Raw genomic sequence first — 72,089 nt, forward strand, 5'->3', positions numbered from 1 at the left:
CAGAGCAGAAAAGTGTAGGATATGTAAACGGGAACAGGGAAAAAAAAGCCGTGGGTTACGTAGGAAATGATTTCGAAGATGGAACGGAGAAGAAAATAAAAAAAAACAAAGAAAATGCGATACAGTCCCCTGCTGACATGCAGGGTCCATGGATTCATGAGGTTGTCTCCATACCCATATACGTCCACCCTCTCGATAAGATATCAAACGAGACTCGTCTGACCAAGCATCATGTTTCCGGTCATCAACAGTCCAATTCGGTGTTGACGAGCCCAGGCGACTGGTAAGGCTTTGTGTCGTGCAGTCATCAAGGTTACATGAGTGGGCCTTCGGCTAAAACTCCCCATATCGATGATGTTTCTTTGGATGGCTCGCAAGTTGACATGTTCATGGCCCATCACTGAGATCTGCAGCAATTTGCGGAAGGATTCCACTTTTGTTACGCTGAACGATTCTCTTCAGTTGCCCTTGGTCCCTTTCTTGCAGGATATTTTACCGGCCAAAGCTATGTTTCACCGGATTCCTGATATTAACGGTACACCCGTTAACTTGTCGTACGGGAAGTCCCCACTTCATCGCTACCTCGGAGGTGCTGTGCCCCATAGCTCTTGCGCCGACTGTAACACCACGTCCAAAATCACTTAAATCTTGATAAGCTGCCGTTGTAGCAGCAGTAACAAACTAACAACTGCGCCTGCCAGTTGTTGTCTTATATACGCGTTGCCAACCGCAGCGCCGTATTCTGGCTGTTTACATATCTTTGTGTTTGAATACGTATGCCTATACCAGTTTCTTTGGCGTTTCAGTGTATAACTGGGTGAATGTGCATGTTCTCAGGCTGTACAAGAGCCCGTAGCGCTGTTTTCTACTGCCACAGGGGTTGAAAATTGTGTTGAGTATATGGAACAAATTAAAACTGTGCAACGCCGGCCGTTGTGGCTGAGTGGTTCTAGGCGCTTCAGTCTGAAAACGTGCGACCGCAACGGTCGCAGGTTCGAATCCTGCCTCGTGCATGGATGTGTGTGTTGTCCTTAGGTTAGTTAGGTTTAAGTAGCTCTAAGTTCTAGGGGACTCTCAGATGTTTAGTCCCACAGTGCTCAGAGCCATTTGAACCATATGTAAACTGTGCATCAAGTCGAGAGCCCAATAAGAACACTCCTTCACGCACAAGCAACCTATTATCCAATCTTTAATGAATAATATCCGGTTTTGCTCTGTCCATGAGTTCACATTCTGGTGATGCTAAATAAAAGTAGTAGTGAAGGTGCGTTTGCGTCTGTATGGTTAACCTCTACAAGGAGCAGTGCTGTGGTCTCGCCGCGGAAGCTGGGGATTGGCAAGCACTAGTTTCTCTAAATGAAAGCGCAAACGGAAGAACATACGCTCTTTCAATGTGTGAAATTTTCAGAACTTTCAGACGAAGTTTCCTGCTCACGTAATTGAGTCGCCGTTACAGTTGTTTACACTACCATAAGTATATGTTCTGCGCAATAGATACTTACTGTGGTTATCGAACAGTTCTCTACTCTGTCGCATGAAATAGGCCTCGTACGTGATGCAAATCGCTTGGTATTTTGTGGAGTGTGAGGGTTTTGACAGACACGTAATAGCAATAAGGAAAAGTGGACTTAAAGAAAGGTATTGCAGAATAATGGGTCAACGCCGCTCTCCGGTTACCCTTAGAAGGTTCCAAATTTTTGTTTCAGCGCTTGAAACCTTTGTTCCAGATTACGGGAGAGATTCTCGTTGAAGTATCATGAACAACAACGAAATGTTATTTTTAGTGTAAGCTTTTATGGTACATTTCACTCAATGCTAAAAATTTTCTGCTTTTTCTAATGGCGGCAATTTTCATGCAGCTTGTTATCTAGTCAACAAGACATAAAAATATTGAATGACTATCTTCTTTTCCATCTAAAGCTTACAGCAATTAATTACATTGAATTTTACCACAGAAGAGTTTCGCATTTATTTACAAAGGACCTTCTGTGGTTATTCTGTAAATATGTTCACACAAGTTTGTACGTTTTGTTTGTTGTACACTGAAAAGGTATTTCTGTATCAGGTTGGCGTGAGATTTACTTACCGTGTTTCTACTGCCTGTTCACATATTCTGAAAACCACACATGTTACTGCAGTTCTGTTTCTAAAGTAAGGGCATGGCAAATAATACCAATCCAGTGTAGGATAAAGTGCAAAAAAGCCAAAAAACTTCGTAGTGTATATGCACAACGAAGTTACATTCGACCTCAGCCTGCGCTAACAAAGAAAGAAAAAGGAGCGGCTCGCAGAATATGTAAATAAGAGATAGAAACACTGTAAGTAAGTTTCGAATCAGTTTCATAAGGAAAAACTATTTACTGTACAAAAACCAAAATGTGAAATCATATGTCTCCATATTTCCAGAATGACGACAGAAGATGCTTTGTAAATACAGGCGAAACGCGTCTGGAGTAAAATTTTCTTTATTTAAATGCAGTAAGCTTAAGACGAAAAAACCTATAGTAATAGAAGACATGTAGTGTTTCCACAATACGAAATTGTTTCTGTGTGTTACTGTGTTAGTGTTAAATAAATTCTCTATAGTGCCCTAGCAGAATTTGTCAATAACACTGGTATCAAATGTGTGATGTTCTGAAACTATAATCTATGTTAGTACAAATCAGTTATCAATTTCATAGCCCATGCTCAGATGGAAAATGAATGTCGCAGACAAGGATAAAATGATGCTTGATTTATAGAGATGTTACCGATATAGATACAGAATGAACAAGGGAAACGTATTTAAACAGCAAAGACCACAAAAGGAAATCCTATTAAAATGCAAGACAAATTGAATGTACAAGGCATTTAATACGGGCACTTAAGTTAACAGATTGCGGGAACGAAACCGTGTTTAGCTATGTAAAAGTATACTGCACTGTTTCATATGTTTAGTGGTACCAAGTATTACCAGTGATGTAACATTCCTGCTTTACTTAACCGCGTGTATGACGTCATAATATGAATCATACGTGAGGCTTCTATTAAGAACGTGTTTTCCAGAAATATTCCCGTAAGTTGGACATTGTGACTTTCTGTATACTACACACATCAAAAAAGTTTTGCAACACCTCGGTTCCGCGAGTTCCGTGACCTGTACAGATAGTAGGAATAGAGATCAAAATAAACATCATTTCCACCCTTTTTATTGCTCGTGAAAACCACACATTGCATGTTGTACCACCATACATCGAAACCTTCAGAGGTGATGGACCAGATTGCCACAACGCTACCTTTAATACCCAGTAGCACGTCCTCTTGCATTGATGCATGCCTGTATTCGTCGTGGCATACTATCCACAAGTTCATCAAGGCACTGTTGGTCCCACTCCTAAAGGGCGGTTCGGCGTGGATCCCTCAGAGTGGTTGGGGGGTGACTTCGTCCATAAACAGCCCTTTTCAATCTTGCACAGGCATTCCGATAGGCTTCATGTCTGGAGAACATGCTGGCCACTTAAGTCAAGCGATGTCGTTATCCTGAAGGTAGTCATTCACAAGATATGCACGATGGGGCCGCGAATTGTCGTCCATAAATACGAATGCCACGCCAATATGCTGCAGATTTGGTTGCACTATCGGTCGGAGGAGGGCATTCACGTATCGTACAGCCACTATGGCGCCTTCGACGACCACCAGCGGCCCATGTCGGCCCAACATAATGCCCATAACAGCAGGGAATCTCCACCCTGCTGGACAGTGTGCCTAAGACGTTCAGACTAACCGGGTTGCCTCCAAACACGTCTCCGACGATTGTCTGGTTGAAGGCATATGCGACACTCTTCGTTGAAGAGAATGTGATGCCAATCCTGAGCGGTCCATTCGGTATGTTGTTGCGCCTATGTGTACACTGCATGGTGTCGTGGTTGTAATGATGGATCTCGCCATGTACGTCGGGAGTGAAGTTGCGCATCAAGCAGCCTACTGCACACACTTCGAGACCCAAAACGACGTCCTGTGGCTGCACAAAAAGCGTTATTCCACATGGTGGCATTGCTGTCAGGATTCCTCAGAGGCATAATCCATAGGTAGCAGTCATCCACTGCAATAGTAGCCCTTGGGCGGCCTGAGCGAGGCATGTCATCGACAGTTCGTGTCCTTCCGTATCTCCTCTATGTCCGAACAACATCGCTTTTATTCACTCCGAGACGCCTGGACACTTGCCTTGTTGAGAGCCCTTCCTGGCACAAAGTAACGATGAGGACGCGATCGAACCACGGTATTGACCGTCTAGGCATGGCTGAACTACATACAACACGGGCCGTGTACGTCTTTCCTGGTGGATTGACTGGAACTGATCGGCTGTGCTGCAGGTAGAATGACTACTTTTCCCTTTTTAAACTTTTACATACATACTTTATTTACACAACAGTTGAAGCTAGTTAGCTCTCTACTGAGAACAGCCTGCGTTTTATCACCTCATTTTAGTTTCTAGTCCGGCTTTAGTTGAATTCACTGTGACGATCCTTCTTGGTGTGACTACTGACCAACTGCTGATTTTAGCTGCCTGGGTTTTCTGTCAATTTAACTATCTGGCTAACGCTACTGCCTTTCACACTTTCTACGACGATGACATAGTCACAGACCGCGGAGATGACAACACTCCTTTTTTAATTTCATTTTTTACGTCATTTTGCTGTGAATTAAAGAAGCAGTTTGTTCCCTTCAAACCCATAATCACAGTAAGACAGGTATTAAAGGAGCTGTGTATACGTCTTGAGGGAGTGTAAATTCCAGCACGAAAATTACCCAGACTGTATGAATTCAGTATTTGATGGTGGGAGCACTTAACGACTTGCCACAAACTTTACTCATAATCTCAAACATTATCGTAACTTTTTCTCGCTGAAGCCACTCTCTGCCGTCACCACAAAATAATAAACGTGGAAATTTTCTACTTACTACGTTTGCTGTTCATGTAATAAAATTCAGCATCAGGCTTTCTATCTTTTACTGGTACCCTGTCCCGCGGTTTCGAAGGGTCGGCATGGTTAGGACACATTGGCAATTTTAATTTTAAGGGGTGGTCGGATGACCTTCCTGCCTCCACCACTTACCCCCCGGGACGGATTTAGTACACAGCAGCTGTCTGCGTCTAGTGTAATCCATGGAATAGTGCGAACGTGTTCAGATATCTGCGAGTCATGCAACTGGGGCGGAACGTGGGGACCAGCCCGGAATCCACCTTATGGGATGTGGAAAACCACCTAGAAACAACATCCAGGCTGGCCGGCACACTGGCCGACGTCGGTAATCCTCCGGGCGGATTCGATCCGGGGCTAGCGTCCCTACCCGAGTCTAGGAAGCAGCGCATTAGCGCTCTAGGCTAACCGGGCGGGTAAAATTCAGCCTCAGTCATGAAGTTACAATTTATTACTTCTTTACTGTTAATTCTCTTCGCAACACATTTTGCTAACAGTATCCACATACATGACGGGCAGTCAAATGAAAACCGAAACCCGCCACAGCGGGGTAATGGACCATTTCCATTCAAAAGTGATTACCACACGCTTTAAGGCATTTACCCCACTTGGAGACGAGACGATCAGTTCTTGTTCCGTGGAACGCAGCCGGACTTTGAGGAATGCATAACAACATCCACTCTCGCAGTCCCTCGTCCGATGGAAACCAATGTCAATGCATATCTTTCATCAGGTAGCCAGGGATATGAAAGTCACACGGTGAAAGATCGAGGCTCTACGGAGGATGCTGCAGGGTTTCCCAACCTAATCGCTGAGAAATGGTTCAAATGGCTTTGAGCATTACGGGACTTAGCATCTGAGGTCATCGGTCCTCTAGACTTAGAACCACTTAAACCTAACTAACCTAAGCACATCACACACATCCATGCCTGAGGCGAGATTCGAATCTGCGACCGTAGCAGCAGCGCAGTTCCGGACTGAAGCGCCTAGAACCGCTCGTCCACAACGGCTGGCCGTAATCGCTGAAGCCTAGCCTCCGTCCGATCGGCGCTATCGTGCAATAGGATGACTTCGTTCGACAGCATTCCTGGGCCTTTTGACTTAATGGCGCGTCGCAGTTCCTGAAAATAATAGTCTTCGAAACGCCAAGGACTGCTGTCGGACGGAATCATCCTATTGTAAGATAGCACCAGCCCCACCACTAATAATCGGACGAAGGTTACGCTTCAGCGATTTGCCTAGGAAACACTGTAACATCCTCCGTACGGCACGTAACATTCGCCGCGTGATTTTCACGTCTTCGGTGACCTGAAGAAAGATATGCGTGGTCATCGGTTTAAGTAGAACGATGGAGTGCCAGAATGAATGTGGTTGTGGATCCGTCAGCACCCGACCGCCTTCTGCAAAACACGAATTTATGTTTTAACGCGTGTGGTGATTACTTTTGAATGGAAACATTTTGTAGTGCCGTTGTGGCGGGTGATCGATTTTAATTTGACTGCCGCCTTTACTAATCAATGCGCAAACTTCATCACTGCACAAATTATAGTCTAGGATTACGGCGTCACAAGCAATGAGACGCATGAAAAACTACATTTTCTTAAAACAGAGCTCAAATTACACAGAGTAAACTCATCCAGCGTGAAAATGAAAGCACTTAGAGACTTCCGAAAGAAATTAGTAAGACGTTCGGAGCTTTTTGATACATGGGAGAGCAATTATGTAGGAATCGAGGATGAGGGGATACTAAAGCCGAGCTGCTCGCGAAGCTGTAAGGGACCAAAGGATTTTTACTGGCCTCTGAGTCATCCTCCGCTTAGAGACGTCACGCAGATGGTCTATGGAGTGGAATGTGAACAGCACACCGCGTAGATTTTCGAGATTGTGACCCGCTAATACTCGGTCAAGTAGCTCGTCAATTGATATCATGAGGCTGAAGGCACCTCATATCAGTCCTCCAATTAAGGAAAAGTCCTTGGCAGTACAAGGAATCAAACCTGGGTCCTCTGCAAGGCAGCCATCTACTCTCACCACTCAGCTACGGAGGCTGAGATTGTTGGTACAATATAATCTCTTAAGAAACAGATGTGTAGAAAATCATATCGAACTGTGGTGGCTACCGTCAATTAAAGGTGGGCTGAACAAAATCTTACGTCAATAGTCACGCTTGATTCAAAAATTCACCATTATTCGTAGACGATAGTAGAAGCCGTCCACTGCTTATAAAAGCGTAAGCCTCACCGGTCCACGACAGTCAGTTTTACCCCTGACGAAGATGATGGAGGTAGTCATCGAAAGCTTGGGATTTTATCCAAATTTGACGCGGCAAGTAAACCGAGAACTTTTTATGCAAGGACTCCGTCGCGAAAGACTTCGTAGTCATATTCGTAGTCATGATAGTGGTAACGCTCGCTTGTGCTGTGGCTTTCGACTCAGGAAGTGGTTTTGAATGGTGATGGTGGTATGAGTTTCCATCGGCGGCGTTTGTCTGACAAGAGGCCCAGATGTGGTGACCCAAAACTTATCAACGGTCTTTGTACCAATTGGTTCAATTAAATGACAATTTTTTCAGCAGTGTCACATAAGGAGTGATCTATTGGTCAGATGGGAATTTTAAGCGGTACTGCTCCCTGGTCTGTTTCTGAGTGGCCTATGTAGCCACAAATGGTTTCAGCGTTTGCTTTCCCTCTCATCAGCGTCATTAACAACTCCAAAATACGACATAGTACAAACAGTTACACTTAAGATACGTTTCCATTTGCAAAAGTAATGTGGCCGACGGGTACAAATATTGTATGACTTTCCCCTTCAGGTGGCAAACCCCAAAACACCTATCAAAGTGTACAACGTCAAAGAAAAAGCTGTGATAAAATATTGGAGATGTTAATAGATAACATTTTTGCTTCCCTGCCGTTTCCATTTGCTTCCCCATCCACGAAAATCATATCTGCAAATTTCATCACAGGGTGTAACTCAATTTGGTTAGGGCTTATAGACGTTAGTATGCTGCAGCCAACTACAGTACAAACATTGCACACCAGGATTGCTCGTGTTCGTAAACAGTATACTATTTGCATGGATTAATTGAGTTATTATTGAAACCACTACATCGCAGTGTTCGTCGGGACTGCCTGCCCTACAATCTTAGCAATAACAGTAGCAGCAGCCAACATGTATTCTCCAGTCAGCGGTACGGGAACGATTTTCTGATTTAAATTATGATTCCGTCGTTTTCGGAACAGGGTGCCTTGCCTCAGATCGATACATTTTCCCATCTCCATCATCACTGAGATAATAAATTGGTGCAGAAATACACAGTTGACTACCAAATGAAGAAATCTAAGCCGGCCGGAGTGGCCGAGTGGTTCTAGGCGCTTCAGTCTGGAACCGCGCGACCGCTGCGGTCGCAGGTTCGATTCCTGCCTTGGGCATGGATGTGTGTGGTGTCCTTAGGTTAGTTAGGTTTAAGTAGTTCTAAGTTCTATGGGACTGATGACCTCAGATGTTAAGTCCCATAGTGCTCCGTGCCATTAGATTTGAGATTCACTTGAAAAATCCTCGTCAGATAGTAACAATAAACTCAGACTTATAATGAATTACTCGCTGAAAATAATCAGCAGAAATATTATCAGATAAGATTTAAAAGTAGTTCATAGATTAATTACTGCAGGCAGAGATACATTTAAGCAATAATTCAAAAATTCTCCAGCGCCCCGCATGCGAATGAAACTGGAAAAATTGGTATCTGACACCATGCACCTCCCATTGCGTTGCAGTGTGCAGTTTGCATAGTGTTTTTAGATAGAAGGAACAGTGTTATGTTACTGATCGTGCACTATGCGCGGACACTTAATGGAAATTCTCATCCAGCTTCAGTGGCGCTCGCTGCAAGAGAGGATTTGTGGGTTCGGTGTTGTTTACTGTTAAAATTACGGGAGCGTACTAACTTAGTAGGGTCAGCCAATATATTGCATCGTCCTAGATATACCTTGCGAAAAGGTGACACGGAGGTTCTTCAGCCGTTTTTCTCCCTGTGCATGATTCTGGACTACAACAGGGATGGTAGCAGTGGTGCACAAAGTACTCTCCGCCACACAATACAAGGTGGGTTGCTGAGTATAGATGTAGATATACAAATAGTTTAGTTTTACCTCTGATGATTGGGCTTAAGGCAACATCTACAGTGAATTTGTACCATAAACTATAAAGGAAATCGCCTGAGAAAACTCATAGATCACGCAGAGATGTTTTAGATAGACGAAAATGTAAAACTAGACAACAAAAGTATAAAATGCAGTGAATATTAAATTTTTGTTGGTCCATTAAGGTAAAAATGAAAAATACAATTTTGTATTAGGTGTCGAAATGAGGAATGAAATTGGTGGCGTCACAAAAGAACGATATGTCGGCCGTAAGAATGCGCCACTGTTTATCGCTTGGAACTGGGAATTCGTGCTATGACATTTGTGATCAACCCATTAGCACAGGGTAACTAACAAAGGAGTTAAAAGACAAGTGTCGAATACTTTATGAGGTGGTAGTTCTCATCGAAACAAGAAAAATAAATTCATTCAACAGAGGTCTCGAAATGCATACTTTTTGAGATAAATCCAATAAACGTGGGGCCGGATATGCATACTTTCTGAGATAAGTCCAGCAAACCTGGGTCCGGAAATGCATACTTTCTGATATAAGTGCAATAAACGAGGTCCAGAAATGCGTACTTACTGCGATAAACATGTGTTTACAGAAGGTGGTCAAGGTGGCTTCCACTCATAACACTGCATCTCTCTTCTCTCCGGCGTAAGGAATAATGCACCCTGACATGGTGGTTGTTACACCCAGAGGCATGCATTGAGGACCCGACCCTGTAGTGTCCTCATATCGTTGATTGGCATGCCGTAGACGAAGTCCATCAAGTGTCTCTTTACTAGAAGTCCATGGTAGCGAGGTCTGTGGAACGAGCAGGCCCTGAAACGTCTGCGTCAGATATTTCTGCACATTCTGACGAAAGTGTGGTGTTGCGCCATCATGCCTGACGTTTGAATGATGCAAAGGCACAGCTTCCAGCAAGGTAGGCAATACATTAATGAGGAAGTCCGGATAGTGCACCCCATTTAACCTCAGTGGTAGCACATATGGCCTTATTAATCTATCGCCAAGTACTCTTGCCCATACATTAATTGAGAATCAGTGTTGATGCCCTCGTTCCTGAATTGCGTGGGGATTTACATCTGCCCATTCATGATGGTTAAGCATATTCAAAAAACAATTTCTTGTAAACCCTGCCTCGCCGGCCGCAGTGGTGGAGAGGTTCTAGGTGCTTAAGTTCGGAATCGCGCTGCTGCTACGGTGGCAGGTTCGAATCCTGCCTCGGACATGGATGTGTGTGATGTCCCTAGGTTGGTTAGGTTTAAGTAGTTCTAAGTCTAGGGGACTGATGACGTCCGATGTTCAGTACCATAGCGCTTAGAGCCATTTGAACCATTTGAACCAACCCTGACTCATACGTAAATGAAACCTAGGATGTGAACAGTAGATTTGCGGCCCACGTCTGCATCTGCCATTTACAGAACCGCCGCCTGGCATGATGACCCTGTGGCCTTATGGCCTGAAAGTGCTTAGATAATATGGGTACAGAAATTGTTCATGATATACCCCTTCCCCCCTCCCCAAAGATAAGAAAATGAGTCACGCCTTCTGCTGCTACTAATCGTCCCAGGGTTTCTTCCACCGAATGAAGCACACACTCCTCCATGTCAGGCGCGCTAATTGTGCGGGGCCTTCCACTGTCAGTCTTCTGGGATGCAATGGTAACTGTGCCCCTCAGACGCTGGAAAAGTCTGCCCAATAGCTTATCAGCGGGCACTCTGTGCTGTGGATAATTTTCAGCTTAGGAGGGACGGGCTCGCATGGTACGTCCATTTGCTAAACCACAGCAGAAGATCATACCCGCTGTTTCCATTATTGAGTAGAGGCTTCCATTGCTAATACGTAATGGAAGACAGAAAATGTATATTAACTATACCATTTGTGTGTACAAACAGAGCAGTAAACACATAAGTGAATCAGAGCTTTTAAGAATGTAAAATACCATGACATGAACCCAGGGTTGACGTTACTGTACAATAAAGCGCACAAACATGACGAAAACTAACGTAGCCTACAACACGACTCGAACCACACAACTGGCTGCAGACCATCTAATTGTAGGAAGAGTACTGCGAAGCAGACGACATAACGCCCTGCCGATCCTTGTGTTGGAGCGCCAGTGCAACGACTGTACCAATATCCGCAGGCAACAGTCGCGCAGCCGTTCCTGTAAACACCTGTTTATCTCTGAAAGTATGTGTCTCTGTGCCCATGGTTATTGGAATTATTTTTCTTGTTTCGTTGGGTACTACCTCAAAGTTTTCTGGCCTGTATACAGGGTGTGGCAGTAGCATAAACTCTCACAGATTTAAAGAAATGGCTCTGAGCACTATGGGACTTAAAATCTGCGGTCATCAGTCCCCTAGAACTTAGAACTACTTAAACCTAACTAACCTAAGGACGTCACACACATACATGCCCGATGCAGGATTCGAACCTGCGACCGTAACGGTCACGCGGTTCCAGACTGAAGCGCCTAGAACCGCACGGCCACACCGGCCGGCTATCTCAGATAAAGCATTCGATACAACATGTGTCCAGTTTTTAATGGTTACAGAAAAAAAGTTTTCATTCTATGTGTTGGAACCCCGTTTACTATTTGTTTATGCCTAGATAGTCATTCCCGTTCTGGAGTTCAAGTTGTGAGATTATGCGTAACGTAATTCTAGCTTTCCACTATTATGGTTATTGCGATTTATTGGCTAATTGTACTGCAGCGATTGTGCAGTCCTAAAGCATCATCTGGGCACCGACCGGCGTAGCGCCGCGATATCGCATCGAGAAAGCGCTGAAACATTCGCCAATGGAAGGTGCTTGCAGCGCCACACCTCTGGTGAGCCATGGAGAGCCTATATAGGGAGAGAGTGGCCACAGGTGAAGTTGCCCGTGATTGGTTGATTAGCTTTGGCAGAAAAATGGCGCCAAACGTGTCTCGCTCTTCCTATGTACGCCGTGCTTTTGAGTTGAATTGAAGTTCAGAGGACTTTTGGAAACGATTAAAAGGTATTTGACTTGTTGAGAGACTTGTTATGCGTTGTGCGTGCATGTTCGATGTAGTTGTATATCGTTTTTAGTACGTAATTAGCGTTTGCGATCTTAAATACGAGTTGAAATAATGAAGCGTTTTGTGGTGAAGTCGGTAGGCCTGCATGTTTGAAGTAAACACGTTAGTAATTGTACAGTATTGTTTTTGACATCTGTAATTCGTTCTGCAGACGTTCGTAAACGATGCCAGGTTGTGCTGCATTTGGTTGTTCCAATAGAGGCGAAGGTGGATTTCGCATGTTAGCATTTCCACGCAATGAAGGAAGACGAAAGCAGTGGGCAGTCACAGTCAACAGGGCTGACATAAATCAAACTTGAGCCTTGTGGAAACCATCCAAGTACTCCTATCTATGCAAAGTAAGTCGTTTTTGCTTTTCACTACATATAAAACAACTTGCAATATACATAGTTAAATTTGAAAACAGACCTGTAAATTGGCTGTGTGGAAATTATTGTAACACATTATTCTTATAAACAATGGCATTTAACGAATGATTTCGCCATATTGTCTTGTGCTTTTGATTCGGTGAGTGTGTACTCCACTACTCCACTACTGGCCATTCAAAAGCCCCGCCCGCAGTTTGGCAGAAAAATGACCGCCGTATCGTCCGGTTGGCCACTCTCTCCCTATACAGGCTCTCTAGTGAGCCAAAGAGCTCAGCGCCCCGTGTCATAGCTGACTCAACCAACCGAATATCCCTGTCGGCCCAAGTTTGTTAACAGACTTTGAGAGCATCAGTACTGAGTATTGGGAAGTCTATACTTAGCCTGTGCTCTACGAGTAGTAATAGTGAAAAGTAATTGCATGTACGAACATGAGAAGTACATAAAGCCACCTCATAAGAAGTTATGTTTCTTTCCCCTCTAGAAATAAAGTATTCTATACGTTTAACGATATTATGTGAAGATCATTTTGATTTCCTGCCACTGGCCATTGCAACTTCTCTCCTCCGTTGCTGGAGTCAGTTCTGAATCCCACACTAGCCGACGCAACATCTGGCGACGAGGAAAACAGAACCAACGCAGCCTTAGCTCTTCGCCACTCCGTCGGAGCACATTACTAATATTTAGCTCTTTTCATTCAGAAGGGCATTGCTACTAATTGTATTCTTTCCTGCAGACTAGCCGCAACGCTCCTTTTTTTGTATTTGCATTATTTTTAAGTTGTGGCGACACTCCTGTCATTAAAATGGCCTCTATTCCGCCTTCTACACCACTGGACCAACCCCTCCAGCTGCTGCTAGCTTTGGTCTAATGCAGTTCATTCAGTTTCAGAACTACCAAATGTCGCAGATGATGACGGAATTTCACCCGCTCATTAATGCGCAAGCCGTTGTTGCATTAACTCTGCCACGACGGGGAGCCCACATCTACAGCACCGCCTCCATGCATACCACCGTTCCGAGCTTTCAATGAAAAACAAGAGGAATGGAATGAATATTACACCCACTTAAACACTCATTGTGCTGCACATCAGGTGCGAGGTACTGTGAAACTTTCTTATTTCTTGTCGATGGCCAGATCAGTGGATTACCGCCTTACTCGAAAGTTATTCCCGACTAATAGGTACTGGTACGAGGTACTGTGAAACTTTCTTATTTCTTGTCGATGGCCAGATCAGTGGATTACCGCCTTACTCGAAAGTTATTCCCGACTAGTAGGAAGGAGTTGCTAGGGTTTTAAGACTTCGTCTCACGCCTCACAACATACTGAGAGGGTCAGATACAGATTTCTGCAGCTCGTTACAAAATCTTTTGATTGCAGAAAAAGCCAGAACAGACAAACCGTCAATCGGTCCCTGAACTTCAGGGTCTGACACGACATTGTCTTTCCAATGTAGCTGTGGACAGTACTGTAGTGACGCAATGATTCATGATGCAATTACGTACAATGTGCCAGACAGTGGGTTTGGCGAACTAATCCTCAAACATTCTGATCCTACTCTAAAACAAGTGTCGCAAATTATTGAACATCACGACTCGTGTGATGGTGCCATGAAAAACTTTGAGGTAGCTCACATTTGCAGTGTAACAGGAAGTGACAACCAAGTATGGCCCTGCGACCAACCAACACATGGAAACAGGCCGCTGCGCAAGGAAAGAGTGAACAAATAGCAGCACACATGTCTGCTGTGAAATCATGTTCGTGTTGCTTCTCTACACATAAAACCCAAAATTGCCCTCCGTGAAATGTGACTTGCTTTGTTTGTGGAAAGTAAGGTCATATAAAATCTGTGTGCTTTCCACAGAAAAAGAACTCTACCCATATTTGCTCTCGCAAGCGCGGAGCACCTTATCTCTCACTGTTTCTTTTTTTTTTTTTTTAAATCGGCTGCTGATACTAGTAATGACCAAATTCAGGATGTTGTTTCACTCCACCCAAGTGCTGTGCAACACAGTCAAACAAACTGTTTGTGAACTTAATGACAGCCGGACGTTGTGTGCGACTGCAGATATACACTGGCGCTTTCGACACATTCGTGGAACTTATGAGCAGTTGTGCTCGCCACAGCTGACAACATCTTGCACGCAGGTCACTGCATATAAAATAACAGTGTTGGTACATGTAGGTTGCCTAACACGTTCCGGGCTCGCACCAGAAGAGTGGCATGTATATTTTTGCATTAGCGACACTATGAAAATATTATTGAGTTAGATTCATTTGATTTGTTTGCTCTTCGTCTTCAGCAAGCCAATGTCCTTTCCGTTTTTGCATTCAATCAAAAAGACAGTGTAAGCCATTTGATTGCGGAGTTTACTGGTTTATTTCTGAACAAGTCGGCAGGGGAAATAATTTTGTGGTGCACATCACAATGAGGGACGCTGCGTAACCTAAGTTTTTCGTGCGCAACCCGTCCCTCATGCACTTCAAATCAATGTTGCAAATGGACTTGAAGATCGGCAAGACAATGGTGTTATTGTTACTATCCAGACTAGTCAAACAGCTTCTTGCTTCGTCACCATACCAAAGCCTTTTCGAAGACCTCGTCTTTGTGTTGAATTTAAATAAATTGTAAATATATATATTATTAATTAATGGAAAGGCTTGGTGAATGCTGCTGTTTTACTAAAGTTCTCTTATCTGACGAGTATTTGTAAAATTCCACTAGATAAGGAGTCTCAGAAAGTGTTTGTGGCCAACTGACATCTGGGATAGTTCAAATTTTTGCGCTTACCCGTCAACAGCGCTTCCACACCTGTCGTATCCCAACGCTACTTAAAACAGCCTGCTGCAAAAGATCTATTCTGTTCACATTACTTGGACAACATTGTGGTGTGAGGACATACACCGGAGGAACGTAACAGAACCTTCTAAAGCTTTTTCAGTTACTTTCAGCTGCAGGTTTGAAGTCTCGCCTCGACAAATTTGCTTTTTTTCAGACTGAAGTTCCGTACTTAGGCCATGTTCTTAACAACCAAAGTGTTCAACCCTTCACTTACGTTCTTTGACCCTCTGGAACCTTCCTGCCCCGCGGTACGTGCCCTAATGCCAGTCAGTCCTCGGTAAGTTGACATACAAATCCGCTTTATATCCAATTCAGCACAGGCAGCGGCTCCGTTGCATCGTTTGCGTCGGAAATATTTGCCTTTCTTTGGGCTAATTTGTGTCAGGATGCATGCCAGAAACAAAAAAAAAAATGCCTTTTTGAGTGAGAGATACCTTGTTCATTTCGATTTCGCTAAGCCTGTGGTTTTGGCAGTAGACGTTTCTTCGTACGGAATTGAAGTTGTGCTTTCTCACAGATTTGGTTCACAGAACAGGTCGAGTGTTTTCAATTCAAGTTGTTGACCAAGACTTAATATCAATTTTCCCAAATCGAGAACGAAGCGCTCGCTAATATCTGTGGTATGAAAATGTTTCACCATTATCTGTTTGGTAGGAAGTTTTATCTAATGCCGGACCATACGTTAGTTCAGTCTTTGTTTCATCCGCCTAAACAAGTTCCGCCATGCATGTTTCGGGAGCTACGAAGCTGGGCTTTGTTATTGGCATAGTACCTGTACGAAACAGCCTTTCTCGCTTTCCTGTTTGTCCTGAATCTGAATTCGATCTATTGCCGCGTCTTGTTGTCAGGTCGAGGTGCAGAACACTGAACTGATTTTGCCACTGTACTACTGAAAAATTGCTCAGGCCACAGAAGCAGACCCTGGCTTAAACCTTGTTTTGCACTACGTCTGTGCTGGTCGGTCTCGTTCAGTGAAAACCTTTCAGAAATCTTTTGTGCGTCGATATTTTGCGTGTCGGCATAGCCTCTCGGTCCAGCAAGGAATGATTATATTGCAGATTGACCCTGGACAACTGCCTTTGATTATTGGTACAGTGTTGGAAAAGATATGTAGCGATCGGTATACCAAGGACTTTGGGGAATTGTAGGCACAAAACAGTAAGCGCGATGGCGCTATATTAGGCTGGGAATGATCGCCCACACTGAAGAGATGACGTCACAGTGTCACGATTGTGCTGAAAATTGTCGGCGCCACCTCAACCATTTTCATCTCGACCAGAGACTTAATCGCCCTGGCAAAGAATGTATATTGACTTTTCTGGGCCCTTTTGGAGCACTCGTTGCCTTATTGCTGTGGATTCACTTTGCAAATACAGGTTTGCAATGTCCATTAACTCGACTATGTTGCTGTATCATCTGTTTTTTGCTTGGAAAGACAACGGACCACAGTTTACGGTTCAGGAAATCGAACAATTTTGTACAACCAATGGTATCACTGACCTTGCCTTTGCTCCGTTTCATCCTCAGCCGAATGGAGAAGCTAAACAATTTGTGCGTACGTCCAAGCAACAGAAGAACAAATTACGCGTCTCCCACACACGGGAGCAGCCGCTGCTGCTCTTTTTTGCAACGTACCGCTCCCAGCCCCGCGACGCCATGTCGCCGTCGGAGTTTCTACATGGCCAGCATCACCATACACTGCTCCAGTTGCTGCACCCATCGAACCCCACGGCGCCTCCCACGCCTCGCGAGTATCGCTTTGCGCCTAATGATTATACTCATTTCAGAGATTTTGGTCGTATCGGGCTGGGAGAGAGGAACGAGTCTTCGAAATCTGAGAGCTTGGATGTATTTTATTCAAGGTCCTATTCGGTTGCTGTGCCACCACTACAACAGGAGTCATGCTTGTCCATTGCGAGATTTTTCCAGCAGTTTTTCGGTCCCCAGATTCACATCCTAACGGGATCTTGCGATACGGCCGGGCCGTTCCCGGGGGTCTCTTCGGCACCACCTTTGGAACCGATGGAGCTGGACCCATCGATTACGCCGTCGAAGCAACTCAGCTTCCCGGCATTTGTCCATCGTGGACCCGGCGGCGTCGTCCTCGTCATCTTTGCCACCGTCGTCATCGCCGCCCTCGCCGTTTTTCGTCGGTCCGGCTCAAGAAGTCGGTGGGTACATTTTTGAGGGTTTCCGACCGACATTACCCTCATAGATAGGTCGGATGCCGGCGCGCTGCCGGGCACTCGGCGTCGGTCCCAGACGCATCTCCCGAGTCCTCATGCCACGCAGCTTCCAGCCTCCCCCATTGTCGAAAGGCAGCTCCCTAGACAACAACGATACGGCATTTGCAGGTGGAGTTGGAGAGGGGAGGAGGGGGGGGGGGGAAGAAATGAGCAGTCGTAAGGCATCGACTGCACACCGAGCGCAACGCCACCAAATGGCATCAACAAGGCTCTGGCCCGCGCACAAATGGAAAGAACGGGCAGCGGCACATTTCCTGCAAGACAGAGTTCAGCACAGCTTTGATCAGCCGCCCATCCCTGTCGGCCGCAGTTCAGTCGAAGACTTTGACAGCATCAGTACTGAGTTTTAGGATGACGTTCTACAAGTACACTACTGGCCATTACAATTACAACACCAAAATGAAATACAGATGAAAAACGGGTATTCGTTGGACAAATATATTATAGTAGAACTGATATGTGATTACATTTTCAAGGAATCAGTACCCAGAACAACCACCTTCGGCCGTAATAACGGCCTTGATACGGCTGTTCATTGAGTCAAACAGAGCTTGGATGGCGTGTATAGGTGCAGCTGCCCATGCAGCTTCAACACGATACCACAGTTCATCAAGAGTGGCGACTGGCGTATTGTGACGAGCCAGTTGCTCGGCCACCATACACCAGACGTTTAAAGTTGGTGGGAGATCTCGAGAAAATGCTGGCCGGGGCAGCAGTCGAACATTTTCTGTATCCAGAAAGGACCTGCAACATGCGGTCGTGCATTATCCTGCTGAAATGTAGGATTTCGCAGGGATCGAATGAAGGGTAGAGCCACGGGTCGTAACATATCAGAAATGTAACGTCCACTGTTCAAAGTGCCGTCAGTGCGAACAAGAGGTGACCGAGACGTGTAACCAATGGCACCCCATACCATCACGCCGGGTGATACGCCATTATGGTGATGACGAATACACGCTTCAAATGTGCGTTCACCGCGATGTCGCTGAACACGGATGCGGCCTTGATGAGGCTGTAAACAGAACCTGGATTCATCCGAAAAAATGATGTTTTTCCGTTAGTGCACCCAGGTTCGTCGTAGGGTACACCATCGCAGGCGCTCCTGTCTGTGATGCAGCGTCAAGGTAACGGCAGCCATGGTCTCGGACCTGATAGTCCATGCTGCTGCAAACGTCGTCGAACTGTTCGTGCAGATGGTTGTTGTCCTGCAGGCGTCCCCATGTGTTGACTGCCGGCCGGAGTGGCCGAGCGGTTAAAGGCGCTACAGTCTGGAACCGCACGACCGCTACGGTCGCAGGTTCGAATCCTGCCTCGGGCGTGGATGTGTGTGTTGTCCTTAGTTTAGTTAGGTTTAAGTAGCTCTAAGTTCTAGGGGACTCTCTGATGTTTAGTCCCACAGTGCTCAGAGCCATTTGAACCATATGTAAACTGTACATCAAGTCGAGAGCCCAATAAGAACACTCCTTCACGCCCAAGCAACCTATTATCCAATATTTAATGAATAATATCCGGTTTTGCTCTGTCCATGAGTTCACATTCTGGTGATGCTAAATAAAAGTAGTAGTGAAGGTGCGTTTGCGTCTGTATGGTTAACCTCTACAAGGAGCAGTGCTGTGGTCTCGCCGCGGAAGCTGGGGATTGGCAGCACTAGTTTCTCTAAATGAAAGCGCAAACGGAAGAACATACGCTCTTTCAATGTGTGAAATTTTCAGAACTTTCAGACGAAGAGTCCTGCTCACGTAATTGAGTCGCCGTTACAGTTGTTTACACTACCATAAGTATATGTTCTGCGCAATAGATACTTACTGTGGTTATCGAACAGTTCTCTACTCTGTCGCATGAAATAGGCCTCGTACGTGATGTAAATCGCTTGGTATTTTGTGGAGTGTGAGGGTTTTGACAGACACGTAATAGCAATAAGGAAAAGTGGACTTAAAGAAAGGTATTGCAGAATAATGGGTCAACGCCGCTCTCCGGTTACCCTTAGAAGGTTCCAAATTTTTATTTCAGCGCTTGAAACCTTTCTTCCAGATTACAGGAGAGATTCTCGTTGAAGTATCATGAACAACAACGAAATGTTATTTTTAGTGTAAGCTTTTATGGTACATTTCACTCAATGCTAAAGACTTTCTGCTTTTTCGAATAGCGGCAATTTTCATGCAGCTTGTTATCTAGTCAACAAGACATAAAAATATTGAATGACTATCTTCTTTTCCATCTAAAGCTTACAGCAATTAATTACATTGAATTTTACCACAGAAGAGTTTCGCATTTATTTACAAAGGACCTTCTGTGGTTATTCTGTAAATATGTTCGCACATCCAGAATGAGATTTTCACTCTGCAGCGGAGTGTGCGCTGATATGAAACTTCCTGGCAGATTAAAATTGTGTGCCCGCGAAAAGGCAAAGGTCCCGAGTTCGAGTCTCGGTCGGGCACACAGTTTTAATCTGCCAGGAAGTTTCATGTTCACACATGTTTGTACGTTTTGTTTGTTGTAGACTGAAAAGGTATTTCTGTATCAGGTTGGCGTGAGATTTACTTACCGTGTTTCTACTGCCTGTTCACATATTCTGAAAACCACACATGTAACTGCAGTTCTGTTTCTAAAGTAAGGGCATGGCAAATAATACCAATCCAGTGTAGGATAAAGTGCTAAATAGCCAAAAAACTTCGTAGTGTATATGCACAACGAAGTTACATTCGACCTCAGCCTGCGCTAACAAAGAAAGAAAAAGCAGCGGCTCGCAGAATATGTAAATAAGAGATAGAAACACTGTAAGTAAGTTTCAAATCAGTTTCATAAGGAAAAACTATTTACTGTACAAAAACCAAAATGTGAAAACATATGTCTCCATATTTCCAGAATGGCGACAGAAGATGCTTTGTAAATACAGGCGAAACGCGTCTTGAGTAAAATTTTCTTTATTTAAATGCAGTAAGCTTAAGACGAAAAAACCTATAGTAATAGAAGACATGTAGTGTTTCCACAATACGAAATTGTTTCTGTGTGTTACTGTGTTAGTGTTAAATAAATTCTCCATAGTGCCCTAGCAGAATTTGTCAATAACACTGGTATCAAAAAAAGTCAGTACTTCTGTTATGTTCTGAAACTATAATCTATGTTAGTACAAATCAGTTATCAATTTCATAGCCCATGCTCAGATGGAAAATGAATGTCGCAGACAAGGATAAAATGATGCTTGATTTATAGAGATGTTACCGATATAGCTACAGAATGAACAAGGGAAACGTATTTAAACAGCAAAGACCACAAAAGGAAATCCTATTAAAATGCAAGACAAATTGAATGTACAATTCATTTAATACGGGCACTTAAGTTAACAGATTGCGGGAACAAAACCGTGTTTAGCTATGTAAAAGTATACTGCACTGTTTCATATGTTTAGTGGTACCAAGTATTACCAGTGATGTAACATTCCTGCTTTACTTAACCGCGTGTATGACGTCATAATATAAATCATACGTGAGGCTTCTATTAAGAACGTGTTTTCCAGAAATATTCCCGTAAGTTGGACATTGTGACTTTCTATGTTAGTACAAATCAGTTATCAATTTCATAGCCCATGCTCAGATGCACAAGGCATTTAATACGGGAACTTAAGTTAACAGATTGCGGGAACAAAACCGTGTTTAGCTATGTAAAAGTATACTGCACTGTTTCATATGTTTAGTGGTACCAAGTATTACCAGTGATGTAACATTCCTGCTTTACTTAACCGCGTGTATGACGTCATAATATAAATCATACGTGAGGCTTCTATTAAGAACGTGTTTTCCAGAAATATTCCCGTAAGTTGGACATTGTGACTTTCTATATACTACACACATCAAAAAAGTTTTGCAACACCTCGGTTCCGCGAGTTCCGTGACCTGTACAGGAAGTAGGAATAGAGATCAAAGTAAACATCATTTCCACCCTTTTTATTGCTCGTGAAAACCACACATTGCACGTTGTACCACCATACATCGAGACCTTCAGAGGTGATGGACCAGATTGCCACAACGGTACTTCTAATACCCAGTAGCACGTCCTCTTGCATTGATGCATGCCTGTATTCGTCGTGGCATACTATCCACAAGTTCATCAAGGCACTGTTGGTCCCACTCCTAAAGGGCGGTTCGGCGTGGATCCCTCAGAGTGGTTGGGGGGTTACTTCGTCCATAAACAGCCCTTTTCAATCTTGCACAGGCATTTCGATAAACTTCATGTCTGGACAACATGCTGGCCACTTAAGTCGAGCGATGTCGTTATCCTGAAGGTAGTCATTCACAAGATATGCACGATGGGGCCGCGAATTGTCGTCCATAAATACGAATGCCACGCCAGTATGCTGCAGATGTGGTTGCACTATCGGTCGGAGGATGGCATTTACGTATCGTACAGCCATTATGGCGCCTTCGACGACCACCAGCGACCCATGTCGGCCCAACATAGTGCCCATAACAGCAGGGAATCACCACCCTGCTGGACAGTGTGCCTAAGACGTTCAGACTAACCGGGTTGCCTCCAAACACGTCTCCGACGATTGTCTGGTTGAAGGCATATGCGACACTCTTCGGTGAAGAGAATGTGATGCCAATCCAGAGCGGTCCATTCGGTATGTTGTTGTGCCTACGTGTACACTGCATGGTGTCGTGGTTACAATGATGGACCTCGCCATGTACGTCGGGAGTCAATTTGCGCATCAAGCAGCCTACTGTACACCCTTATAGACGCAAAACGACGTCCTGTGGCTGCACAAAAAGCATTATTCCACATGGTGGCATTGCTGTCAGGATTCCTCAGAGGCATAATCCATAGGTAGCAGTCATCCACTGCAGTAGTAGCCCTTGGGCCGCCTGAGCGAGGCATGTCATCGACAGTTCGTGTCCTTCCGTATCTCCTCTATGTAAGAACAACATCGCTTTTATTCACTCCGAGACGCCTGGACACTTGCCTTGTAGAGATCCCTTCCTGGCACAAAGTAACAATGCGGACGCGATCGAACCACGGTATTGACCGTCTAGGCATGGCTGAACTACATACAACACGAGCCGTGTACCTCTTTCCTGGTGGATTGACTGGAACTGATCGGCTGTGCTGCAGGTAGAATGACTACTTTTCCCTTTTTAAACTTTTACATACATACTTTATTTACACAACAGTTGAATCTAGTTAGCTCTCTACTGAGAACAGCCTGCGTTTTATTACCTCATTTTAGTTTCTAGTCCGACCTTAGTTGAATTCACTGTGACGATCCTTCTTGATGTGAGTACTGACCAACTGCTGATTTTAACTGCCGGGGTTTTCTGTCAATTTAACTACCTGGCTAACGCTACTGCCTTTCACACTTTCTACGACGATGACATAGTCACAGACCGCGGAGATGACAACACTCCTTTTTTAATTTCATTTTTTACGTCATTTTGCTGTGAATCAAAGAAGCAGTTTGTTCCCTTCAAACCCATAATCACAGTAAGTCAGGTATTGAAGGAGCTGTGTATACGTCTTGAGGCAGTGTAAATTCCAGCACGAAAATTAACCAGACTGTATTAATTCAGTATTTGATGGTGGGAGCACTTAGCGACTTGCAACAAACTTTACTCATAATCTCAAACATTATCGTAACTTTTTCTCGCTGAAGCCACTCTCTGCCGTCACCACAAAATAATAAACGAAGAAATTCTCTACTTACTACGTTTGCTGTTCATGTAATAAAATTCAGCATCAGGCTTTCTATCTTTTACTGGTACCCTGTCCCGCGGTTTCGAAGGGTCGGCATGGTCAGGACACATTGGCAATTTTAATTTTAAGGGGTGGTCGGATGACCTTCCTGCCTCCATCCCTTACCTCCCGGGACGGATTTAGTACACAGCAGCTGTCTGCGTCTAGTGTAATCCACGGAATAGTGCGAGCGTGTTCAGATATCTGCGAGTCATGTAACTGGGGCGGAACGTGGGGACCAGCCCGGAATCCACCTTATGGGTTGTGGAAAACCACCTAGAAACAACATCCAGGCTGGCCGGCACACTGGCCGACGTCGGTAATCCTCCGGGCGGATTCGATCCGGGGCCAGCGTCCCTACCCGAGTCTAGGAAGCAGCGCATCAGCGCTCTAGGCTAACCGGGCGGGTAAAATTCAGCCTCAGTCATGAAGTTACAATTTATTACTTCTTTACTATTAATTCTCTTCGCAACACATTTTGCTAACAGTATCCAAATACATGACGGGCAGTCAAATGAAAACCGAAACCCGCCACTGCGGGGTAATGGACCAGTTCCATTCAAAAGTGATCACCACACGCTTTAAGGCATTTACCCCACTTGGAGACGAGACGATCAGTTCTTGTTCCGTGGAACGCAGGCGGACTGTGAGGAATGCATAACCACATCCACTCTTGCAGTTCCTCGTCCGATGGAAACCAATGTCAATGCATATCTTTCATCAGGTTGCCAGGGATATGAAAGTCACACGGTGAAAGATCGAGGCTCTACGGAGGATGTTGCAGGATTTCCCAACCTAATCGCTGAGAAATGGTTCAAATGGCTTTAAGCATTATGGGACTTAGCATCTGAGGTCATCAGTCCCCTAGACTTAGAACTACTTAAACCTAACTAACCTAAGGACATCACACACATCCATGCCTGAGGCGAGATTCGAATCTGCGACCGTAGCAGCAGCGCAGTTCCGGACTGAAGCGCCTAGAACCGCTCGTCCACAACGGCTGGCCGTAATCGCTGAAGCCTAGCCTCCGTCCGATCGGCGCTATCGTGCAATAGGATGACTTCGTTCGACAGCATTCCTGGGCCTTTTGACTTAATGGCGCGTCGCAGTTCCTGAAAATAATAGTCTTCGAAACGCCAAGGACTGCTGTCGGACGGAATCATCCTATTGTAAGATAGCACCAGCCCCACCACTGATAATCGGACGAAGGTTACGCTTCAGCGATTTGCCTAGGAAACACTGTAACATCCTCCGTACGGCACGTAACATTCGCCGCGTGATTTTCACGTCTTCGGTGACCTGAAGAAAGATATGCGTGGTCATCGGTTTAAGCAGAACGATGGAGTGCCAGAATGAATGTGGTTGTGGATCCGTCAGCACCCGACCGCCTTCTGCAAAACACGAATTTATGTTTTAACGCGTGTGGTGATTACTTTTGAATGGAAACATTTTGTAGTGCCGTTGTGGCGGGTGATCGATTTTAATTTGACTGCCGCCTTTACTAATCAATGCGCAAACTTCATCATTGCACAAATTATAGTCTAGGATTACGGCGTCATAAGCAATGAGACGCATGAAAAACTACATTTTCTTAAAACAGAGCTCAAATTACACAGAGTAAACTCATCCAGCGTGAAAATGAAAGCACTTAGAGACTTCCGAAAGAAATTAGTAAGACGTTCGGAGCTTTTTGATACATGGGCGAGCAATTATGTAGGAATCGAGGATGAGGGGATACTAAAACCGAGCTGCTCGCGAAGCTGTAAGGGTCCAAAGGATTTTTACTGGCCTCTGAGTCATCCTCCGCTTAGAGACGTCACGCAGATGGTCTATGGAGAGGAATGTGAACAGCACACCGCGTAGATTTTCGAGACCGTGACCCGCTAATGGTCAAGTAGCTCGTCAATTGATATCATGAGGCTGAAGGCACCTCATATCAGTCCTCCAATTAAGGAAAAGTCCTTGGCAGTACAAAGAATCAAACCTGGGTCCTCTGCAAGGCAGCCATCTACTCTCACCACTCAGCTACGGAGGCTGAGATTGTTGGTACAATATAATCTCTTAAGAATCAGATGTGTAGAAAATCATATCGAACTGTGGTGGCTACCGTCAATTAAAGGTGGGCTGAACAAAATCTTACGTCAATAGTCACGCTTGATTCAAAAATTCACCATTATTCGTAGACGATAGTAGAAGCCGTCCACTGCTTATAAAAGCGTAAGCCTCACCGGTCCACGACAGTCAGTTTTACCCCTGACGAAGATGATGGAGGTAGTCATCGAAAGCTTGGGATTTTATCCAAATTTGACGCGGCAAGTAAACCGAGAACTTTTTATGCAAGGACTCCGTCGCGAAAGACTTCGTAGTCATATTCGTAGTCATGATAGTGGTAGCGCTCGCTTGTGCTGTGGCTTTCGACTCAGGAAGTGGTTTTGAATGGTGATGGTGGTATGAGTTTCCACCGGCGGCGTTTGTCTGACAAGAGGCCCAGATGTGGTGACCCATAACTTATCAACGGTCTTTGTACCAATTGACTCAATTAAATGACAATTTTTTCAGCAGTGTCACATAAGGAGTGATCTATTGGTCAGATGGGAAGTTTAAGCGGTGCTGCTCCCTGGTCTCTTTCTGAGTGGCCTATGTAGCCACAAATGGTTTCAGCGTTTGCTTTCCCTCTCATCAGCGTCATTAACAACTCCAAAATACGACATAGTACAAACAGTTATACTTAAGATATGTTTCGATTTGCAAAAGTAATGTGGCCGACGGGTACAAATATTGTATGACTTTCCCCTTCAGGTGTCAAACCCCAAAACACCTATCAAAGTGTACAACGTCAAAGAAAAAGCTGTGATAAAATATTGATGTTAATAGATAACATTTTTGCTTCCCTGCCGTTTCCATTTGCTTCCCCATCCACGAAAATCATATCTGCAAATTTCATCACAGGGTGTAACTCAATTTGGTTACGGCTTATAGACGTTAGTATGCCAACTACAGTACAAACATTGCACACCAGGATTGCTCGTGTTCGTAAACAGTATACTATTTGCATGGATTAATTGAGTTATTATTGAAACCACTACATCGCAGTGTTCGTCGGGACTGCCTGCCCTACAATCTTAGCAATAACAGTAGCAGCAGCCAACATGTATTCTCCAGTCAGCGGTACCGGAACGATTTTCTGATTTAAATTACGATTCCGTCGTTTTCGGAACAGGGTGCCTTGCCTCAGATCGATACATTTTCCCATCTCCATCATCACTGAGATAATAAATTGGTGCAGAAATACACAGTTGACTATCAAATGAAGAAACCTAAGCCGGCCGAAGTGGCCGAGTGGTTCTAGGCGCTTCAGTCTGGAACCGCGCGACCGCTACGGTCGCAGGTTCGATTCCTGCCTCGGGCATGGATGTGTGTGATGTCCTTAGGTTAGTTAGGTTTAAGTAGTTCTAAGTTCTATGGGACTGATGACCTCAGATGTTAAGTCCCATAGTGCTCCGTGCCATTAGATTTGAGATTCACTTGAAAAATCCTCGTTAGATAGTAACAATAAACTCAGACTTATAATTAATTACTAGCTGAAAATAATCAGCAGAAATATTACCAGATAAGATTTAAAAGTAGTTCATAGATTAATTACTGCAGGCAGAGATACATTTAAGCAATAATTCAAAAATTCTCCAGCGCTCCGCATGCGAATGAAACTGGAAAAATTGATATCTGACACAACGGGAAGTACCCTCCACCATGCACCTCCCATTGCGTTGCAGTGTGCAGTTTGCAGTGTGTTTGTAGATCCAAGGAACAGTGTTATGTTACTGATCGTGCACTATGCGCGGACGCTTAATGGAAATTCTCATCCAGCTTCTGTGGTGCTCGCTGCAAGAGAGGATTTGTGGGTTCGATGTTGTTTACTGTTAAAATTACGGGAGCGTACGAACTTAGTTGGGTCAGCCAATATATTGCTTCGTCCTAGTTATACCTTGCGAAAAGGTGACACGGAGGTTCTTCAGCCGTTTTTCTCCCTGTGCATGATTCTGGACTACAACAGGGATAGTAGCAGTGATGCACAAAGTACTCTCCGCCACACAGTACAAGGTGGGTTGCTGAGTATAGATATAGATATACAAATAGTTTAGTTTTACCTCTGATGATTGGGCTTAAGGCAACATCTACAGTGAATTTGCACCATAAACTATAAAAGAAAACGCCTGAGAAAACTCATAGATCACGCAGAGATGTTTTAGATAGACGAAAATGTAAAACTAGACAACAAAAGTAAAAATGCAGTGAATATTAAATTTTTGTTGGTCCATTAAGGTAAAAATGAAAAATACAATTTTGTGTTAGGTGTGGAAATGAGGAATGAGATTGGCGGTGTCACAAAAGAACGATATGTCGGTCGTAAGGAAGCGCTACTGTTTATCGCTTGGAACTGGGAATTCGTGCTATGACATTTTTGATCAACCCATTAGCACAGGGTAACTAACAAAGGAGTTAAAAGACAAGTGTCGAATACTTTATGAGGTTGTAGTTCTCATCGAAACAAGAAAAATAAATTCATTCAACAGAGGTATCGAAATGCATACTTTTTGAGATAAATCCAATAAACATGGGGCCGGATATGCATACTTTCTGAGATAAGTCCAGCAAACCTGGGTCCGGAAATGCATACTTTCTGATATAAGTGCAATAAACGAGGGTCCAGAAATGCATACTTACTGCGATAAACACGTGTTTACAGAAGGTGGTCAATGTGGCTTCCACTCATAACACTGCATCTCTCTTTTCTCCGGCGTAAGGAATAATGCACCCTGACATGGTGGTTGTTACACCCAGAGGCATGCATTGAGGACCCGATCCTGTAGTGTCCTCACATCGTTGATTGGCGTGCCGTAGACGAAGTCCATCAAGTGTCTCTTTACTAGAAGTCCATGGTAGCGAGTCTGTGGAACGAGCAGGCCCCGAAACGTCTGCGTCAGATATTTCTGCACATCCTGACGAAAGTGTGGTGTTGCGCCATCATGCCTGACGTTTGAATGATGCAAAGGCACAGCTTCCAGCAAGGTAGGCAATACATTAATGAGGTAGTCCGGATAATGCACCCCATTTAACCTCAGTGGTAGCACATATGGCCTTATTAATCTATCGCCAAGTACTCTTGCCCATACGTTAATTGAGAATCAGTGATGATGCCCTCGTTCCTGAATTGCTTGGGGATTTACATCTGCCCATTCATGATGGTTAAGCATATTCAAAAAAACCATCTCTTGTAAACTCTGCCTCGCCGGCCGCAGTGGTGGAGTGGTTCTAGGTGCTTAAGTTCGGAATCGCGCTGCTGCTACGGTGGCAGGTTCGAATCCTGCCTCGGACATGGATGTGTGTGATGTCCCTAGGTTAGTTAGGTATAAGTAGTTCTAAGTCTAGGGGACTGATGACCTCCGATATTCAGTACCATAGTGCTTAGAGCCATTTGAACCATTTGAACCAACCCTGACTCATACGTAAATGAAACCTAGGATGTGAACAGTAGATTTGCGGCCCACGTCTGCAACTGACATTGACAGAACCGCCGCCTGGCATGACGACCCTGTGGCCTTATGGCCTGAATGTGCTTAGATAATATGGGTACAGAAATTGTTCATGATATACCCCCCCTCCCCAAAGATATGAAAATGAGTCACGCCTTCTGCTGCTACTAATCGACCCAGGGTTTCTTCCACCGAATGAAGCACACACTCCTCCACGTCAGGCGTGCTAATTGTGGGGGCCTTCCACTATCAGTCTTCTGGGATGCAATGGTAACTGTGCCCCTCAGACGCTGGAAAGGTCTGCCCAATAGCTTATCAGCGGGCACTCTGTGCTGTGGATAATTTTCAGAAGGGACGGGCTCGCATGCTACGTCCATTTGCTAAACCACAGCAGAAGATCATATCCACTGTTTCCATTATTGAGTAGAGGCTTCCATTGCTAATACGTAATGGAAGACAGAAAATGTATATTTACTATACCATTTATGTGTACAAACAGAGCAGTAAAAACATATGTGAATCAGAGTTTGTAAGAATGTAAAATACCATGACATGTACCCAGGGTTGACGTTACTGTACAATAAGGCACACAAACATGACGAAAACTAACGTAACCTACAACACTACTCGAACCACACAACTGGCTGCAGACCACCTAATTGTAGGAAGAGTACTGCGAAGCAGACGACATAACACCCTGCCGATCCTTGTGTTGGAGCGCCAGTGCAACGACTGTACCAATATCCGCAGGCAACAGTCGCGCAGCCGTTCCTGTAAACACCTGTTTATCTCCGAAAGTATATGTCTCTGTGCCCATGGTTATTGGAATTATTTTTCTTGTTTCGTTGGGTACTACCTCAAAGTTTTCTGGCCTGTATACAGGGTGTAGCAGTAGCATAAACTCTCACAGATTTAAAAAAATGGCTCTGAGCACTATGGGACTTAAAATCTGCGGTCATTGAAGATGTCTTGCAAGGAAATTACAGGTACAGTAAGTCAAAGCACTCCTATACTTAAGGCTTGTTATTAAAATGTTATTTTGTATTGATATAACCTTAAAATGGTTCAAATGGCTCTGAGCGCAATGGGACTTAACTTCTGAGGTCATCAGTACCCTAGAGCTTAGAACTACTTAAACCTAACTAACCTAAGGACATCACACACATCCATGCCCGATGCAGGATTCGAACCTGTGACCGTAACGGTCACGCGGCTCCAGACTGAAGCGCCTAGAACCGCACGGCCACACCGGCCGGCTATCTCAGACAAAACATTCCATACAACATGTGTCCAGTTTTTAATGGTTACAGAAAAAAAGGTTTTCATTCTATGTGTTGGAACCCCGTTTACTATTTGTTTATGCCTAGATAGTCATTCTCGTTCTGGAGCTCAAGTTGTGAGATTATGCGTAACGTAATTCTAGCTTTCCACTATTATGGTTATTGCGATTTATTGGCTAATTGTACTGCAGCGATTGTGCAGTCCTAAAGCATCATCTGGGCACCGACCGGCGTAGCGCCGCGATATCGCATCGAGAAAGCGCTGAAACATTCGCCAATGGAAGGTGCTTGCAGCGCCACACCTCTGGTGAGCCATGGAGAGCCTATATAGGGAGAGAGTGGCCACAGGTGAAGTTGCCCGTGATTGGTTGATTAGCTTTGGCAGAAAGATGGCGCCAAACGTGTCTCGCGCTTCCTATATACGCCGTGCTTTTGAGTTGAATTGAAGTTCAGAGGACTTTTGGAAACGATTAAAAGGTATTTGACTTGTTGAGAGACTTGTTATGCGTTGTGCGTGCATGTTCGATGTAGTTGTATATCGTTTTTAGTACGTAATTAGCGTTTGCGATCTTAAATACGAGTTGAAATAATGAAGAGTTTTGTGGTGAAGTCGGTAGGCCTACATGTTTGAAGTAAACAGGTTAGTAATTGTACAGTATTGTTTTTGACATCTGTAATTCGTTCTGCAGACGTTCGTAAACGATGCCAGGTTGTGCTGCATTTGGTTGTTCCAATAGAGGCGAAGGTGGATTTCGCATGTTAGCATTTCCACGCAATGAAGGAAGACGAAAGCAGTGGGCAGTCACAGTCAACAGGGCTGACATAAATCAAACTTGAGCCTTGTGGAACCAAACAAGTACTCCTATCTATGCGAAGTAAGTCGTTTTTGCTTTTCACTACATATAAAACAACTTGCAATATACATAGTTAAATTTGAAAACAGACCTGTAAATTGGCTGTGTGAAAATTATTGTAACACATTATTCTTATAAACAATGGCATTTAACGAATGATTCGCCATATTGTCTTGTGCTTTTGATTCGGTGACTGTGTACTCCACTACTCCACTACTGGCCATTCAAAAGCCCCGCCCGCAGTTTGGCAGAAAAATGACCGCCGTTTCGTCCGGTTGGCCACTCTCTCCCTATACAGGCTCTCTAGTGAGCCAAAGAGCTCAGCGCCCCGTGTCAAAGCTGACTTAACCAGCCGAATATCCCTGTCGGCCCCAGTTTGTTAACAGACTTTGAGAGCATCAGTACTGAGTATTGGGAAGTCTATACTTAGCCTGTGTTCTGCGAGTAGTAATAGTGAAAATTAATTGCAAGTACGAACATGAGAAGTACATAAAGCCACCTCATAAGAAGTTATGTTTCTTCCCCTCTAGAAATAAAGTATTCTATACGTTTAAAGGTATTATGTGAAGATCATTTTGATTTCCTGCCACTGGCCATCGCAACTTCTCTCCTCCGTTGCTGGAGTCAGTTCTGAATCCCACACTAGCCGACGCAACATCTGGCGACGAGGAAAACAGAACCAACGCGGCCTTCGCTCTTCGCCACTCCGTCGGAGCACATTACTAATATTTACCTCTTTTCCTTCAGAAAGGCATTGCTACTAATTGTATTCTTTGCTGCAGACTAGCCGCAACGCTCCTGTTTTTGTATTTGCATTATTTTTAAGTTGTTGCGACACTCCTGTCATTAAAATGGCCTCTATTCCGCCTTCTACACCGCTGCACCAACCCCTCCAGCTGCTGCTAGCTTTGATCTAATGCAGTTTATTCAGTTTCAGAACTACCAAATGTCGCAGATGATGACGGAACTTCACCCGCTCATTAATACACAAGCCGCTGTTGCATTAACTCTGCCACGACGGGGATCCCACATCTACAGCACCGCCTCCATGCATACCACCGTTTCGAGCTTTCAATGAAAAACAAGAGGAATTGAATGAATATTACACCCACTTAAACACTCATTGTGCTGCACATCAGGTGCAAGGTACTGTGAAACTTTCTTATTTCTTGTCGATGGCCAGATCAGTGGATTACCGCCTTACTCGAAAGTTATTCCCGACTAGTAGGCCGGAGTTGCTAGAGTTTTAAGACTTCGTTTCACGCCTCACAACATTCTAAGAGGGTCAGATACAGATTTCTGCAGCTCGTTACAAGATCTTTTTGATTGCAGAAAAAGCCAGAACAGACAAACCGTCAATGGGTCACTGAACTTCAGGGTCTGACACGACATTGTCTTTCCAGTGTAGCTGTGGACAGTACTGTAGTGACGCAATGTCTCATGATGCAATTACGTACAATGCGCCAGACAGTGGGTTTGGCGAACTAATCCTCAAACATTCTGATCCTTCTTTGGGACAAGTGTTGCAAATTATTGAACACCAGGACTCGTGTGATGTTGCCATGAAAAACTTCGAGGTAGCTCACATTTGCAGTGTAACAGGAAGTGACAACCAAGTATGGCCTTGCGAGCAACCAATACATGGAAACAGGCCCCTGCGCAGTGGAAAGAGTGAACAAATAGCAGCGCATGTGTCTGCTGTGAAATCATGTCCGTGTTGCTTCTTACACATAAAACCCAAATTGCCCTTCGTGAAATATGACTTGCTTTGTTTGTGGAAAGTAAGGTCATATAAAATCTGTGTGCTTTCCAAAGAAAAAGAACTCTACCCATATTTGCTCTCGCAAGCGCGGAGCACCTAATCTCTCACTGATTTTTTTTATTTTTATTTTTTTTTTTAAATCGGCTACTGATACTAGTAATGACCAAATTCAGCATGTTGTTTCACTCCACCCAACTGCTGTGCAACACAGTCAAAGAAACTGTTTGTGAACTTAATCACAGCCGGACGTTGTGTGCGACTGCAGTTAAACACTGGCGCTTTCGACACATTCAAAAAATGGTTCAAATGGCTCTTAGCACTATGAGACTTAACAGCTGTGGTCATCAGTCCCCTAGAACTTAGAACTAATTAAACCTAACTAACCTAAGGACATCACACACAACCATGCCCGAGGCAGGATTCGAACCTGCGACCGTAGCAGTCGCGCGGTTCCGGACTGCGCGCCTAGAACCGCGAGACCACCGCGGCCGGCCTTTCGACACATTCGTGGAACTTATGAGCAGTTGTGCTCGCCACAGCTGACAACATCCTGCACGTAAGTTACTGCATATAAAATAACAGTGTTGGTACATGTAGGTTGCCTAACACGTTCCGGGCTCGCACCGGAAGAGTGGCATGTACATTTTTGCATTAGCGACACTATGAAAATATTATTGAGTTAGATTCATTTGATTTGTTTGCTCTTCGTCTTCAGCAAGCCAATGTCCTTTCCGTTTTTGCATTCAATCAAAAAGACAGTGTAAGCCATTTGATTGCGGAGTTTACTGGTTTATTTCTGAACAAGTCGGCAGGGGAAATAATTTTGTGGTGCACATCACAATGAGGGACGCTGCGTAACCTAAGTTTTTCGTGCGCAACCCGTCCCTCATGCACTTCAAATCAATGTTGCAAATGGACTTGAAGATCGGCAAGACAATGGTGTTATTGTTACTATCCAGACTAGTCAAACAGCTTCTTGCTTCGTCACCATACCAAAGCCTTTTCGAAGACCTCGTCTTTGTGTTGAATTTAAATAAATTGTAAATATATATATTATTAATTAATGGAAAGGCTTGGTGAATGCTGCTGTTTTACTAAAGTTCTCTTATCTGATGAGTATTTGTAAAATTCCGCTAAATAAGGAGTCTCAGAAAGTGTTTGTGGCCAACAGACATCTGGGATAGTTCAAATTTTTGCTCTTACCCGTCAACAGCGCTTCCACACCTGTCGTATCCCAACGCTACTTAAAACAGCCTGCTGCAAAAGTTCTATTCTGTTCACATTACTTGGACAATATTGTGGTGTGAGGACATACACAGGAGGAACGTAACAGAACCTTCTAAAGCTTTTTCAGTTACTTTCAGCTGCTGGTTTGAAGTCTCACCTTGACAAACTTGCTTTTTTCAGACTGATGTTCCGTACTTAGGCCATGTTCTTAACAACCAAAGTGTTCAACCCTTCACTTACGTTCTTTGACCCTCTGGAACCTTCCTGCCCCGCGGTACGTGCCATAATGCCAGTCAGTCCTCGGGAAGTTGACATACAAATCCGCTTTATATCCAATTCAGCATAGGCAGCGGCTGCGTTGCATCGTTTGCGTCGGAAGTATTTGCCTTTCTCTGGACTAATTTGTGTCAGGATGCATTCCAGAAACCAAAAAAAAAAAAAATGCCTTTTTGAGTGAGAGATACCTTGTTCACTTCGGTTTCGCTAAGCCTGTGGTTTTGGCAGTAGACGTTTCTTCGTACGGAATTGTGCTTTCTCACAGATTTGGTTCAGAGAACAGGTCGAGTGCTTTCAATTCAAGTTGTTGACCAAGACTTAATATGAATTTTCCCAAATCGAGAACGAAGCGCTCGCTAATATCTGTGGTATGAAAATGTTTCACCATTTTCTGTTTGGTAGGAAGTTTTATCTAATGACGGACCATACGTTAGTTCAGTCTTTGTTTCATCCGCCTAAACAAGTTCCGCCATGCATGTTTCGGGAGCTTCGAAGTTGGGCTTTGTTATTGGCATAGTACCTGTACGAAACAGCCTTTCTCGCTTTCCTCTTTGTCCTGATTCTGAATTCGATCTTTTGCCGCATCTTGTTGTCAGGTCGAGGTGCAGAACACTGAACTGATTTTGCCACTGTACTACAGAAAAATTGCTCAGGCCACAGAAGCAGACCCTGACTTAAACCTTGTTTTGCACTACGTCTGTACTGGTCGGTCTCGTTCAGTGAAAACCTTTCAGAAATCTTTTGTGCGTCGATATTTTGCGTGTCGGCGTAGCCTCTCGGTCCAGCAAGGTATGATTTTATTGCATATTGACCCTGGACAACTGCCTTTGCTTATTGCTAAAGTGTTGGAAAAGATATGTTGCGATCGCTATACCAAGGACTTTGGGGAACTGTAGGCACAAAACAGTAAGCGCGATGGCGCTATATTGGGCTGGGAATGATCGCCCACACTGAAGAGATGTCGTCACAGTGTCACCATTGTGCTGAAAATTGTCGGCTCCACCGCAACCATTTTCATTTCGACCAGAGACTTAATCGCCGTGGCAAAGAATGTATATTGACTTTTCTGGGCCCTTTTGGAGCACTCGTTGCCTTATTGTTGTGGATTAACTTTGCAAATACAGGTTTGCAATGCCCATGAACTCGACTATGTTGCTTTATCATCTGTTCTTTGCTTGGAAAGACAACGGACCACAGTTTACGGCTCAGGAAATCGAACAATTTTGTACAACCAATGGTATCACTGACCTTGCCATTGCTCCGTTTCATCCTCAGCCGAATGGAGAACCTGAACAATTTGTGCGTACGTCCAAGCAACAGAAGAACAAATTATGCGTCTCCCACACACGGGAGCAGCCGCTGCTGCTCTTTCTTGCAACGTACCGCTCCCAGCCCCGCGACGGCATGTCGCCGTCGGAGTTTCTACATGGCCAGCATCACTGCTCCAGTTGCTGCACCCATCGAACCCCACGGCGCCTCCCACGCCTCGCGAGTATCGCTTTACGCCTAATGATTCTACTTATTTCAGAGATTTTGGTCGTATCGGGCTGGGAGAGAGGAACGAGTCTTCGAAATCTGAGAGCTTGTATGTATTTTATTCAAGGTCCTATTTGGTTGCTGTGCCACCACTAGAACAGGATTCATGCTTGTCCATTGCGAGATTTTTCAAAAATGGTTCAAATGGCTCTGAGCACTATGGGACTCAACTGCTGAGGTCATTAGTCCCCTAGAACTTAGAACTAGTTAAACCTAACCCAAGGACTTCACAAACATCCATGCCCGAGGCAGGATTCGAACCTGCGACCGTAGCGGTCTCACGGTTCCAGACTGCAGCGCCTTTAACCGCACGGCCACTCCGGCCGGCGCGAGATTATTCCAGCAGTTATTCGGTCCCCAGATTCACATCCTAACGGGATCTTGCGATACGGCCAGGCCGTTCCTGAGGGTCTCTTCGGCACCACCTTTGGAACCGATGGAGCTGGACCCATCGATTTCGCCGTCGAAGCAACTCAGCTTCCCGGCATTTGTCCATCGTGGACCCGGCGCCGTCGTCGTCGTCATCTTTGCCACCGTCGTCATCGCCACCCTCGCCGTTATTCGTCGGTCCGGCTCAAGAAGTCGGTGGGTGCGTTTTTGAGGGTTTTCCGACCGACATTACCCTCATAAATAGGTCGGATGCCGTCGCGCTGCCGGACACTCGCCGTCGGTCCCAGACGCATCTCCCGAGTCGTCATGCCACGCAGCTTCCAGCCTCCCCCATTGTCGAAAGACAGCTCCCTAGACAACAACGATACGGCATTTGCAGGTGGTGATGGGGAAGGGGGGAGGGGGGGGGGAGAAGAAATGTGCAGTCGTAAGGCATCGACTGCACACCGAGCGCAACGCCACGAAGCGGCATCAACAAGGCTCTGGCCCGCGCACAAATGGAAAGAGCGGGCAGCGGCACATTTCCTGTAAGACAGAGTTCAGCGCAGCTTTGATCAGCCGCCCATCCCTGTCGGCCGCAGTTCAGTCGAAGACTTTGTCAGCATCAGTACTATTAGGATGACGTTCTACAAGTACACTACTGGCCATTAAAATTGCAACACCAAACTGAAATGCAGAATGTGGTGTCACCGCCAGACACCACACTTGCTAGGTGGTAGCCTTTACATCGGCCGCGGTCCGTTAGTATACGTCGGACCCGCGTGTCGCCACTACCAGTGATTGCAGACCGAGCGCCGCCACACGGCAGGTCTCGAGACTTCCTAGCACTCCCCCAGTTGTACAGCCGACTTTGCTAGCGATGGTTCACTGACAAATTACGCTCTCATTTGCCGAGACGATAGTTAGCATAGCCTTCAGCTACGTCATTTGTTACGACCTAGCAAAGTGCCATTACCAGTTACTATTGATGCTGTAAAACATGTACCGTCAAGACCGATGTTCACCATTTACGGATTAAAGTTAAGTATTCCAACAGCTACGCCCTTTTTTGTAAAAGTCTAACTTCCTTGTCCTGTTCCAGACCTCACACCAACCTGCGTGAGCTAAAACGCGTGCCTTTCGGCTTCCTCTCATAGTGGGTTGGCTCTCTTGCCAATCCACAACACAGATGACAAACGGGTAAACGTTGGACAAATATATTATACTACAACTAACATGTGAATTTAGGTTCATAGATCCTGAGAAATCAGTACCCAGAAAAACCACCTCTGGCCGTAATAACGGCCTTGATACGCCTGGGCATTGAGTCAAACAGAGCTTGGATGGTGTGTACAGGTACAGCTGCCCATGCAGCTTCAACACGATACCACAGTTCATCAAGAGTAGCGACTGGCGTATTGTGACGAGCCAGTTGCTTAGCCACCATTGACCAGACGTTTACAGTTGGTGGGAGATCTCGAGAATGTGCTGGCCAGGGCAGCAGTCGAACATTTTCTGTATCCAGAAATTACCTGCAACATGCGGTCGTGCTTTATCCTGCTGAAATGTAGGATTTCGCAGGGATCGAATGAAGGGTAGAGCCACGGGTCGTAACACATCAGAAATGTAACGTCCACTATTCAAAGTGCAGTCACTGCGAACAAGAGGTGACCGAGACGTGTAACCAATGGCACCCCATACCATCACGCCGGGTGATACGCCAGTATGGTGATGACGAATACACGCTTCAAATGTGCGTTCACCGCGATGTCGCTAAACACGGATGCGACCATCATGATGCTGTAAACAGAACCTGGATTCATCCGAAAAAATGATGTTTTTCTATTCGTGCACCCAGGTTCGTCGTAGGGTACACCATCACAGGCGCTCCTGTCTGATGCAGCGTCAAGGGTAACGGCAGCCATGGTCTCGGACCTGATAGTCCATGCTGCTGCAAACGTCGTCGAACTGTTCGTGCAGATGGTTGTTGTCCTGCAGGCGTCCCCATCTGTTGACTCAGGGATCGAGAATTGGCTGCACGATCCGTTACAGCCATGCGGATAAGATGCCTTTCATCTCGGTTGCTAGTATTACGAGTCCGCTGGGATGCAGCACGGCGTTCCGTATTACCCTCCTGAACCAACCGATTCCATATTCTACTAACAGTCATTGGATCTCGACCAACGCTAGCAGAAATGTCTGGAAACGATAAACCGCAATCGCGATAGGCTACAATCCGACCATTATCAAAGTCGGAAACGTAATGGTACGCATTTCTCCTCGTTACACGAGGCATCACAACAACGTTCCACCAGGCTACGCCGGTCAACTGCTGTTTCTGTATGGTAAATCGGTTGGAAACTTTCCTGGTGCCAGCGCGTTGTAGGTGTCGCGACCCGCGCCAACCTTGTGTGAATGCTCTGAAAAGCTAATCATTTGCATATCGCAGCATCTTTTTCCTGTCGGTTAATTTTTGCATTTGTAGCACGTCATCTTCGTAGTGTAGCAATTTTAATGGCCAGTAGTGTATCAACAGTGAACAGTAATTGCGTGTACGATGCACAGGAATCAGATGAATCTACCTCATAGGAAGAAATGTTTGTTTCCCCTTTCGAAACACAGTATTCTATAAATTTGAAAGTATTACGTACAGATTATTTTGGATTCTTCCTTGTTTGTGTCGGTGCTGACTCCCACAGCAGCCGACACAAAAGCTACGGTTAAAGCATGTCTCCCGTATTTACAAATACTGAGTATCCCGATATGTTACGAGGGTCGTTCAATAAATACAGCTACGTATTTTTTTCTGAAAGTAGAATATTTTTATACTGCACTCCAATTCATCATATTATTCCCCAATTATTACGCTACAAAAGCATATTTCTCAACATAATCTCTGTTGAGTGCGATGACCTTATGCCACCTTTATGGCAGGGTCTATATTCCCGCATGGGGTGAGTACATCTCTACTGGTGAACGTCGGAGCTATCGTCGTGCTGTATCAGTAACCTTCCCAACATTCACGTACTTTATCCCGCGGTGTACATTTTTCTCTGGACCAAAGAGATGAACGTCGAAAGGTGCGAGATCTGGGCAGTAGGGTGGATGAGGAAGAATAGTCCAATGAACTTTTGTGTGCTCCTTTCTGGTGCACAGATTCGCAGCCGGCCGGGGTGGCCGATCGGTTACAGTCGCTTCAGTCTGGATCCGCGCGACCGCTACGGTCGCAGGTTTGAATCCTGCCTCGGGCATGGATGTGTGTGATGTCCTTAGGTTAGTTAGGTTTAAGTAGTTCTAAGTTCTGCGGGACTGATGACCTCAGAAGTTAAGTCCCATAGTAAAACTTCCTGGCAGATTAAAACTGTGTGACGGACCGAGACTCGAACTCGGGACCTTAGGCATAAAACAAAGCAGGACATTGTTTTGTATATAAATTTTGTCATACTTATATAAAAGGAGACTAATACATATGTGATAAACAAATTGTCTAATGGTTTACATGCCTTGCTATTGTAGCTGAAACTGACTGCAAGAAAGAAAACGAAACCACATTTCCATCGCACAAGACACCATTCTCTTCCTCGTAGGCAGCTTTAGAAAGAAACCCGCACATTGGCTTAAAAAGAATTAAAATTGTGTACAGATTTGAAGTACATCGGTACAGACATTTTCGGGAGTTTACCTACCAGCCTTTCCCTTTTCTATATATGGAATACGTATTTATATTTCACAGACATATAAAAATATGTAGCTCATGTCCATACAAATGTTCGTTTCACCATCGTCTAAAAATATTAAGTAAATCGGTCAAGAACTTTTTGGGACTTTTTGGAAACACGTTTCCGCTTCATATGTTAAATATGTATTTATACATTGTATATACTAAAATACACAGTCTACGTCTGTCCTACTATTGATTAGAATATCGTGTAAAATTTGAAGTAAGTATATCAAGAACTATTCAAGTTTTTTCATAGCTTTTCTCCTTACATATTACATGTAGATTCAAATTTATTGAAATATAGCCTATGTCCTTCAGGATATTTATAAAATCATCTGTAAAAAATTGAAATAAATCGCTTAAGATCTTTTCTAGATTTTTGGCAACAACATTTACCTCTTTGTATTTTCAATATATACATACGATATGTAATACAAATATATAGCTAGTGTCTGTCCGATTGTTCATTACAGTATCGCGTAAGAATTGAAGTAAATCGGCCGAGTTCTTTACCAGTTTTTTTGGCGACACGTTAAACAACGACTTATGTTCTTGCTTCAACCACGCATCAAAGTCTATACACTACGTGGGGTGGGGAAACTGAAGAGAGCGTGGTAGTGAAAAGTCGTTATCATAAACTGTGATCGCAGGTTGCAGACACACCTCTTTCTAATTCCATTCTTCTGATACGATTTTAATAGAGGCTATTTAGTGAGCTCTGTTTGTGTGTAAAATGGTGGTAAACGAGTGTATGTTTCATGCAAATAAAGTCAATCGATTTCAACAAAACATTATTATTCCAGTTAAATTATCCACTTAGCATTTATTTGCCAGTCCTGTACGTAAACCAGGTAAAAATCCCCTAATTTTAATAACACACATTTGAAATTAATTAAAATGAATTAATGTTTGCCCTGATTCTAAATATGAATTAAAATGTTCAGGTCCGCCCTCCTTTTATTTACTTATATTTAATTTCTTGCTTACTTACAGTAGTCATTTAGCAAATTTCTACAGAGTTGTCAAACTCATGAAGAGAACCAGTGTGGGTGGGATGTCAAATAGTAATTCCCGGTCGTTTTCCGAACCGACTGCGCGGCTCAAAGCAAAGGTCTTATTACGATGACGTCTTAACGCTTGCCACGCTATTAGCTAAAGCTGTTTCCACCCGGAGTGATTTACTGTGCTGAAGGCTTTACTAGTAATGATCCTTTTAGAGATGATATGCTCTCATTTCATCCGATGTGTGAACTGACTTATCCAGCCAGTAAATGGTGACCAAAATTTTAATGTAGAATCAGATCCACTTTAGTAATTTCCACGTTAACAGATTGTAGTCAGAGATGAAAGTAGCATAGAAAGTTTTGTGCATCGACTGAGTCTTTTCATCTGTATCACTACCCGTGCCAAACTGATTTGGATCCAGTTTTATTAGTAAGGGCATTTCGGTTTCTCAAGAAAAATTCCAGAGTTTTCAAAACAAGTCCCTGCGTACAAAGGTATATAATTTATCTCTGTACAACCCTGAGAAATACTTAATTTTAAACTTTATTACATTACTTGCTCATCGCTGAAGTTACGTAACTTTTGTTATATATGTCTTCATATATGGATATGTCTGAAACAACTCCACATAGAAGGCTGTAGTTTACACTCACCTATAGAAGATACCCAGCGGCATCTGTTGCACTTGTCTAAACGAGAAAACTGAAGCGATTTCATCGCATCACCAAACGGACAAGTAGCAAGACACTGATAGACCGACTATCTGATAAAACAAGAACTGAATTTGAGCGGTGTTAAGGAAAGCCATAAGGCATATAGGAAATGATTTAGAAGGTCTAGGGGGTCAGTCCGCCCTTAGCCGCGGAGCAGCTCGGACTTGTTTACGTCCCGGCTGCGAACGTTCGCTGAAGAAGCGGTGTTTACACCGTCGTCACTCGCGTGTGTTACTGTTTCAATCGAACGCAATTGCACACAATTTCCGAAAAACCACGATACAGTTCACGTTCTGTAACGATTATGCACGACCGAAGGCATTCGAAATCGAACGTTTCTTGAAGGACGAAGTGCAACTTAATTACACGGAGGTTATTGGAATTCATTTATCGATCGTGAGCAGCACTCTTTACGTAAAGATGATTGACGACGCAGCATGCGATAGGATCATTGAATCTGCCAAACGAGGATTCCAGTTCCGACACTCCGATGGTCATATTGGCGAAGTATTAGTCGCTCATTCGGGCCTGGGCGTGCGTACGATTCGAGTCTTCGAGCTGCCTTTCGAGGTACCAGAATCCTTGGTCACTGAATCGCTCCAGCCATATGGCAGAGTTATCAGTCATACGGCCGAACGTTGGGCAAGTTTTAGCACGTATCCAGTGCTCAATGGTGTCCGACAGGTGCGAATTGCGCTTACGAAACATGTGCCATCGTACATCAACATCGGCGGCTGTCGAGCTATTGTCATCTATGATGGACAGCCCCGGACATGCTCCGGGTGTGGTGGTGAAGGACATCTTCGATCTGCGTCTATGCAGAGGAGACTCGTGCATCTCCCCAGCGGAGACCTCCAGAATCCGACTACACCAACGTCACTGCCGATGACTTAGTGGCGGCGCTTCGCGGGGAGGTGACGCCGAGGTCGGAGCGCACTATCGAACCGACGCCGCAGTTGATGGAGGCGCCTTCGGACCCCACTGTAGAAGGTATGGCTCCCACCAACCTCCAATCCCAGACATTACAGGTGGTGCAGAAAGAGGATGACAGCATCACAACAGGCATGGAAGCTGAAGTGGAACGGCCCCCGGGGCGTTGTGGCGGCGGCGAGAGCGCAGGTGATGCAAGATTCGCCAACACCAGAGGCCGAGGTTAGGGCCCGCAAACAACGCTCGCCAAAGCGCCACAAGAAGCGCCGACTAAACTCTGCGGAGATGCTCCCTTCTCGTCTTGGGAGCCCAGATGAGTTTAACACTATGGAACTGTCTGAATTGGAACCACAAGCTTCGGATGTCGCAGACCATATGAATTCGGACAGTGAAAATATGTCATGTCGCTCAGAAGACGCATCCGCTCAGGGGCCTGCTACCCCTTCTGCGGTGGAGTCTAATGCTGCGAAAGAACAACAGATGTCACACATCAATGCCGCACAGGAAAATTTGGAGCACCCCAATAATATCAGATGGTACGAGCAGGACGACGAAATCACCGATGCGGACCATTCTACTGGTGGGGACTCGCATCCGTCCGCATCTCAAGAAACCTAATGCAGCAGGGACACGTCCGTCGGGCGACCCTCTGCGGATGTGCAAAGGGACTATCGATACGGTGAAACTTTGCCATTTTAACATCATGTGGAGATGACAGCTACTCGACCCCAGGCATACAGAATAGGGACAGTGAACGTATATACCATTAGATCACCCGTGAAACAGCAGTTGTTTAGGGACATGATATACGCGTCGGATGTGGACATACTGATGGTGCAGGAAATTTACATTCCTGAGTTCCAGGAAGTCCATGGATACATCTCCTACACCTCGCCGCACTCGAACAACGACAGTGGAACGGCGATATTGGTCCGGGACGGGATTCCGGTTCGCGACCTGGCTTATCTACCTTCGGCACGAGGACTGGCGATAACTGTTAATGGAATTCGCATTCTCAATGTTTATGCCCCTTCCGGCACAGACAACAGACGGGCGCGTGCTAGATATTATTCGGAAGAGATTGTGCCCTTATTTACCGGCAGATTCGATCATTTCATTATAGGTGGTGACTTCAATTGTGTTTTAGCGCAAAAAGACCAGACTCCACATTACAATACCTGTCGTGAATTGCATGTGCTATGCCGGGATCTGGAGTTAAGCGACACCTGGGACATGATTCATAGGAACCGTGAGGGATATACTTTTTATACCAGTCATTCGGCGAGCAGACTCGATCGAATATATGTTTCGATTGGCCTACAGGATAAGGTGGTCGACGCGGAACGATGGCCTGCGGCATTTACTGATCATCTGGCTTACATTTGTACCATGTCACTCCCTAGGAAAAGTGTGTGGAGAAGGCGCGGGACATGGAAGCTCGTCACTTTTGGCGGACCCCGAATGTCGTCAGAGAGACGAGGAGGTATGGGCCACATGTCAACGCCGTCTACCAACATATACCTCCGTGCTTCAATGGTGGCTCGAGTGTACTAAGCCGGCAATAAGAAGAGCTCTCATACAGTATGGTCGGGATAAGACGAGATGGCAAAGAGACACTCTTGATTATTATTACACCATGCTTCGTGAGCTGTCCTTCCAGGTGCCGTCTGCAGAACATCATGCGGAAGTTCATCGTGTCAAGGCACAAATCCTATCGATCACGCGACGACGACTGGGTGGCATCCCAATACGGGCAAGATGTCTCGACACCATCACTAGGGAACGTACTTCGATGCACCATGTGTCGCGGGAACATAAACGTTACCGCCGGGCATTGGTAACAGTGCTCCACGGTTTAGATGGCCGTCAACTGACAACACAACAAGACATTGCAAACGAATTTTTAAAGCATTTCCGCCACCTCTATGCCGGTACACCGACAGACCGTCTGGTGGGGGAAGAGATACTGCAACATCTGCAAACGACACTGACAGAGACGGATAAGGGAGCGCTTATGGAGCCACTCACAGAAGACGATATAAAGGTGGCACTCACAAAAGGAGCGGCCCATAAATCACCAGGGCCAGATGGGATTACGCTAGAGTTTTATCGAGAATTCGTGGACATGATGATGCCACAGTTGGTGTCGACGTACAATGAGGCGATGCGTCCGGACATGCGCCTACCGTCGGATTTTGTGACGGGCTTTCTTCTTCCCATCCCGAAGTTGGCGGGGAGTCGCAGTGTTAATCAATATCGGCCTCTCACTATGCTAAACACCGACTATAAAATCTTTGCACGACTACTAGCGTCTCGTCTCAAGCTGGTGATATCCAGGACAATATCCCCTGATCAGGCTTGCCTGGGGTGCGAAGCAACATCTCCTCGGCGTTAAGTGAATACCGTGACGTTATCGCCCTTGCGGAAACGTGTAAAATGCGAGCAGCGATGATATCTGTGGACTTCGATCGTGCGTTCGACAGGATAAACCATGACTTCTTGGTGTCAGTCATGAGCCGAATGGCGATTCCTCCTGTTTTCATCTCCATCATTATGAGGCTAATACGAGGGGCTACATCGAAGGTGATTGTAAACGGTCGGGAAGCGGGCTCGATTCCTATTAACAGCTCAGTCCGACAAGGGTGCCCACTCTCCATGATGCTGTTTGCGATAGCGCTTGAGCCGCTGATGTGTGTTATGAGGCGCTCACTTACTGGGATAGCGCTTAATGAGAACTCTTTCGTTTGTCGCGCATATGCGGACGACCTGATCCTTCTTGTCAGATCAGGACATGAAGTGCGTCAGGCTGTTGAACATATAGACTCTTACGGGACGGCGGCAGGCAGTGTCGTTAACATGACGAAATCCAAAATTATGCACATCGGACGGGGTCTGGAAGACGTACCGGGACCGTTTCAGACGGTGGACTCGCTGAGATGTTTGGGGATTACATTTACCCGTTCACTACGGCGGTCAGCGGCGGCGAGTTCTCGGCGGCTTCTGCAGAATGTTCGTCTGACGATACGCAACAACTCACTGAGAGCCTTTGACATGATCCAAAGTGTGGCTTTCATCAACGTTCACATAGCGTCACGACTGCCCCATTTAGCGCAGATCCTACCAATACCGAAGGGTATCGCCGACCGCCTCATGGCTGCCTTCGGTTACTATGTTAGTACTGGGATGTTATTTAAGATCAAATATGATACGTTAACGCTAGAGTTCCGGAACGGTGGCCTCAATCTCACAAACGTGCGAAACAAAGCTCTGGCGCTTTACATGCGAGCGATGATACGAAATTGGCAACAAAGAAAGCATACCATAACGTCAGCTCTGATAGAAGTACTTGTTCCGCCTTCGTACGAAGCCCCTATTGCGGTGGGCAATATTTCGCCTTCTCTTGCACACATTGCCTCATTTCTTGTTGATTACAGTTATGTTCGTCTGACCGGCCGAAGTGGCCGCGCGGTTCTGGCGCTGCAGTCTGGAACCGCGAGACCGCTACGGTCGCAGGTTCGAATCCTGCCTCGGGCATGGATGTGTGTGATGTCCTTAGGTTAGTTAGGTTTAACTAGTTCTAAGTTCTATGGGACTAATGACCTCAGCAGTTGAGTCCCATAGTGCTCAGAGCCATTTGAGCCATTTTATGTTCGTCTGAAAGTACCTTCGACGAGAATACCCACGACTCGGGAGATCTATAGATGCTTGATGGATCACCATGGCCGCAACATAATGGAATTCAAATACCCGTCGAGAACGTGTAGCCACATTTGGTGTGCAATGCATACTTCATTACTGTCAACATCAGCGAGATCGATGTGGTATATTCTTATACAACGTAAACTTGTGACCAAGAGTCGATTACATACAATTCATATGGTCGATTCTCCTCTTTGCACAAACTGTGGACTGTTAGCCACGGAAGAACAGGGTTTAGTGTGTGGCGCAGCGAGGGACGTCTGGATGCTGACGCGTCGAATACTGACCTTCCTTCGGCCGACTAACTACACAGAAATCACATCGGATGTACTTTTTCTACCGGACAAGACCTTTTTTCCGAAACAAAAGACGTATGCGGTCAATTGGATCGCTGGACATGCGACGAAGTATTTGTATTCGTACGATATTAAGTCCGTGATGGATTATTGGATGTATTTACAAGAACAACACGAGCTCGTACGGAGTCATACGAAATACAGGACTTACTTTTCCAATTTTTTAGGAAGTGTTTTTCACAATCCGCCCGACAGCTGGGGTGTCCCAGAACTGGGAAGACTCCTGCAGCAGAATGACTAGAGACAGTACTGCGCGGTTCAATTATATTGGCCTATAGCTCACTGAGAAGAAAACTGGCCCCTACCTTTTGGCGCCAGTTATGACTGCATTATGTTAACGTGAAAAAAAAAACACACACACACACACACAACGATGGTAAACACCGAAACCGCCTAAGATAATGGTCCTTCGAATGATCGACGCAGGAGAAATAAATACCGCCCACACTGGCAGAAATGGTCAAGATTATATGGCTTTCTGCCAGGTTTATGATGCGACACCGCGTGCTGCAGGGATTGTGATGCAGATGATAACTTCATTTTCACTCCCGCCCGTGACTAGGATTGGCATTTACTTTATTCCTGTTACAAAAAAAAAGAAAAAAAAGGGCGGTTTTTGCGTTGATTTTATGGTTTCCAAATTGTTTTTGCTGTCTCTATACTTTTCTTATCCCTAGGACAGCACAATTGAACGAATAAACATTGTTTGTTTACCCGGCCTTCCTGTTCCCAAAAAAAAAAAAAAAAAAAAAAAAAAAAGGTAGCGTAAAAAGAGTGGTAACAAAAAAAAGGGGTAGCGTCTTTGATTCATAATCAAAACATTTTCGGTCCCGGGTTCGATCCCCGTCACTGCCTAAATTTTGATAAATAATCAGCATTGGCGGCCGAAGACTTCCGGCATAAGAAGTCACCCTCAGTCTGCCAACGGCCTTGTCAAAGACGGCGGAGGAGCGGATAGAGGTTCAGGGCACTCTCTTGTCCTAGGGGTGGGAAATTGCCCCTAAAGGTGGAAGAATCAGCAATGATCAACGACACGAGGATGCAGAAGGCAATGGAAACCACTGCATTAGAGACACGTAACGTGTATCCACAGGACATGTGGCCTGTAATTGAAGAAGTGTAATGATGATCTCTCCATTGGCAAAAGATTCCGGAATAGTCCCCCATTCGGATCTCCGGGAGGGGACTGCCAAGGGGGAGGTTACCATGAGAAAAAGATTGAATAATCAACGAAAGGATAACGTTCTACGAGTCGGGGCGTGGAATGTCTGAAGCTTGAACGTGGTAAGGAAACTAGAAAATCTGAAAAGGGAAATGCAAAGGCTCAATCTAGATATAGTAGGGGTCAGTGAAGTGAAGTGGACGGAAGACAAGGATTTCTGGTCAGATGAGTATCGGGTAATATCAACAGCAGCAGAAAATGGTATAACAGGTGTAGGATTCGTTATGAATAGGAAGGTAGGGCAGAAGGTGTGTTACTGTGAACAGTTCAGTGACCGGGTTGTTCCAATCAGAATCGACAGCAGACCAACACCGACAACGATAGATCAGGTACACATGCCGACGTCGCAAGCTGAAGATGAACAGATAGAGAAAGTGTATGAGGATATTGAAAGGGTAATGCAGTATGTAAAGGGGGACGAAAATCTAATAGTCATGGGCGACTGGAATGCAGTTGTAGGGGAAGGAGTAGAAGAAAAGGTTACAGGAGAATATGGGCTTGGGACAAGGAATGAAAGAGGAGAAAGACTAATTGAGTTCTGTAACAAGTTTCAGCTAGTAATAGCGAATACTCTGTTCAAGAATCACAAGAGAAGGAGATACTCTTGGAAAAGGCCGGGAGATACGGGAAGATTTCAATTAGATTACATCATGGTCAGACAGAGATTCCGAAATCAGATACTGGATTGTAAGGCGTACCCAGGAGCAGATATAGACTCAGATCACAATATAGTAGTGATGAAGAGTAGGCTGAAGTTCAAGACATTAGTCAGGAAGAATCAATAAGCAAAGAAGTGGGATACGGAAGTACTAAGGAATGACGAGATACGTTTGAAGTTCTCTAACGCTATAAAAACAGCAATAAGGAATAGCGCAGTAGGCAGTACAGTTGAAGAGGAATGGACATCTCTAAAAAGGGCCATCACAGAAGTTGGGAAGGAAAACATAGGTACAGAGAAGGTAGCTGCGAAGAAACCATGGGTAAAAGAAGAAATACTTCAGTTGATTGATGAAAGGAGGAAGTACAAACATGTTCCGGGAAAATCAGGAATACAGAAATACAAGTCACTGAGAAATGAAATAAATAGGAAGTGCAGGGAAGCTAAGACGAAATGGCTGCAGGAAAAATGTGAAGACATCGAAAAAGATATGATTGTCGGAAGGACAGACTCAGCATACAGGAGAGTCAAAACAACCTTTAGTGACATTAAAAGCAACGGTGGTAACATTAAGAGTGCAACGGCAATTCCGCTGTTAAATGCAGAGGAGAGAGCAGATAGGTGGAAAGAATACATTGAAAGCCTCTATGAGGGTGAAGATTTCTCTGATGTGACAGAAGAAGAAGAAACAGGAGTCGATTTAGGAGAGATAGGGGATCCAGTATTAGAATCGGAATTTAAAAGAGCTTTGGAGGACTTACGGTCAAATAAGGCAGAAGGGATAGATAACATTCCATCAGAATTTCTAAAATCATTGGCGGAAGTGGCAACAAAACGACTATTCACGTTGGTGTGTAGAATGTATGAGTCTGGCGACATACCATCTGACTTTCGGAAAAGCATCATCCACACAATTCCGAAGACGGCAAGAGCTGACAAGTGCGAGAATTATCGCACAATCAGCTTAACAGCTCATGCATCGAAGCTGCTTACAAGAATAATATACAGAAGAATGGAAAAGAAAATTGAGAATGCGCTAGGTGACGATCAGTTTGGCTTTAGGAAAAGTAAAGGGACGAGAGAGGCAATTCTGACGTTACGGCTGATATTGGAAGCAAGGCTAAAGAAAAATCAAGACACATTCATAGGATTTGTCGACCTGGAAAAAGCGTTCGACAATATAAAATGGTGCAAGCTGTTCGAGATTCTGAAAAAAGTAGGGGTAAGCTATAGGAAGAAACGGGTCATATACAATATGTACAACAACCAAGAGGGAATAATAAGAGTGGACGATCAAGAACGAAGTGCTCGTATTAAGAAGGGTGTGAGACAAGGCTGTAGCCTTTCGCCCCTACTCTTCAATCTGTACATCGAGGAAGCAATGATGGAAATAAAAGAAAGGTTGAGGAGTGGAATTAAAATACAAGGTGAAAGGACATCAGTGATACGATTCGCTGATGACATTGCTATCCAGAGTGAAGAAGAATTAAATGATGTGCTGAACGGAATGAACAGTCTAATGAGTACACAGTATGGTTGAGAGTAAATCGGAAAAAGACGAAGGTAATGAGAAGTAGTAGAAATGAGAACAGCAAGAAACTTAACATCAGGATTGATGGTCACGAAGTCAATGAAGTTAAGGAATTCTGCTACCTAGGCAGTAAAATAACCAATGACGGACGAAGCAAGAAGGACATCAAAAGCAGACTCGCTATGGCAAAAAAGGCATTTGTGGTCAAGAGAAGTCTATTAATATCAAATACCGGCCTTCATTTGAGGAAGAAATTTCTGAGGATGTACGTCTGGAGTACAGCATTGTATGGTAGTGAAACATGGACTGTGGTAAAACCGGAATAGAAGAGAATCGAAGCATTTGAGATGTGGTGCTATAGACGAATGTTGAAAAATAGGTGGTCTGATAAGGTAAGGAATGAGGAGGTTCTACGCAGAATCGGAGAGGAAAGGAATATGTGGAAAACACTTATAAGGAGAAGGGACAGGATGATAGGACATCTACTAAGACATGAGGGAATGACTTCCATGGTACTAGAGGGAGCTGTAGAGGGCAAAAACTGTAGAGGAAGACAGAGATTGGAATACGCCAAGCAAATAATTGATGACGTAGGTTGCAAGTGCTACTCTGAGATGAAGAGGTTAGCACACGAAAGGAATTCGTGGCGGGCCGCGTCAAACCAGTCAGTAGATTGATGACCAAAAAAAAAAAAAAAAGAAAATGTGATCTCGGCCACATACTTCTACGAAGTCTCGAAGTCTCAAAGGTCAGGAAACCACTAAATTTACTTTGCCCATGGAGTAAATTCCGGAAGGCTGAAATATCAAGAGCGTGTTTCGCACGTGGGGATTCTATTCCCAAAACTGTTACGGAAGCCATCGAATCAATTTATGGGGACCTAGCTCGCTCAAATCGCCTTCGAAAGTATCTACATAGATGCACTTAAAATCCCAATGAGTCGTCTATAAGTACTAATATTAAATTTATAAAATCACCAAGTTTGTCTGTTTGAGCACGGTAATCTCTAAACCTGTTCGACGAATTTTCATAAGGTCTTCACAAGGAACGTAGCTTGGGGCAACCATAAAAACGGACTCACAAAGGACACATAGTGATTTAAAATTGCCGCTGGTGTGGCCGAGCGGTTCTAGGCGCTTCAGTCTGGAACTGCGGGACCACTACGTTCTCAAGTTCGAATCCTGCCTCCGGCATGGATGTGTGTAATGTCCTTAGATTAGTTAGGTTTAAGTAGTTCTTAAAGTTCTAGGAGACTGATGTCCTCAGTTGTTAACTCCCATAGTGCTCAGAGCCATTTGAACCATTTAAAATTGTATCTAAAGCCGTAATTTCTGTCTGTTTGCTTGTACACGTTAATCTCAAGAACTGTGGACGAATTTCAGTTGGGTTCTTCCGAGGTAACTGAATCATACCTTGGGGCAGCGAACAGACTTTATTTCATCAAAATCGGACCAGAGAAAAGAAAGGTATCATAATTTCATGTTTTATCCAAAATCATCTGTTCATCTTAGTAGTTTGGATGTTTAATCATCATGGTGCAGTACACCAAAGAAACAATAGACGGCTCTGTAAGTTTCGTGGTACACCAAAGAACTAATAGACGGTAGACGGCGCTGTTAGCTTTTCTTTTTTTTTTTCTAACTCAGTGACACGTATGTTTTCAGAAGTTTACGTCGGTGACAGAACTACGCACAACAATCTCATCTTTACGAATACAAAATAACAGTGAAATTACTTGGCTACGATATGCAGATTTACTGACTGCGCTTTATGTGTTAAAGACTTAACGATACGGCTTTGCCTCTTTCGATAGGTTTCATTTATCCCCTTTACTTGAAAAAATGAATTTATTAAGTTTAATTTGTGATTTGGGTGCGAACTTATTACATCTGGATTTCGTATTAACGAATAAAAATTCCTATAAAGTGGCGAGTCTTTCTGAATACATCATAATGGCTAAAAGAATGACCACTACGCTGTTTCAAGAATCCAATTAAGATCATGAGTCAAGACTTGCTGCGGATCGAGAACATTAGGCTCTAACTCACTCTTCGGAGGTATCTTTGATCGAGAGCGGGGAGCAAAACCTCGCTCCTTAGAACAGTTCAAAATGGTTGAAATGGCTCGGAGCACTATGGGACTTAACTTCTGAGGTCATCAGTCCCCTAGTACTTAATACTACTTAAACCTAACTAACCTAAGGACATCACACACACCCATGTGTGGATTCGAACCTGCGACCGTAGCGATCGCGCGGTTCCAGACTATAGCGCCTAGAACCGCTCGGCCACCCCGACCGGCTTAGAACAGTTCACCCACAGAGACTTAAAGCTACTTCTCTTCAACGTAAAATCACAGAAGTAAAAATTTTGCTGCGCAGTCAATGAATTTTTACATCCCGAATCAGGCTTATTCCCAACAATTTACCATTTCGCTTTAACCCTGTAGTTCCCAGTGAACTTATGTTATGCCATGATCATAAACAAAGCACAGGTCCTGATGCTGCATGTTGCGGTCTTGTACATTAGTGTCAGTTGCTTTTCTTACAGCCAGTTCCACGTGGGCTCTCTCCTACGTGATTGAAAGAAACCAGTCTTCGTTCATTTCCCCAATCGTACTTCACATAGTACAAATAAATTCCACGCATAGATGTGAGGCACAGCTATAAATAAGTAGCTGGGGAACGCCACGTGTTTCAGGTTGGTGAATAATTTGATTTGGGCACCAGCTTACAAGAATATCTACGTGTGTTAAATACTCTGAAATGACCAGTCAGTGTTGCTGTGTTATCATTTAAAGATAGGAACATGGGAAGAATAAGGGTGCTAATGTTTCTCAACATCAACTCTCACTGTGTTCGCCCCTGGTAGCTGAGTGGTCAGCGCGACGGAATGTTACACCTAACGGCCCGGGTTCGGTTCCCAGCTGGGTCGGAGATTCTCTCCCCTCAGGGAGGAGGTTTTGTGTTGTCCTTAACACCATCATTTCATCCCCATCGACACGCAAGTCGCCGAAGTGGCGTCGCGTCGAAAGACTTCCACCAGGCGAACGGTCTACCCCACGGGAAGCTCTAGCCACACGCCATTTCATTATTACTCTCACTGTCACACTCTGAGAGACTGCAACATTTAAACGAATGAAGAGCTGTCAGCCCAGAGTGTACAGTCGACTTGAACACTGAAGGAGCAAGGTCACCTTAAGGGAAGATACTCTTAGAAAAAGAGGGAGACAAAGAAGAGGATCCTGACTATGCTGCTGGGTACTTATGAGCCTTCATTTATCAGTATGAGTGATATCATATCATTTTCAGCTTTAAACGTGATTTTCTGGAAACGACTTTTTACAGTAGATGTTCATGATCTAAACAATTACCCGGATAGGAAAATAAAACTTTATGAGCTGCTTCGTTACAACTTACTACGCTTACTAAAGCACAAACATGGCAGTGGGTTGGGTGGATATGAGACTGGATGTTAGCATCTACAAGTATTTAGTATAAAAAAAACAGGTTTTTTATAAGTCAAAATCTTAGGTCATTTTGCATTTCACTTCGTAATTCTGCGTCAGTCAGTGTAAATAACATGAAAATGTTACCTGCAGAAACTTTAATTTGGTCTTCACTAGTTTCGAAGGTCGAAGTACATAAAGAGTGTCTTGTAATACATTGGCAGCACGGAGCTTGCAAGCTCCTCCTTAATTCCAAGTGGAACAGTGTACTAGTACCCAAAGCGATTGCTACATTTTTTTCTAATTTCAAAAATTCATTGAGACAAAATTTTGCTCCACCTTACAACTTGGAGCGCACTGTTGTGAAATTCGTAATATTTTTAGAAAAATGTGCTGGACCGGAACTGAACCTCAGTCCTTTTGGCAGGCATTCCTTTCACCGGAAGCCCTATCTAGGTAAGCCACAAGGTCAAACTAGAAGCTGCTGGAACATCTGTCCAACACTACAAACTTCTCAGAGCCTTTTCTGCTTATTTATCTGCGCTGTCGTCCAGCAGAAACTGCAGTGGTAGACAAAAATGTGGAGAAACGAACAACAAAATACTGTCTGGAAAATCGTTAGCACACAAAACAACTTCCAGTCGTCTCAAGATGGCTAAATACGGGTCTCGTACGGTTTTCAAGGGAACCATATAACATCCTTCCTGCGTAATAGTGACAATTCCAGATAACGATGATGGAGGCGGATATCGATCACGTATCCTTCTCTCCAAAGTAAACCACAAAAGGCACAATAACACTGAGATCTACTGATCATGGTTGCCAGGGCAGATGCAACGATTCGTTCTCGTGCTCACAAAATAAGTCCTGGACAATGCGAGCTGTGTGACAAACATTGTACCATGTGATGTATCTGATCAGCCAAAATGGTCTCATAATCCTTGACATTATTGTGACCTTTCAGAGTAACCATGGGGCCCATTGAGATATCACATTTGTGGCTGCCCAAATCATGGGCGAAATTCCAATGGCTCTGAGCACTATGGGACTTAACATCTGTGGTCATCAGTCCCCTAGAACCTAGAACTACTTAAACCTAACTAACCTAAGGACAGCACACAACACCCAGTCATCACGAAGCAGAGAAAATCCCTGACCCTGCCGGGAATCGAACCCGGGAACCCGGGCGTGGGAAGCGAGAACGCTACCGCACGACCACGAGGCGAAATTCCACCATCTTTCTCTCTCGACAAGTAAACTCTGCCAGAAGTTAGAAATAATGTGAAACAAGACTCATCAGACCAAAAGACTGTCTTCCATTGCTCCATAGTCCTGTTTCTATGGCTCCGGCACCACGTTTTCCTGTTGCCGGCATTTTCATCACCGACGAGACGATGCCGTGTTCCAACTCGCCCCGCAATTCGCTGATTCTGAGGCTCCATTCGTGTTGCTTTAGTGGTGACAGGTTCCGCAGGTCCGACATTCGGTTTTGCCGTGACCTTTGTACCTGCCGTCCTCTTCATTACGTGACCGGCTGTCACGCTCGCTGAGCACACACTTTCGTCCACGCTGTGACCTTTCCTTATTTAGTCATCGGTCTCTTGACAGGTTTGATGGAGCCTGCCACGACGCCTTCATCTCTGAGTAGCTCTTGCAACCTACGTCCGCATTTATTTGCTGGAAGTGTTCCAATCTTTGTTTTCCTCTACAGTTTTTGCCCTCCACAGTTCTCTCTATACCGATAGAACTCATTCCCCGGTGTCTTAACAGGTGTACTATCATCCTATTGCTTCTTCTTGACATTCTCAGAAATTTCTTCCTCAAATGCAGACCTATGTTTGATACGAGTAGACTTCTCGAGGCCAGGAATGCCCTTTTTGCCAGTGCTAGTCTGCTTTTCATGTCCTCCTTTCTCCATCTGTGACACGTTATTTTGTTGCGCGAAGTAACAGAATTCGCTGACTTCATCTACGTCGTGATCGCCAATTCTGTTGTTAAGTTTCTCTCTGTTCTCATATCTGAAACTTGTCATTACGTTTGCCTTTCTTCGATTTACACTCACTCCACATTGTGTACTCAGTAGACTGTTCATTCCATTTAAAGCATCGTGTAATTCTTCTTCACGTTTACTTAGGATAGCAATGTCATCAGCCATTGTTATCACTGATATCCTTTCACTTTGAATATCAGTCTCCACTGTGACCTAGTGAGTGATTTTTTTTCTCTTTCCTTGTACGCGGTGTGAGTCTTCGATACTGTACTTCTAGAAACAACAGACACATCGGCTCCTTGACTGGGGAAGCATACACCGTACGAGCACCAACCATTTGCTCACGTTCGGTGTCACTTAGCTCCGACATAATGCTTTCACAACCATTCAGAACAGTCTTCTGATTAAGACTGACACTGTCAACGTATTGGGGACACTGCGGAGGTGCCTTTCGTGGTCAAGTAGAACAGTACAGCATGGAGGCGTGGCTAGCAACTGCATTTATGTTCAAGCGCGCAGTTCTTGCGGTGATACCATATTTTTGTACAACCACAGAATATCTCGGAGAACTGCGTAACCTCAGTATAGCGGGTATTTTGTTTATTTACTCATTTTTCATGGCCTGTATGGCTATGCGAAGCAGATCTACTTGATTTCTTCAATGTTCGTCCACATCTGTTTTCAGTTTTTTAACTGATGCCACGGTTACTTCCTGCTATAGCAGTTTCGCAACTGCAATTTTGGCACTTACGCAATTTTCAGTCATATGCGTTAATGTTCTACTATGTCAAAGAAACAGGTTACAAATGATGCTCCTTTAGGTCTGTGTTATTCTTGATGGTAATGTAGTAATTGGTTGTCACTAATGACGTAAGTAGGTTTCTATTAATTGACTTCAGCCTACATGTCAATAATAAATCTAATTATGCTATCAATAACAATCAAATACTATATTATCATGAAGGATAACACAGTCCTGTAAGACCTACATTTTAACTTGTGTTTATGTCGTAGTAAAACATCAAATGTTACGCTTGAAAGTGGCACAAATACTGAACTTTCAATAGTGAAATAAAAACAGTTACAACTAAAACTAAACAAGACCTTATTCAATGCTAGTGGGTCACGGAACGAGTGAGTACATAGATTACGGAGCGCTGATTAAAAATGTATAAACAAATTGTGAGAGGGGTAAGTCAAGAATTGATGCATTAAAGATTAAAGTTCTCAAATACTGCGAGGAATACCTGAACAAAATGGAAAGAGTTTGCCACAAAAATCTTGCAGTTAGAATCTGAGTACTTGCGGTTTAGCACTCAATTTTTCAATTGTGCTGGAAGGCTAGTGAAAATGAAACTTCCTGATAGTGCACAACTTCGCTTGAGGAAGTGTTATGAGGTATGTATCTATTTCGGGTGTAGTGTTAACTGAATGTTGGTGGCAGTTTCTTCTGAATGAGTCAGTACTGTCAACTACCAAGTAGATGGTGGAATATGTGTAAGGGGATGGCAGAATTGGAATTCCAAGACACCTGAATAACGGCTTACGTGACGTTCGCGAACTGACACCGTAAATACCTATGACTGCCTTTTTGCGGGCTAAGAGTATTCTTGGTGAGTGCACAGAATCGCTCCAAAGTGTAACACCAAACGAAGTTTAAGAGTACAGGAAAGCAAAACAAACAATCCTTTGTGTTTCAGAGTCATAGACAGTGGAGATCATTCTTACGGCGAATATAATAGCAGCATTCAGATCCTGTACAAGGTCTCGAACGTGACACTTTCTGATGTGCGGTACGAAAATACACTCGTCGGGATAACGGTGTGCTCCTTGATTGGCTCCAGGAAAATATTATTTCAATTTATTAGAACATTAGCTTAGCGCCCGCTGCTTCGCTCGCGTAAACTATGTGGATTGCACACATTTGTTTTCCTTTAATCGAATTGTTATGTTGTTCACAAATAGCAACACCTACAAAACTTTTCACGCTAATTAAGACCGTGAAAGCATGGTCTTTTCCGAATGTAGTTCTGACCAAAAAACGATTCTGGTTGCTGGAGTCGGAGGTTACTGTTAATATTGCCTTTTGTGTTCTTGTGATAATTCAAATGGTTCAAATGGCTCTGAGTACTATGGGACATAACATCTATGGTCATCAGTCCCCTAGAACTTAGAACTAGTTAAACGTAATTAACCTAAGGACATCACACAACACCCAGTCATCACGAGGCAGAGAAAATCCCTGAGCCCGCCGGGAATCGAACCCGGGAACCCGGGCGCGGGAAGCGAGAACGCTACCGCACGACCACGAGCTGCGGACTTGTGATAATTCCATAAAACTGTCAACCCCCCACACATATTTCTTTAGAAGTACAATATCAGTTTTCGTAGATTCAGCTTTACATATGTCTAAATATAACGAAATATTTTCATAATAATTTTCATCCCTTATATCACCCGTATTCTTTCATTTGTAACGGAGAAGTCAAATACCAATTTCCATAGATGTAACTTTAAAAACGAGTTAGTAATCCTTCAACAAATATTTATTTTTAAAACGTTTTTCCACTATTCCACCACCCCCCCATAAGAATGAAATATTTAAAAATGCTAAAATATGTTTTCTTTATTTCTGAGCAAGATACCAATTACGAATTTTCATAGTTCTGACTTCAAAATTACGTTAATTGTGACATTGTTCAAAAACCCTTTCATACTAGTTTTTACCCCCCTTTGGAGTGTAATTTGCCAAAATCTCATCTTAAATGATCCCTGCAGTATAAGGCCAACACCCTCTTCAACTTCAAGATTATATCCCTAGTGGTTTAGACTGGGCTATGGTCAGTTAGTCAGTCAGTCAGTTAGTCATTCTGAACATCACCTTTTACATACAAAGATAGAAGACAGATATGAAGATTTTCTTCACTTCTTACAATACATTTGCACAGAAATGTTGTGGATATTTACGTCTCTGAATGTTAACATATCACTTGAGATAAACAATTTTACATGACTCTTCACTTGAAGGATAACTGACATAATACGTTAACGTGCCGCCTAAGAGATATAATTCATAGGTGGCCTATCTAAGACGAGTCTGTCGCAGTGATTATTGACGGCAAACTGACCGACCGTTCCTCTGTCCAGTCGTAACGAAACCAGCCGTTTTGGTGGCGTGAAGAAGCTCTAGTACGGGTGGACACGCTGGCGTTTTTCATTCATCGGTGCGGCATGCAGCGACTATCACTATACCCTTGTGTGATGTCTGTGCAAGGCGCGAAGCTGACTTTGGCACCTAGCTCCTCAGACGACACCACACTTCCAAGAAAGCCTCCCATCTACTCTCTTTCAAGAATTTAGAACTTTCGATTTCACTAAATGTTTGACCGCCTTGGGACACGAAAATTTCGCTGCGTTTTGCTGCAGTAAATCATTTATCTGTTCTGTGAAAGCCACGTACTGATATTGCTGACCACCCCATTAGCAATATAATTCGCATCTTTCACAGTACCACTTGTGTCACCTATAAAGAGAAAAACGTTCGTGTTTTGTGGCTGTTCATTGATAAGCAGGGTATTTTACAATATCAGGGGGCGGAAACGGGACGTAGTGCATAAAGTTTTGGCAAATGTCCCAAGCACGGAAATGTGCCGTTTGGATCTAAAACATGAAGAGCAGAGCACATTCCAGTCCCCAACTACACGGTACGCACACGAACTCGGAAGAGACAGCTCGTATTATAATTACGATGTCACATACAAATTTCGTCCGATTATGACAACAGCTGCGAGAATGCGTTACGTTTGCTACAAGGGGGTATGACTGTGGAGCTCCACAATACGCCGCTCACGACTTTGAAGAGGATGTCCTTCGTCACGTGGAGGTGAAGCCGACGGCAAGTACTCGAAACATTCCCCTTGCTGTGGGTTCCTGTGACGCTCGCTGCTCAAGCATCATAGTCTCCGATGCGTGCTTACTGTGAAGTATGAGGTTTGGAAGTAATCCGATACTTAAATTTATGTTACATCAAAATGGAACATTTCCAGACATGGGTTGCTTATCAAACTTTTATGTACTAAGTTCCCAGTACGAATACGAGAAACCTGTAATAGGAATTGTGAAACACTGCATATCAAGAAAGGAACAGACCCACAACAGAGCCCCATGGCACCCTGCACTTAACGTGACTCAGCCGTTCACGCATCACAGTCGATATCTGCCCCACATTAGACATCTGTACTTCACATCACAGTGATGAGTTCGCCAACGTGTCGCCAGAGGCAGCGTGGCCGCACGCCCAGCTAATGTAACAGCAAGCGTCCTCCTTCTTGGCCGAACGTTCGCTTGTTATTCAGCACGCTAAGTAGGGTTGCTCACCGAGAACTGCGGTCCGTTTCCTTCTGTATTGGATGATATGACAAGTTTGCAGTTTCCCTACCAAGTTGGAAGAATTACTGCTTCCCTCTGCCTGCAATGTGACATCTTTGCAACTTAAAAGTGGATACGTTTCTTACCTCAGCTATTTTGGTTTGTGGATATTGAGCTGCCAGTACTTACTATACAACCACGGACCGGAGTAGAGGGTATAGGGACGCTCAACTTCCTTTACGTGCAAGTAAAGCGCCGTTCGTGATTCACGAAAATCCCTAAGCTTTGAGCGAGGCTTTGTTATAGAGATTATTTAATGTGTGTTCTCACGTGTAGTGATGTCTAACTTTGGTTAGCGAGCGTTATTCTGGCTTCAGTCCCCAACGTGGATCACAATTCTGACTTACAAGTAGACGTGCAAGTTATTTAAGACTATTGCAAAAATCAATATAAAATAAGAACTTAATGTTGATTATCTATACATAAACCATATTTCTGTATTTATTTACCATAAAATTTAATATTTGTCAAATTGTACGGTTCCTTTTCAAGGCCCATCTGATAAGATTGACGTTTATTTTTGAAAATGTCCGTTCTTTTCTAAATGCTCATGAGTAGAAGTGCCGTCATTACTTTTTAAAATTACTGTGTGGCCGTTAAAGCTGGCAAAGGCCTCATGAGGTATTTCATCGTCATTCATTTTGGTTGTTGGCAGTTTGTGTGAAAGTGGTTTTAAATTGTAGACTTTATGTGCTCTAGAGAATCGTATGTGAGTGAAAGGACTCATATGTGGACAAAGCTCAAGCTTGTACCCCTATATTAGCACCTGATTAATGCTTAAAAGTATTTGTTTCCGCCTATTGAATTGTGATTTAACTTTAATAATATTTTCACTGCTCAGGTTTTGATAATACTGATTCTCTCACTGTTTCATTTATTAAAATGTCATATCTACCTTCTTCATACTTATCTAAAGATATTGTATAATTTTCATTGTGACATTCGTTAACGAGTTTATGGTGGTTCTAACAAGGACCGTTTTGGATTGTTATTTTGTCAACGTTAAAATGGTGCTGAGGAGAATAAATTTTGTTAAATGTATTTTCTCTTTTGGATTCAGTACCTTTCCACTCTCAGCGCCGTGCTTCAATGACCGCAGCGAGGGAAAATTAGAGGGAAAAGGCTGTCACAAATTATTTGCAGTGGTAGAAGGGAGTGTGGGAGTGGGGGGGGGGGGGGGGGAGGAGGAGGCGGATGGGCGTTTGAAGGTCATTTTTTACTTTTCTTTTATATCTGTATAACCGATTCTTCTAGCGAGTGTGGTTCACAGCAGTATATTAAGTTGCCTTCAATTTTCTAAAGAAAAGTTTCTATTAATTGTTTCTCTAGTCTAATAGCTCCCGCGATGCAGGGGATGGAAGAACCGCATGTTGCTGTAAATAGTGTTTTAATAGTACTAAATTAATGCTGGCTGTCGAATGAAGTAGGTTAAGAACAAGTATTGAATTGAGCAGATCAATATTAAGGGATAAGTTATGTTCTGAGGCCAACAATGTGGGAGGCGGAAATGTTAGATGCACGAAGTACCTTAGGTCGCTGGATTGTGGTCATACACTTTGTTCTTTCATAGGTCAGCAAATTGTAGAGGCAGCAGGTGATTCCCTACTCTATCAATCCCGCTACTCAAAAGAAGCTACAGGGTGTTTCACAAAGTTACATCCACACTTTGTGGCGCGCCTTATGAATCACTTTCGTTGCAGTGCGCAGATACGACTGGGAGTGGCTCTTTTCCACAAAGTGAATTAACGTCACGTGGAATGCAGATAAGAGTTGTATTGTATGTTAACCGGGGACCTAGAAACGACAGAGAGGCTCCGGCCCCGCTGCAGCCGCAGTGGTCCACAACCCCACGACGACTACCGCAGTCCACTTCACCCCTCCGCCGCCCCACACCGAACCCAGGGTTATTGCGCGGTTCGGCCCCCGGTGGACCCCCCCAGGGAACGTCTCACACCAGACGAGTGTAACCCCTATGTTTGCGTGGTAGAGTAATAGTGGTGTACGCGTACGTGGAGAACTTGTTTGCGCAGCAATCGCCGACGTAGTGTAACTGAGGCGGAATAAGGGGAACCAGCCCGCATTCGATGAGGCAGATAGAAAACTGTCTAAAAACCATCCACAGACTGGCCGGTTCACAGGACCTCGGCACAAATCCGCCGGGCGGATTCGTGCCGGGGACCAGGCCCTCCTTCCCGCCTGGAAAGCCATGCGTTAGACCGCACGGCCAACCGGGCGGGCCACATAAGAGTTACTAATAATAATAATGCAAGAAACGCATATAGATACGTTCTACGTACGTCTCTGCACCGTGTTCTACACAGCCAGAGATGAAATTGTGTTTTAGTCATTCTGTACGGTAGCCGTAGTGTTATCTGAGAAAGACAGCTCCCACCAAAACGCTGCTCGCTTTTCATTTTGCAGACAGATTCTATTTCCCCAAAATTTCCTGTCCAGTTCTCTTACGTGAGTAAGTAAAATATGTTGACTGAGCTCGTGTTTATACTGTTGATCTGTTTCCAGTTTGTTAAATGAGTACATATTTGCTTCGGGGGAGTGTATACAGTGATCTGCCATAACATTACAACCACTGCATACCGCGACGCTGGACGCTGCCTTGTGGCGCTGTGAGCACGTCACGCGGTAACGAAGGTATGTAAGCAGAACAGACACGGAAGGGCGATTACCCTAGCGAAGATTTGAACTATAAATGGGCAAAATCCATTGAGATTAGCTAATTTCACAAATGGCAGATTATTACTACCTAGTCCTTTGAACGACTATCTTGAATACGGGGAACCTTGACAAATGTTCACGTGCTATTGTCGTGAGCATCTACGCAGAGAGGTAGGACAGCTGTAACGTATAATAGATGGTGATCTGTAGCATCTCTGCCGAAAGACCCAACAATTCTGGTGCACGCACACGTGTTTCGGTGCAGTCCGTTCATGATACATAGCTGAACATGGATCTCCACGGCAGACCACCCCTACGTGTTCACACGTTGACACAACGAAATCGCCAATTATGTTTGCAACGGACAAGGGACTGTCGTGATTCTATCGTCGATCAATGTAGCTGTGTCGACTCTTCGGGTTAATCGAATTTTTGCTGCCCTAGGTCAATGGTCGTCAACACGTACATCGCCATCGAGGCGAACGGCGGCACGAAACGTGCAACGTGCCACGGACGTAGGCTGGTGGGAGCAGTATTAGGCTATGGGAGGCATTCTCCTGCGCTTGCAGCGGACCTGTGGTAGTAATTGAAGGCACGATGACAGCTACGAACCACCTGCATCCCTTCGTGCTTGATGTTTTCCCCAACAGCGATGTAATTTTTCAGCAATATAATTGTCAGTGTCTCTGAGCCAGAATCGTGCTTAAGTAGTTCGAGGAGCACTATAGTGATCTCACGTTCATGTCTCGGCACCAAAAGTTTCCTGATGTAAATACTACAGAATCCAACATCGCTATCCTACGCTGTCACCATGCTGGCAAATCAGCGGCTCGTTATTTACGCAAAATACGTGACCTGTGCTGTGGTGATACATTTGAAACCATCATTATGTGAGAAGTGCTTCATACAGTGATAGTGGAGGCAATGAAATCAACGTTGCCGAATACTTGTTGACAACTTATTGCACTTGTAACAGGCTCTTCAGCCTGGTAGGTAATTGACAGCTCCAGCTATTGAAAATGAAAGTTCTGTTGAATTGAAAACATCAACACAACTTCTGTGGACTTATTTTGTTTGCTAACATAAGAGAAAGGGATAGGATATGCTGGGGAGGTACAGAGTGTCTGCGGGATGAGAAGCGAGCAGCACTCGTGGTGAGGGATGTTGCCTTTCCCGGAAGAATGTTAGAGCTTCCGTACTGGATGCCTAACAATCAGACTCCCCTCCACCAGAGTAGAAGAGTGCGCAGACATTTACGTAGATTATGTCCGTTCGTGTGTCTTTCGTTAGTATCATTAGTGTTGTATTCCAAGTAGAGTTCATGCATGGAAAGTACACACACGTGGCAACGTCCTCACAGTGTGTCGCCGAGATTCATAAGACGCGCTGCGGTGGGTCAGTATAACTTCGTAACACGTTCTGTAGTAGCTTCTTAGTATGAAGTGGTGTAGATAAAGTGGGGAATCACCCGCTCCCTCTTCAGGATGCAGGCATATGAAGGACGTAATTGCATGACCACAGTCTTTCGACCTAACTCCTAACTTCCTTCGCCCTTGTACCCTCTACATTTAATATTTGTTCTTCATTTAACGGTAAAAATTAAATTCACAGTATTGAAACACTATTTTTAATTAGATGCGATTTTTCAATCCTTTGCAATGTGGAAACTATTAGTCAGATAGAAAAACTGAGTAAGACCTTCTGCGTAACAAATTTAATATCGTTTAATTTTGTACTGCGAGTCATTTTCGCTAGAAGCTGCAGTTTTGGAGATATTCGAGAAAAACATAAAAATTGACCTTTAAAGGCGCAACCCCTCCCTTCCCCCACCGCCCCCTCCCCCACCTCCACAATGCTCACATTCTATCGGTAAGATTTTTATAATGTAGCTGATGAGACCCCCTCCTACAACTGTGCAAAAATTTATGATTACGCACTTTGTGGCCCTCTCTTGGCGCTCGTCGATGGGCTATAAACTTCATCTGTGCGCTGACGTTTAAGCACATGGTTCCGAAGCTATTCAACAGTTCAAAACTGCGAGAGTGTTGTCCACTAAAGATAACGGTCCAGGTTCGAATCCAGCTCCATCACAACTATTCAGTTAGTTTGGAGAGTTCAGTATACAGTTAACGTCGCTGGAGGATGTAAGACAGACCCACAAGAGTTGGGCGTGGAAAGGAATGACGATGTTACCCTCAAATTAATTTTTCTTGGACCGATGTTAGTGACAGAGTCAATGAAATATATCTTACATTAATATTTCACGGAACGTTTATTTACAATTTATACACTATCCAGTTCATATTTTGAAATAAATTTCCAACGATTTTTCCTTTGAAAATAGATTTGCTCCAGTTGGCTACCGATTAGGAGACCTCGATAAATAGAGAATGAGCAAAAGCCATTAACTGGCTGTTCAGTCATACATATATCAGTGTGTTTACTAGATTTCGTGAGGATTTTTCATTCAGGTTCTCGTGGCAGGTTGCAAGCTAGTCAACCTGGAGGACAGATCTACAGTGCATTCCTCATTAGTTTTCTATATTTACCGCAGTACTATGAAGATTATTGTAAGTTTTGTAGTACAATGTTCTTTTCAGTTTACCTCGTACAGTCCCTGTTCTATTATTTTCAGCCTGTACCCAGAAAGAATTATGCAGTACAGATCCGAGTCAGTTATAATTAAACTAATCAGGCATTCACCATTCCAACCTGTGCGGTTGTAAATGAATATAGAGAACTTCTCCACTCTTCGAATCACAAAATCAATATCGGTAAGCCGAGCGGTTCTAGGCGCTACAGTCTGGAGCCGCGCGATCGCTACGGTCGCAGGTTGGAATCCTGCCTCGGGCATGGATGTGTGTGATGTCCTTGGGTTAGTTAGGTTTAAGTAGTTCTAAGTTCTAGGGGACTGATCACCTCAGAAGTTAAGTCCCATAGTGCTCAGAGCCCACTGAACCATTTTTTTGAGGCGCCTTGTCACGGTTCGCCCGCCCCCCCCCCCCCCCCACCCCGTCTGAGGTTCGAGTCCTCCCTAGGGCATGGGTGTGTGTGTCGTCCTTGGTGTAAGTTAGTTTAAGTTAGATTAAGTAGTGTGTAAGCTTAGGGACCGATCTCCTCAGCAGTTAGGTCCCATAACACCTTACCACAAATTTCCAAATTTCTAATGTCTTTGAATTTTCACGAAGGGTATATGCGTATTTCTTCCGCTCCACACACACACACACACACACACATACACACACACACACACACACACACACACACATATATATATATATATATATATATATATATATATATATATATATATATACACCGGTCTGCGGTCAGTTCAACAAACTTCAGACAGTTCGAGTATATTTCTTTTTATGTTCCCTGTATCCCCGAATGTGGTACATAATGTCATAATACATCAGATTTATAACGAACTTCTATCACCGACAAATTCTGTTCGTCAGCTGAGTTATTCCATTATTTGTTCTATGTCACAGATCCTTTGGATATCTCATGACCAGTGAGATGGATTCTGTCACATGACTGCGTCCTTTCCACTTACTGATTAGCTACTCTGCATAAATACCTAAATCAGTTTACTGAGTTCACATATGTAAGTTCAGGGGAACGTATCTAATTACTTACTACGATCGAGCCACTGATTTGCATATATATATATATATATATATATATATATATATAATTACACGAGCTACAGTATTTTGTAAGTCAAGAAGCATTACAAGATTTCTGGAACTTGATCATTCGGTGGTTTTTTTGGTACAGAATCGATACAGTGGGAGAATAATGAATAACAAATGTTTTGAACCATATACCTGTAAAGTAACTTTACTTTAGTTCTGGCAGATATTCGTAGAAAAATTAGCCGAGAAAATCAACCAGATTCGAAAAATAAAATTTCTCAGTGCCAATATTTTCGATGTAGTATCATCTGCATCGGTAGTACATATGAAAATTTATATAAATTAACTATGGTTTAATAGCTGTGTTAGATAACTGCTACATAAACAGAGGGAGACTCATAACAGGTTCAAGGAAAGTCCAAACCAGCTGACAAACGAAATGTGAACGAAGCGAAAATGAGAGTATGGAGAGCAGTGGTGGCATTTTTTGACTTTGAAATTAAAGCTTTGTCAACCGATCTGAGTACAAATGCTGTCCTCTTCGGTAGCTAAATGGTCTTCGGGAAGGAATGCCATGCAAAGGGGCTCTGGTTCGCTTCCCTGCTGGGTCCGAGATGTTTTCCGCTCAGGGATTGGATGTTGTGTTGCCTTCATCATCATATCATCCCCATTGACATGCAAAACTCCGAAGTTGCGTCAACAAAAAAGACTTGCACCAGGCGACCGGTCTACCCGACGGGAGGCCCTAGCCACATGACATTTCATTTCAGTACGAACGCTAAGCGGCTTTGGTCTTACGTAAAATCAGGACCTGTGTCGAAATTACCTATTCATTCACTTACAGGCCACACTGGCACAGAAACGGAAGATAACAGAAAGAAGCCGAAATACTGAATTTGATCTGCTGAAATTGTTTCACTACGGAGGATCGTAACATAGTCATTCCTTTTTGTCATCGTACGAACGCCGAAATGTAAATATTGAGCTAATCGATCGCAGAATAGAAAAGCGACTACAATCGCTTAGTAATGGAAATGCATCAGAACGAGATGAGATACTTCTGCAGATATCATGCCAAAAATTTTTCTCTGCTTCTAACAGCAGTTTGTGGAAGATTACTGGAGCGATGAAAGGTATCTAGCAAGTGAAAAAAAAAAACCACAAGTCATTCCTGTTTTCAAGAAGGGTCGTAGGACAGATGCACGTAAGTGTAGCCCTGTATGCCGGCCGAAGTGGCCGTGCGGTTAAAGGCGCTGCAGTCTGGAACCGCAAGACCGCTACGGTCGCAGGTTCGAATCCTGCCTCGGGCATGGATGTTTGTGATGTCCTTAGGTTAGTTAGGTTTAACTAGTTCTAAGTTCTAGGGGACTAATGACCTCAGCAGTTGAGTCCCATAGTGCTCAGAGCCATTTGAACCATTTAGCCCTGTATGGTTGACGATAATCCGTTGTAGAACTATGGGATATGTTTCATACTCAATAAAATTATGTTTCTTCAAAACAAAAATCTCCTCTACAAAAATCAGCTTGGATTCCAGAGATCTTGCGAAATGCAGCTCCCTCTGTACCTTCATGAGATCCATAGCGCCGTAGACATCGGCGCTCAGACTGGTGCCGTGTTCCTTGACTTCAGGAAGGCTTTTGTTACCGTCCCACACTGCTGTTTAGTAACAAAATACGAGCTTACCGAGTATCGGACCAGATTCCTTGCAAACACGTCGCTCATGATGGAATAAAACCAACAGAAATAAAGGTAGTTTCCGGAGTATCCCAAGGAAGATTGGGAGGATCGTTACTGTTTACAATGCATACAAATGATCTAGTAAAAAGCGTCGGATGTTCTTTCAGACTGTTCGCAGATGATTTGGTGGTCTGTAAGGAAGTAGCAACGCCAGAAGACAGTATCGATCTGCAGAATAATCTGCAGGTGACTGATGAATGGTGCAGGCTCTGGCAATTGACCCTACATGTAAATAAATATAACATATTGCGCATACATAGCAAAAGAAATAAATTACCGTTCCACCACACGACAAATTGATGGATACAGTATCTGCCGTAAAATATATAGTAGTAACTATCCAGAGCGACCTTAAGTTGAATGATCTCATAAAGCAAATAGTATGAAAATCAGATGACAGATTCATAGGAAGAAGCTTAAGATAGTGAAACTCATCCATGAAGGAAGTGGCTTATAAGGCGCCTGTTTGACCGATTCTTGATTACTATTCATAAATATTGGATCCCTTCCAGGTAGGACTGTTAGAGGAGAGAAGATCCAACGAAGAACGGCACATTTCGTCACGGGATCCTTTAGTCGGCGGGAAGTCGTTACAGAGGTGCTCGACAAACTCCAGTGGCAAACGTTAAAAGAGAGTCACTGTGCATCATGGAGAGGTGTGCTATTTAAATTTCGAGACAACATTTTCCTTGAAGAGTCGGACAACATAGTACTTCGCCCCGCACGTATCACGCGAAATGACCACGACGAAAAAAATCGAAGGATTAGAGCTTATTCAGAGATTAAGTGAAAATCACTCTTCCCACGCGCCATTAAGTGGCTTGCAGAGTATGATGTAGTCGCAGATATTAATTAAAGACTCATTAAGAATGTCTTTGTCGTGACCTTGAATAGTCTTCGGCTATAAATCTATCCTGATAATCATAATTTCATTTAACTGAATGTAAAATGTTGAATAATTAAAAATTATATCCAACTACCAAACAGTCACCATGGTTCGGAATTTTACTTTATTGCCGGCCGGAGTGGCCGTGCGGTTCTAGGCGCTACAGTCTGGAGCCGAGCGACCGCTACGGTCGCAGGTTCGAATCAAGCCTCGGGCATGGATGTGTGTGATGTCCTTAGTTAGGTTTAATTAGTTCTAAGTTCTAGGCGACTGATGACCTCAGAAGTTAAGTCGCATAGTGCTCAGAGCCATTTGAACCATTTTTACTTTATTGTTGTACATAACTTTATCTGTATGGTGTACAAAATACGTTGCTTATACCTTTGACAATGTAATACATTCCATTTTGCGAATGTGTAACAATTTTGTTGATGTCTTTTACATTAAACAATATAGTTTCTACTAATGCTGTAATGCCGCCAATATTAATTATTTTCTGAGGAGTAAACTTAGTACGGTAGGCGGAATCGCCTGGAACCGAATGTTATGGTAGTGTAGTTGCATCCAGGTTGCAGCTGCGGAGAATATTATCCTCATAATTTGAAAGTACACGTCGAATAAAGAATCATTTCATATAACTTAGTGCTGTAAGAAAAGAAGAAAGATATACGATAAGTGCCCTGACAACTAAGTTGCCATGTCACCATAACCCTTAGCTGGATGATAAATCCATCAGTTTGACGGAGAAACTCTCCGGTTTTCTTGTTTTCCTTTCCTTTTTTTTAAATTTTTATTTCGTTAGGGATGCGAAATTTCCACTTTACTTTTACACGTATATAACATTTTATGATACAGAAGACCTGCGTTTTTACATTTATCTGAAGCATTGAAAAAGTTTCCGTCTGAGGGCGTTGCTGCAGCGTGTACGCAACGGAGCGCGACTACAAAGCGGGTGTATAAGCACTGGCAAGTAGGAAAAATATCATTGTAGCATTCGTGTATTTCCGACAAGCGTGTGGTAAATACATAAACGAGAACTATTGTTACGTTACTACCAAATGCATCCGAATAGGACCAACGGGCTGCTACTCTTCTTTTGGCTGCCTCAGGACGAACACCACTGGACATCCGTCGGAGAATGAAGAATGTATGTGGGACAGCGTACTCGTCGAAGATCACTGTTGTGGATTGCACGACAAGGGTTGCTGCACGTCCGCATATCGCAAATGTCGTAACGCAGATGTTACGCCAACTTATATGGAAGACTCTCGAGCACTGTATTCCTTATCTCGCCCCATGAGATTATCACGTCTTCGTTCTCCTAAGAATCACGTTGAAGGTTCCCAATTTCCTGTCGGACGAGGTCGTGCAGCAGGCGGTTACAGACTTCTTCACGCAGGGGGACACAGTGTCTTTCCAAACAGCTATTTTGAACCTGGTGCGTCGGCGGAATGATTGACTCAATGCTCACGGCGATTTTGGCTGATTGGCGTAACGATTCTGCTCCGTACGGCCTTCGAACGTAAACCTTTTGATTGCCCCTTATACTTTAATATTCATTTTCTACAATTTACTTGGGACCATCGATTGTTATCGGCTTTCTTCAAGTATCTGGACCGTTAACACAGAATGTAGCTCACAGTGATGACGATCACCTCAACAAAGGCAGTAAATTACCGGTCCTGAAAATTACATTGTAGTATTATCATAAGCGTCATCAGAATGATCAGGGAATCGATATGATTTGAAAATGTATCAACTTTCTACTGTCGACACCAGAGTATGACACTATTTTCCTATTACACTTCCCAGTGTTTTTCCAATTAACGTTAGCCACATTGTTAATTCTTTCGACACCCCAATTCGTCCCCCAACATGTATTTATTTTGTTCTTCGTTGAATTCAGTTTCCTGTCGTCATCTTGGGATTCCACACTACATGACTGTTTGTGTTTGTAGAGCGACTGCAGCTGACTTTTGATGTCTCTCGCCATAGCAGTGGCCAATGTGAGCTATATCATTCCTGATGAGAGCACTCAAAACTGTATGTGAAAGGGGTGGAACATTTTACGATAGAAAGCAGTATTACAGCCAGGCTTTGCATAGTTGAAGAACTCTGTCTCCGAATGATAACATTAACTGGAGATCCTTTTTAATGACTTAATCCTGGTCATACAAAAGCTAAGGACAGGAAATAAGAAAAAAGTATTTATGTCAATTGGCATAGTGTTGCGCAACGATAACCAGTATGAAAACTTGTTAAGCAGGTAAGCTACATTGTTAATAGCTTGAAAACGACATTCAAGATGTCGTATACAGGATGTCCTAAGAAACGCCGACAAGCTTTGGGGACAGGTTCCTTGCACCAAAACATGACAAACATATCTAGTAAACATGGGCTCTAAAAGGCATACCTTAAGAGCTAAGAACATTTGCTCATCTTCGATACAACGGAACACATTTCTTCTAATGTAAGGACATTGATTTCCGGTTTTTGGGAGGAGATATTATGGGCAAAACCAAGAAAAAAACGTCCATGAATCATGAGGTCTAAAAAGCCTATCCTAAGAGCTATGAGCACTTGTTTATCTTCGCTAGTGTGAAATATCTCTTATACTAAAAAAGTACACATAGCTCTTCAGGTATAGATTATAAACCTCTTGTTTGGTGTAAGGAATCTATCCCTAAGGCTTGTCGTTGTTTGGTTGAGACACGCTGTATAACGTAAGATATGAATTTTTTTACAACTTACTAATTACGTTGAGTTTCTACAACTAACAACATGAGCGACTACTAGTCACAAATGATGATGACGGCCAAGTATTAAGAAATTCCTTCCAAATGATGAGAGTTATAACTACCGGTGGAATGTGGGAGCAATTTGAGATGGGCATGACGCAGTACTTGACATAGCAATCGCGTCACTTACTGGAACGCTGATGTCGAAAGGCACGCTTCAGTGTCTGGTGCATAGATTACATTGCGTGTTCCCTTGACGTAGGATATTTTGGTTCGAAAGCGACTTTTTTGTTTGTTTGCGGCGGTTCTTCGAATTAGAAGGAAGCCACTGTTGCAGGTATTTATCTTAAAACTAGTGGCGCATCCTCAGAATTTCTTACACGGCGTAAAATGCGCTAGTCAAAAAGTAAACATCGAATTTAGCGTAATCGATATTTTCAAATATGAGACCTGAAGCTTCCGGCTTCACATTTGATGATTTTGGTTGCGCGCCATTCACGTTTACTTTTTGACTAG

This window comes from Schistocerca serialis, chromosome 8, assembly GCF_023864345.2.
Source record: "Schistocerca serialis cubense isolate TAMUIC-IGC-003099 chromosome 8, iqSchSeri2.2, whole genome shotgun sequence".
NCBI lineage: Eukaryota > Metazoa > Arthropoda > Insecta > Orthoptera > Acrididae > Schistocerca > Schistocerca serialis.